General features: G+C 36.3%; 2 protein-coding genes and 1 long non-coding RNA gene across 3 annotated transcripts; 2 read left to right on the top strand and 1 right to left on the bottom strand.

The window, feature by feature from the left end:
• The first annotated feature begins 29,177 nt into the window (after positions 1 to 29,177).
• On the top strand, positions 29,178 to 29,758 carry LOC149939366 (uncharacterized). Its single transcript, XR_016481253.1, has 3 exons — positions 29,178 to 29,238; positions 29,646 to 29,666; positions 29,741 to 29,758. It is a non-coding gene; the product is annotated as an uncharacterized LOC149939366 (long non-coding RNA).
• Positions 29,759 to 44,310: 14,552 nt separating this feature from the next.
• LOC149939365 (uncharacterized) lies at positions 44,311 to 66,120 on the top strand. The gene is made up of 10 exons (XM_090179150.1): positions 44,311 to 44,362; positions 44,416 to 44,543; positions 45,472 to 45,565; positions 45,740 to 45,792; positions 62,926 to 63,462; positions 63,825 to 63,948; positions 64,378 to 64,532; positions 65,102 to 65,477; positions 65,524 to 65,579; positions 65,641 to 66,120. Exons 1-10 carry the CDS (start codon positions 44,311 to 44,313, stop codon positions 66,118 to 66,120), a joined length of 2,055 nt encoding a protein of 684 aa, XP_090035276.1.
• A 49-nt stretch (positions 66,121 to 66,169) lies between these two features.
• On the bottom strand, positions 66,170 to 67,828 carry LOC149939364 (uncharacterized). Its single transcript, XM_090179149.1, has 3 exons — positions 67,522 to 67,828; positions 66,961 to 67,452; positions 66,170 to 66,228 (listed from the first exon to the last, which is right to left on the bottom strand). Exons 1-3 carry the CDS (start codon positions 67,538 to 67,540, stop codon positions 66,170 to 66,172), a joined length of 570 nt encoding a protein of 189 aa, XP_090035275.1. The 5' UTR covers positions 67,541 to 67,828.
• Positions 67,829 to 72,089: the final 4,261 nt, after the last annotated feature.

The following is a 72,089-nucleotide window of genomic DNA, read 5'->3' as shown; positions in this document are numbered from 1 at the left end:
TAGCCTATTAATAGGCATCCATAATGCACCATTACGCACCACCTTACTTAGAATAGGCACCATACCACTTTCAAAGATACAAGGTTTTGAAAAATATCGGATTCAGCAAATGTATAAATATTATGTGGGCGGGCCAGGTTAACGATAGCCCGCTCATTTTGTAATTCCCAACAAATATGTAGCCTATTAATAGGCATCCATTATGCACGATTACGCACCACCTTCCCTAAAATATGCACCATACCGCTTTCAAAGATACAAGGGTTTGAAAACTATCGGATTCAGCAAATGTATAAATATTAGGTGGGCGGGCCAGGTTAACGATAGCCCGCCCATTTTGTGATTCCCATCAAATATGTAGCCTATTAATAGGCATCCATTATGCACGATTACGCACCACCTTCCCTAGAATATGCACCATACCGCTTTCAAAGATACAAGGGTTTGAAAACACTCGGATTCAGCAAATGTATAAATATTAGGTGGGCGGGCCAGGTTAACGATAGCCCATCCATTTTGTATTTCCCATCAAATATGTAGCCTATTAATAGGCATCCATTATGCACCATTACGCACCATCTTACCTAGAATAGGCACCATACCACTTTCAAAGATACAAGGGTTTGAAAACTATCGGATTCAGCAAATTTATAAATATTAAGTGGGCGGGCCAGGTTAACGATAGCCAGCCCATTTTGTAATTCCCAACAAATATGTAGCCTATTAATAGGCACCCATTATGCACCATTACGCACCACTTTACCTAGAATAGGCACCATACCACTTTCAAAGATACAAGGGTTTGAAAACTTTCGGATTCAGCAAATGTATAAATATTAGGTGGGCGGGCCAGGTTAACGATAGCCTGCCCATTTTGTTATTCCCATCAAATATATAGCCTATTAATAGGCATCCATTATGCACCATTACGCACGACCTTACCTAGAATAGGCACCATACCACTTTCAAAGATACAAGGGTTTGAAAACTTTGGCATTCAGCAAATGTATAAATATTAGGTGGGCGGGCCAGGTTAACGATAGCCCGCCCATTTTGTAATTCCCATCAAATATGTAGCCTATAAATAGGCATCCATTATGCACCATTACGCACCACCTTACCTAGAATAGGCACCATACCACTTTCAAAGATACAAGGGTTTGAAAACTATCGGATTCTGCAAATGTATAAATATTAGGTAGGCGGGCCAGGTTAACGATAGCCTGCCCATTTTGTAATTCCCATCAAATATGTAGCCTATTAATAGGCATCCATTATGCACCATTACGCACCACCTTACCTAGAACAGGCACCATACCACTTTCAAAGATACAAGGGTTTGAAAACTTTTGGATTCAGCAAATGTATAAATATTAGGTGGGCGGGCCAGGTTAACGATAGCCCGCTCATTTTGTAATTCCCATGAAATATGTAGCCTATTAATAGGCATCCATTATGCACCATTACGCACCACCTTACCTAGAATAGGCCCATACCACTTTCAAAGATACAAATGTATGAAAACTATCGGATTCAGCAAATGTATAAATATTAGGTGGGCGGGTCAGGTTAACGATAGCCCGCCCATTTTGTAATTCCCATCAAATATGTAGCCTATTAATAGGCATCCATAATGCACCATTACGCACCACCTTACTTAGAATAGGCACCATACCACTTTCAAAGATACAAGGTTTTGAAAAATATCGGATTCAGCAAATGTATAAATATTAGGTGGGCGGGCCAGGTTAACGATAGCCCGCTATTTTTGTAATTCCCAACAAATATGTAGCCTATTAATAGGCATCCATTATGCACGATTACGCACCACCTTCCCTAAAATATGCACCATACCGCTTTCAAAGATACAAGGGTTTGAAAACTATCGGATTCAGCAAATGTATAAATATTAGGTGGGCGGGCCAGGTTAACGATAGCCCGCCCATTTTGTGATTCCCATCAAATATGTAGCCTATTAATAGGCATCCATTATGCACGATTACGCACCACCTTCCCTAGAATATGCACCATACCGCTTTCAAAGATACAAGGGTTTGAAAACACTCGGATTCAGCAAATGTATAAATATTAGGTGGGCGGGCCAGGTTAACGATAGCCCATCCATTTTGTATTTCCCATCAAATATGTAGCCTATTAATAGGCATCCATTATGCACCATTACGCACCATCTTACCTAGAATAGGCACCATACCACTTTCAAAGATACAAGGGTTTGAAAACTATCGGATTCAGCAAATTTATAAATATTAAGTGGGCGGGCCAGGTTAACGATAGCCAGCCCATTTTGTAATTCCCAACAAATATGTAGCCTATTAATAGGCACCCATTATGCACCATTACGCACCACTTTACCTAGAATAGGCACCATACCACTTTCAAAGATACAAGGGTTTGAAAACTTTCGGATTCAGCAAATGTATAAATATTAGGTGGGCGGGCCAGGTTAACGATAGCCTGCCCATTTTGTTATTCCCATCAAATATATAGCCTATTAATAGGCATCCATTATGCACCATTACGCACGACCTTACCTAGAATAGGCACCATACCACTTTCAAAGATACAAGGGTTTGAAAACTTTGGCATTCAGCAAATGTATAAATATTAGGTGGGCGGGCCAGGTTAACGATAGCCCGCCCATTTTGTAATTCCCATCAAATATGTAGCCTATAAATAGGCATCCATTATGCACCATTACGCACCACCTTACCTAGAATAGGCACCATACCACTTTCAAAGATACAAGGGTTTGAAAACTATCGGATTCTGCAAATGTATAAATATTAAGTGGGCGGGCCAGGTTAACGATTGCCAGCCTATTTTGTTATTCCCAACAAATATGTAGCCTATAAATAGGCACCCATTATGCACCATTACGCACCACCTTACCTAGAATAGGCACCATACCACTTTCAAAGATTCAAGGGTTTGAAAACTTTCGGATTCAGCAAATGTATAAATATTAGGTGGGCGGGCCAGGTTAACGATAGCCCGCCCATTTTGTAATTCCCATCAAATATGTAGCCTATTAATAGGCATCCATTATGCACCATTACGCACCACCTTACCTAGAATAGGCTCCATACCACTTTCAAAGATACAAGGGTTTGAAAACTTTCGGATTCAGCAAATGTATAGATATTAAGTGGGCGGGCCAGGTTAACGGTAGCCCAATTTTAATTTCAAACAAAGATGCAGCCCATCAATAGGCACCATCTTTCCCTAGAAGATGCACCATAACGCTTTCAAAGATACAAGGGTTTGAAAGTAGGGCTGTGCGAGTCCTATTTTTTGGTTTCGAGTCGAGTTCCGAGTCTTGGAAAATTGGACTTGCGAGTCTTCGAGTCCTATTCGAGTCCCAAATTTTAAACTAACCATTTTTAAAGTGAGAAAAAAATATTCTTAACTGATTATTGTTTTATGTACATAAATTTACATGAGTAATTAATAATACTTTCTTTGTGCTCCAAAATTTTAAAACTGACATCAGACTCATTTGAATCTTTACAAGAAATTTGTGATTCATTGTCATCGTCTGGTGTTAAAATTTCCTCTTGAAATGGCTTTTCTTTTATTCGTTTACTCTTTTTTGGAAATAATATTTTACAAAATGATTGGTTAAACTAGTAAATAGTTAAAAAATTATCTTAAATTTAACAAGTTCGCCAAGATGGCGAGACAATGATTTCATTGGCCGTGTAGCATTTAAATGGTAATAAAATCATAAGCCTTAAACGATATTTCCCGTTCCAGAGCTACCCTTAAACAGAGATGGGCATTTCGTGAACTTTTCGTTCACTTTCATTCCTCATTTGAGCAAGAACCACTTTTTTATTTAATAAAGTTTATTGAACAGGAAAAGAAAGTTTACACTTATTGCGCCCTGCTTTAATATGAAATGGAGATAATATTAAATACCATAAAAGTTACACAAAAATAAGAATGAATTAACAGCAATGACATAGGAATGGCGATGGATATGGCATAAGGTACAGTTAGGAAAAGTAAGATATATTTTTTTTCGTTATATACAACTATATACATGAAAGATATTTACCAACCTTAAAACTTGTCGAGCCGACTCTTAAAGGCAGAACTAGAGGATTTAATCTTAATTAGGGAAGGGAGGGCATTCCATGAGTTTACTTCTCGCTGTGTGAAGAAAACACGCGAGGTACAAGCATTACGCTCCTTACATATCGTAGGAGCTTTCCTGCCTGCCCAGCGAATGGTAAGGAAGGCGGTGGCCGGGACATCATACAAACAAATCAGTTCGCAGACGCCTATTCGAAAGGGACAAAAGACCAAGGCGCTCAAGACGTTCAAGGTAAGACAGAGAACGAAGGCCAGAGACCATCTTGTCGTGGTCACTATTACCGAAAGGGGGAAAGTGAGTGAAATTACGGGGAATATCCCAATCAAACTTGAGAATTAAATCTAGGAGGGAGATGACATTATTACCACGGTGACGGGTAGGACTAGTAATATGTTGGCGCAATTTACAACTAGATAGTGTTGAGAAGAAGAGCCTCAATAGAACGCACACTTTTGGTAAGACTGAAAGAAGGCCAATCAATAGAACGCACACTTTTGGTAAGACTGAAAGAAGGCCAATCAATAGCCGGGGCATTAAAATCGCCTAACGCAAATAGGCGGTCCGCTAACTTGCTGGCCCTCTCCACCGTTCCCACTATAACAGAAGTAGTTCGTTTCGCGGCATAAGTGAAGTTATACCCCCGTGAGCAATTCCGTCCGTGATCAAGATTTGTTTGAGTTGAACAGTGTTTACATAAGAATTATCACCCCAATTTTGATATGTTCACGGAAAGAATCTTTCTTATGAAGATCTTAAAAAAATACATCTAAGAGTGAATCCTTATATCGTAATCCATTTCACTTCAAAATCGATAGCTTTTCAAGAAAAAACTAAAAATGTTTATTCACAAAGCTACTTTTTATTAGGGCAGACTTGCAGTTGAGTCGTATTTCGTTCATTATACTTATTTTTAAACGGACGGACTCTTGATGCGTCTCAGTTTTAGTCAATCTGACAAGTTGGCTAAACATGCAACACCTTTGTGTTAAGTTTTTTAATGTTAATATAAAAAAATAAAAATAAAAACCACTATTGTACAATAAAAAGTTTTAATTACAAAACGAAGCTACGGCCGTTTTGGCGCCAATACTAGCGCCGTCATCGGACTAATTTATAAGAATAACAAGATACGAGGGCTCATTAGAGGCAATTGACAGAGTAAATACAATTAGCATTGGTCGGAGTTTTAAGTTCCGGATAATTATCTGCCAAAGGTGGTGAACTGAAGTCATCAGCAAATAGTACCATAAGTAAATGAACCGAAGTTATCAGATAATCCATAAATTTCAAGAGGTATTTTGCCTAACGCCGTCGGAGAGGGGGTCAAGTTACCACGCTAATAAAGGGCATTAAAATAATAAATTTTAAGATATTAAAAGGGGTGGTTTTTAGTTAAATTGTATAAAACAGCTTCAGTCTAATATTACCTTGGAAAATAAATAATTTCTGTCTTGGATCAACCATGGCAGATATAATAAAGAACGGGTCGGAAAGATGACTACTAAATCTCGATTCCAGGTTCTCCAACAAATGTTTGCGAAGTTCTCCAAATGTGGTGGTGTTGTCGTAGATTGTCTCAAACGTGTAGAGTAATTTTATTACGACAAGTGAGTATTGTGGCCCATCGCCTAATTGTGAACAGTCTGTCAAGCATCTTAGAGGTGACAACAAACATTGAAGTTCTTTAAATTTGTTAAAGAAACCAGGCGATGGATCAGTTGTGACACCGCGCTCGGCTAACGAACTTTCTTTCGCGTGTATCCCTTCTATTGGGATTTTTGTAACGGCAGTTTTCACGCCAGGCTTTGTAACAAAATAGAAGAAATTAAACATTTACAGGACTATGTATTTGTAGGTAAAATCTTTTACAAAGCTATATTTCTTAGTGCTAACCTCTGAAGTCAAACGTTCAAACACATAAAGAGTTAGGACTTAAAGATTATATTCCCTATATCTGTGACATTTTTCTTTTTAATTTAATTTATCACAATTTCGAGGCGCCCTGCCCTCTGGAGTCGAGAAACCCGAAGTTTAAAGGGACTATACCTTTAGAGGCGATCCCTACATTTCCTTTCAAAACTTTCTTAGTTGGAGAACTTTAAGCGTCATATATCTAAAGCCGAAAGGCGGCAGCGGCAAAAAAGCCATCCTAAGGGGGCGAAAAGAATCTAGGGGTAGTATTCCTTTTAATAATTGTCAGTTAGCGTTTGAGTGACTATCGTCAATTCTTAAAATTTTAAATATTCCAACTTTGGCAGGTTTTGATAAAGAAATATGTCTCGACGTAAGTATTTTAAGGATTATTTCAGTAAACTCGAGTCCTTTACTTTGGTTTCATAATGTTATAAATACAATTAAGAAACGCTTTATGGCAACCTAATCCAACCCGCCCGTTAATGCGCGTCGTTTTTCGGTATATTTCGTGGACTGGCGAAAGAACAGAACTCCATTGACGTATTAACGAACTGTTTTTGACGATTGGTAATTGATAAGGCTGTATACACCTACTAACTTGAGCGTGTGGGTGACACAGCCTAGTCTCGTCCACTTGACATTTGAAATTGTGTTTTCGTTGATCGTTCCACGCTAAATAAATTATTATTTGAATTTAATATATCTTATTTGGTAATGGGCCTGGCGTTCACCAGAAGTAAATTAACTAACGTTATCAAACAGACCATAGAAGTATAACTGTTATGAGACAATTTTCCTGTCGCATTCGGGCTGGCGGGAGGGGAGGGGGGTGTGGTATATCGCGCTCTAGTGCCACCCGTTGTCAGGAGTGAGAGTCGCGTCGGCCGGGAAACGTTCTCGCGCATAGAAGAATTAAAAGTGAAGAGTGAAGATACTTGACCAAAGGCGGCCCGCGTAAACAAGTCACATGTTTCATAATTATGGGTACTAAGTTCCGATAACTTCGGTCATTTCATTATCTTCTGCTTTTACAGGGTTTAAATGTTTACGTGGAATTAAAAGTGTTACCGCGCTTCGATAACAGATTTCAGCAGCGGATTAAACATGTTCATGAAGACACTGCTATTTACCATCATTTAATTAATCGAACGAGTCAGACTTATCAGCGGGGCCCTCAATGTCCCAGGCTCAGAGTAGACTGCTTGAAGGTTAACGGCGTTTACCATATTACTTGCTTTATCGGCAGAGACTGTTACAATCTATAGGGGTATTAGGAATTTTACGTTTAAAAGATAAAATAATTTGATAATGAAGTACCTGGGTTGATTTCACACCTAGGTCACGAAGAATGTCTTCAACTTTTGCAATAATATTTTCACCAGTATGTGCAGCTTCGAAGTGCCTGAATGCGAGGGTGCGATTTTGGAGCTCGAAGCTATCGTTGATTTATTGTAGTTTAACGTCTAGGGCGGCTTCCCTCGTTCGTGCACTCCATATATAAAGCGTTTAGTTTGGTTGATCTTTCTTTTGAAACAGTCATTTACAAATCCCTCGTAACAGTCCGACGACATTAAAGGTTAAATTGAGGCAAAAATATGAAAGCTTTGAAAGCCTTTTCTTCGAGAAAGCTGAATGGAAGACCATCGATAGGGACTAGGTCAACCATGGACTGTTTGAAGCGCAGTTGCTGGGCACACCTAAACGGGACCTTCTCAACTTGCTTGTGTGGTAACTCATAACATTTTATTAGTTCACTGCGACTTTTCAAACTGTCACTATTTAACGAAAGTGCAACGTCCCAGTGTTTTTTCTACAATATTCAATGAAACATACATATGTTACAAGAATGGACATTATATATATGTTTATAAGAACCATCAGTCGTAGTAGGGTTACAATCGGTAACGGAGATGCTTACGGGGCCGTTTGGAGCGGAAATCCGCGAAAAAACGTCTGTGGTTGTGAGTCTCGACACTGATAGTTCTACTTATCGTGACTTCTTTTTGTTTGAAATTAAAAATGGGTTGGCTATCGTTAACCTGGCCTGCCTACTTAATATTTATACATTTGGTGAATCTGATAGTTTTCAAACTCTTGTATCTTTGAAAGCGGTATGGTGCATATTCTAGGGAAGGTGGTGCGTAATGGTGCATAATGGGTGCCAATTAATGGGCTGCATCTTTGTTTGGCCCGCCCATTTTCAAACTCTTATATCTCAGAATCCGGCGTGGTGCTCATTTTAAGAAAGGTGGTGCGTAACGGTGCGTAAGTTGGGCGGGCCAAGTTAATCTAGCTCATACTTAGCGCTCATGGGATAAATGACAATTTTAATAAATGTTGAAGAAATGGAAAATTATCGAAAAAAATTACAATTATACAATTACAACAAAAATAATAAAAATTAAAGGGATAAACATTTAGCTAGCTCAACTTGTCACTTTTTCAAGTCATTTTTTTAGGATCAATGATACTCTTATGTTTTCTATGATGCCCTACAAGTTTACCAATGACAAATTAATTGCAGCACCTAGCAGTAAAAAATTAAGTTTTGGAAAAACGTGAAAATATTTCCCGAAATCGATGAAATTTGGTTAGCGAGTGTCCCCCGGCATGTTTAACGTTCCATAAAAATTTCAACTTAGAAAACATAGTTAAAAAAACTTTTTCGAGCTAAATAAACACCCTGGATACACAGTTGACCGTCTGTGTATGTAATAATAAAAATAATCAGCTAGGCTAATACCGAAGGCAACACCTTAGGCCCAAGTCATCAAGAAATTTTAAATGCATCAATTTCATTTGTTAATGGCTATTTTGTAGTACCAATTGTTTCCCTTGCTAGCATAGATATCTTGAAAATTTCAGAAATGTAAATATAATAGTCTTTGGGGAAAATGTCTGTGCCGATCGCTCTGAGATACCTAAGCTTGTATATACCAAGATGAAAAATACATTCATTTTCTGGCACATTGGTAATACATGTATAAAGAAAGGTAATATTAGGGGCTTCCAAACTGAAAAACGTTTTTTTATCGATATCTCTGCTTTATTGTCGTAAAGATATATTTTGGTACTTGAAGAGGCCAGACTATTTGGTTGTTGCTGCAGATTCCGAAATGAATGTTATAAAATGATGAAACTCGTCAAGAGTATGAATGGAAATTTGAAATCATTCTTTATAATAATATATTATACACTTGCACGGTCGTCCAAGTGTATATATAGCTAACAAGGTTTTTAACATTAGATCGAGTCCTTCACGCTATGGGAGAAAATAAAAATTTTTGGGGCGCGATTTTGGAGAGTAAAGAGCTTTGTGACCTCACTTAAATTTTTAATCCAGGGCTAGAGAAAAAACGGTTGGTCCGTTAAGGTTAAAATTTTAAACCAACGTTCTTTATTAAATTGTCTAAGGATGTTTTTAATTTTATTATTTTTAAATGAATTTAAGATATTTTAAATTAATTTTAAAGAAAATTATTGTGTATTATTAGAACCCGATGGCGATTGCGCTACTATAGTAGAAGGAAAGTGAAGTCGACACATCGATCCCAGGTTCAGCTTCAGGTTCGGGATTGAGATCCGGGATTTAAGGGGTGAAATGGGGGTAAAATCATCGAAAAGTCAATGTATATATGATATTTCTCGTGACGATTTGTTTTTTCTCATATCAACATATTGTTTTCAGGGCCGGCTTGTTTCTTTATCTCCGCTTAAATCAAGTGACACTCGGTACTAGAACGTATAAATTTCTTATCGCGTTTTATCGTACGGAATAAGATGAAATGTTTTTAAAAGTGATAACCTGGGTGGGAGATCGCGCGGATTACCCAGGGGGGACGGTTAATTTGAATTTAAAACACGGATTTGATTGTTTTGACTTCATTGAATATTCGCTGTTAAAATGACATAGAATGGAAATATTTTTAAACTTCATTTTAATATCATTGTAGTACTTAAATACGCTTTGCACTTGAACCTACTATCTCACTTGTTTTCCTTAAAACGAATATCTCAAGTTTTAGTATGAAAAACGTATCGTTCTCAAATGATACTTGAACATGCTACAAAAGGGGTTGTATAGCGTTGTGGGAGGTCATTCCACGGTTAACTGCGGTAACTATATCCAAGATGCCTAAAGCTCAGTATACGTTTCCTACGTGCCTGAAAAGTTCCACTACCAAGTCCACCTTAAATCGGCATGTTAGAGAAGTACACGGTGATAGACGTAAGTTTAACTGTGAAGTATGTGGTAAGACTGTTGCTAGATTGGAAAATTTCAAGAGTCATCAACGAACTCATGACTTGAATGCACCTGGCCCTACCGAACCCATGGACCTGTCTCACACACCGTCACTAATGCAACGTTCGCCAGCATCTTTCCGTCCACCATCGCCATACCGTCCACCTTCACCTAGTCTGGACATGCATCCGATTTAAAGCCCGGTGTACCGGTAAGATTGAAACCACACCACCGGAGGTCCATCATCAAATGCCCTACGCCAGCGTTCACACGCCCGGACAGGTGAAAATACTGCATGGGTAGCAGAACCCTACTACTGATGGTCGCACCTTCGACGCAAGCCGCTCAACCCAGCAGAAGGTGCAGCAATGAGCCGACCAACTCGCCACTTCGCACACAGCAGTGGGAATAAGAGCGGATGCTCTGGAAACGCAGGCCGACACCCTACCTAAGTCATAACAACATCATAATGAAATGAAATATAATCAAAACAAATGAAATAAAATATAATGAAATGAAATCAAAACATATGAAATTAAATCAAAACAAATGAAATGAAATCCAACCAAATGAAATCAAAACAAATGAAATGAAAATAAAATATGATGAAATGAAATGAAAAAAAATATGATGAAATGAAATGAAAATAAAATATGATGAAATGAAATGAAATCAAAAAAATTAAATAAATGAAATCAAATCCAAAGCGATGAAATGAAATCGAACGAAATCGAATGAGATCAAATGAAACCCAATGAAATCCAATGAAAGTAATAGAAATCAAATCAAATGCAATAACTGAAATCGAGTCAAATCGAATCTGGACATCAAATTCCAACATTAAAAATTCAATTCAAATTCCAAAAAATTAAATATTTTAAGAGATAAAAAACTTGTTATATTACTGGTACCTTTACATTTTATATCCCTGCTTAAATCATTAAAATACCAATTGTTAGCTTAAACGTTTTATTTCGTCAAACAACTAATCAAACATGTTCTTCGTTATAAAAACTATATATTGAACTTTGTTATTTACTTCAGTAGCGCTGTTCATATCTGTTTCAATGTTCATACAAAAAAGGCGAAGGCTTTCCACGTGCATCATCCCTAAGGCAATTTCAGTTATTTGTCCGAATAAGAACAGATCTTCAGAATTTACATCTACAACGACGAATTGTACCGATGATTCGTAAAACGGAAATTTGCTTTATCATTTTCAAAATGAGAGGGAGATACGTATATTTTATAGCGTGTTTTTTAACAGTCGTGTTTTTTAAAAATGGAATTTCCCAAATGATACCTTGCGATGCTCAAATGCTGAAAATTCAATTCTGTGGACCAAATCTTGGTACGTAAATTCACTTATAATTTAAAAGCAACGGATTTTTTCATCAGTTTTATATATGATATATGAACGTACCTTTGCATACAAATGTCATACGGACTGTCTTGTGCATAAAATAACTAACTTCAAATAAAACTCCCCTATTGTACAATAAATTTCAATTTATTACTGAAACGCTACGGCCGTTTCGACGCTGTAACTGGTGTCGTCGTCAGACGAATACAAAATGAATAGTCAATGCAAAAAGGATGTAAATTGATTTCAACCAGAAGTAGCTCTCACTCCCACCCTAAGTGCATTAAGATGGGTTTCCCTATAGTTCTTAGGTTTCCCCTTTCCAAAATAACTTTTACAGGACAACGGTAATTGTGAGCGTAGGGAGCTGTTGGCTCGGGTGGAATGCAAGGATTTCCACCACCCTTCTCCGCAATTTAATCTGGCTATAAGGCATTAAAAGTCGCTAGATGACTTGGGCTTACACTGAGGGAAATGGTTTAAAGGATTGAAATGTTCGGTGCTTTTTCAGTTTATTCTTAAAAACAAGGTCGTTCTTACTATAATACAAAACAGGTCAGTAAAGATTTCCAATGAAACTGTTATTTTGACTGTTTTTGGTAAAAATTACAAAACTATTTCATTCATATCTAATAAACGGTTATCTGCAGTTAATGATCCAGAAAACCTTTACTGACGAAAAGTTTTTTAGACGCTAAATTTAACAAATCAACTTCTTAAATCTGTGATAGTTTTAATAATGTTACATATACACGGATTGTAACATAAGATATTCGTAGTATATTTAACATTATTACATTGTTTTACGTGCACGTCATAATAATTTAACGCGTGAAAATATTTTTCAACGTTGCTTGAAATATTTCTACCAATGAGATTATGTATTTATTAATTTATTTCACTTAGTTCATAATTGTTTGCGCGTGAAAAACACTCTGCAATTAGCGTGACGCACTAAAAAGTAATTTTGTAAATTAAAATTTTTTTGTCATTACAATAATTATAGATTTAGAAAAAATTTCATAACTATAAGGATAACCAATATATAACTATTTTGCCCTAAATTTGAAAGAGACATTGCAATAGATAGTGAAATTCTAATAAGAATAAAAAAGTTATAATAATAAAAATAATAAGCTTGGCTAATACCGACGGCACCACCTTATTGTACGGCATTTTTATGTTCATCGAACAATGTTTAGGCTCGGGCATCCATCGAAGTCGTTTAAATATACCAAATCATAATTTTAAGCCAGTGGTTCGAACAATAGATTGGTTTCAAGGTTTTTAGGGATAGTCAGTGCAGTGTAGAAACCATTGCTTTCCTCGAAAACTTACGGTTACAGTAAAACAATAATAAAATGTTGCCCTTTTAGGCTATTCATTGCAGAACTTGACTTAGGACATTTTGCACCCTTTCGCTCATCCCTTGTGGAATAAAAGCAGAAAGAGTAACTTTTCATTAATGCAATTTAGTTTCAGACTTAATCCACCTATCGAAAAAGACTTAAAATTTCCAATAGGCTGTAATGGCCAATAATAATAATAATAAAATTGAGTAACAGATATAAGTTCATTAAATGCCAAAACTGGAGCTGTCCTAGTAGACAAAGCTTTCAGACAACTATCACGTAAATCATGGGGGTGACCTCACCTAACATTTGATAAATAATTTGCAATTGGACCCCTATCAATTGCAGAATTATGCAGATTTCACCCCAAAAATAATATTTGAGACTTCTTAGGCCTTGGGCCTCATTCGCTTAAAATTAGAATTCTAACGTAATCGGTGGGAGAGTTATGGACAATGCATTAACGAGGGTGTGAAACAACAAAACATGATGCAAAAACTAATTTTAAATCGCTAATCGCAAAAATTGCTGAGAAGGATGCAAAAGGGTATCATTTATTCTTCTATCAGCAGTTTTCCAAAAAAATTAGAAAAAAACAAATATGGGCACTGCTAAAAGTCCGGCCCGCCGTCCCCTATGTCAATGGATCGTCTGCAATTCTTGAACCTATCATTGCCGTTTTAAACGTCATATCGTCACAAATATGGGCAATGCTAAAAATGTTGCCTGCAGTCCCCATAATGTTTCGTTGCTTCGATTAAAAATGTTTTTGTACCAAAATGGTTAACTTATCGTACATTGGCGTGTTATTCTCAAAAACAATTTATTTAACTAAGGTTTGTAAAACAATCAATTATCCTCATTATCTAAGTTGAAAATTGTTCGTGTGTGATCTACAACATTCTCATTAATTTTTTTCCGTAGGACCTATCAGTCAAAAAATTAATTAAAGAAAAGCAAAAACATATTTATGTTCCCTGAAATTTATTTTATCTTTTATACTAACAATTAAAAGTGCAATCTTCCTTAATCATTCTTCATCTATTTACTCCTTCAAACATACACTTCAACAAAATCTTCCATTTTGGAAAATGGCCGACCAATTACGCAAAATACCTTATAGTTCATGATGCCACCATCTAATTTTCACGTGTTATAGAGCAAATGGTTCATTTATTTATTACCAAAAAAATTTGATTTGTAGCTTCACTTTGTTTAATTATTAAAAGCAAACACAAAATCGATTTGAAAAACACATGAATAACAACTTTCCGTCGGGGATTGAAATTGGCTCCTCCTTTTTAATAAGAGTCTCTTCGATATTGCCTGTTTATTGAGGCTTATTTCGTTACGAAATTTACCAACAGTCATTTGAACAAGATTCCATTTAGGAGATATTTTTATGACTTACTTAAGTTTTTAGTTTTGTTAAAAATGAATTTTTAATGAAAAAACTAGCCAAACTTTCGAGTGTTTACTTACGAGTGTTAGTTGCGGCTTCTAGAAAATATTTCATAGCTTGAGATTTATAATGAATCCTAAATTTTGTCCATGTCTCAATCATTGACTAACAAAAGACTATCGTTTACCAAGTTTTTTTGTCCGACGTACCCAGACTAACGTACTATAAATAAAAACGAAATAACTTTTCTGTTAGACCAATACTAGAATAAACGAAAACTTTTTTTTAACAGAATCATTTAAAAAGCAAATAAAGCAGAAGACAGAAATATATCAAAAAGATGTTCCACACTGTTATGAAGTAAGGTTATTCAATTTTGAATTTAATGAAATGCAAGGGTTGTAGTTCATTTGACTGAACAGTCCTATACGAAAGAAACAGCATACTTGGTGGTTTTTCAATGAGTATTTTTATCGACAATTTATTAGGTTAATAGTTCAATACTCTACTGGTTGCTCAGTATTTTTGCATCTAAATATATATTATGGATTGGAACTATTTTTTGGGTAACAAGACCCTGTACCGCGTTATAGAAAATCATGGTGGGTCCTATCGCATCGTTACCTAGGTTTTAAACATAGTTAATCTATTTCCTAATTCAAGATTGCGTACACCCCTTCGGTGTTGGATATTATATTTAATTTTCAGTGTTTAAATTTTAATCCTAAATATAGATTTTGAAATTATTTAACTTGAAGTTCTTTAGGTAAGTTATTTAAAGTAAAAAATACCTAAGAAGTTAGGTCACGTAAAAACACGCACATTTCAGATAAACCACTTTTCGGTGCGAAATATTTATTTATTCTACTCTTGTTCATCTAATTTCCTTTGATAAATGTTGATTTGTTTATCAGATGAAGTTTACTTTAAAAACCATTGAGAAAAAGGCTATATTGCTAATCAGATAACAGTTACTACAATGCGCTTACAAAAGCAAATTCTTTAAGGCACGTTGTTGCTGGTTCCACTTCGTAGTAAACATTTTAAAGCAGGATTTAACCTGTCCGGTTTTAGTTTAAACCACGTTTAAAAATTCAGACAAAAATCCAGAATTTTGATTAAATCGGGAAACTAAAAATGACATTCACTCACCGAATTATGAGATTGGTAATTAAACGAACCCTAAAAAGAGCTATACGAATTTTGCTCAAGTACGGTTTTAAAGCCAAAAACCAGTGAAGTTGACTAAAAGGTTATGAAAACTGATAGACAAAACAATAGATTAAACACTTTGAAAATCTTTTAAAATAAGAATTTGAAACCAAATTCGAAACACTCATTTGAAAAGAATTAACAAAATACTTTATTCTTTTAAAAGTATTTAAAATCAAATATTAACTAAAAAAATTATTTAATATATTATTTAAAGAAAAATATTTTAATTTCTAAAATAAGAATTAGTTTTAGAACCGAAAAAGTCTTAAAGTCAGTTGTAATTTTAAAAGTAATTAATCAAAAGCCATTTTTTAATTATAATTTTAAAATTTTTTTATATGTATAAAACCTTATCAGATCCTTTTATTAAAAAATCTATAAAAAGATCAAAAACTTTAGAATAAACTAAATAAAGAAACACGTTAAAACATTTAGTTTAAAATGATTAAAAGTAAAAACCTTTTATCGGTGTATTAAACATATTTAAGACAATGGTTTTAAACATGCCAAACCTGGTCTGGCTAGAAACGTGTTTGGCTATTTTGATTTTATAGTTATTTGGTATAGTTAAGGATTCACTTTTATCTAGTTTTCTCGTTTCCCATATACCACCTAAAAATTATAAATTTTATTCATCGTTCGTCTAAATGATCAAGTCTTCATTGTTTCAACTAGTTCCTTTATACTTAGCAGCGGAAAGCGTTTTCTGAGAGTATGTTACACTTTGAATATTTAAAAACACTTATTTAAGTGGCTGATCCGATGGTTTCAGATACTGAATTCGGTCCGATTAGTGTTCGAACGGGGATCCCCAACCCCGACTGTCGCAAACTAATTCGGGGTTTTCCATTTTTCGGGGTTATGTTTTCGTAGTGTAATTTTAAATTTTCGCGCCGACGCACCCCGCTAAAATCCTAAAAATATAAAATAGATAGGTTCCTTCTCTCCCTTTTTTCGTGGGCGACAATTGAATGATCCGAATGACCTTCGGCTGATGCCGCTGACGTAGTTCTCGCTTGACGCCGACTTGAGTCGATTTTATAAGTTTTAGTTTCATAATTGCTGTTGTTTTGGGCTCTCTCAGTCGCAGCTAAGGAGTGTGGAGTTACAACATTTATAATAACTTGTTTATTTATGAAACAACTTACTTAAACAATTGCCTAAGCTATAGACCTCTATTTTTATATATACCTAGCTTATCTATTGTTACTTTTTCTAATAGTCTCTAGGCTCAATAAAATTGGGGCATTTTCATAATTTTTCTATTCATAATAAATACAAAGAATTTTCCATCCCCGACCCCGACCCCGACTTGTTTTTCGCGGGGGGACTTTGTTTTGGCCTTGCACTGATTTAGAGAAATTAAGAGTCATAACACAATAGCAGGCTTCGCACTCGATCGCTAACTCTTTATAGCGTTTCTGTTGTTTTAACAATTTAAGAAATGTTCTAGAAAGCTATGAATTTCGAATTGGTTAAAGGGGCACAATTTTCAACTAAAGTAGGGTAGATAATCTCTGGTTAGGCAGACGTTTTATCAGGTTAGTCTCTTTTAACCTCTTTTAAAGGAAAAGTAAAAAGTATAGACTAACAGCTTAGAGTAACTCTCTCCAGCAGAACAAGCGAATTGTTTAATTCAGCGTTAAAGATGTACAGCTCCTAGTTCAAAACCAACCCAAAGTATCCACTTATTATTGGTTTTCTTGCATGTGCTTAAAACATTAAATATGATTTTGAATAAGATCAGATTTAATTCTAGTTAATAAAAACCACCTTTGGACTATAATATAAAATCCAAAATAAAAAGGTGGGAAAAAGCTAAATCCTAAAAAAATTAAACTAATGATAAATCTTTCGAAAGGCTCGGACCAAAAGGCCTTCGATAATAAAATAAAACTTGAAACTGATGATTGATCTTCGGTTTAAAAAGGAATTAAAATTTCCCTGTTTGGAGCTCATCCGTATGGGCATGGAATCTCGCTTGCGACTAAACCGAAAACAGAAGTTAATTCATAAATTATTTTTAGGTTTAAGCTTTTGGTTCCTTTTCTAAAATGGACTTCTAATTCTTTTTGACGTAAATAATTTAATTTTGGCGAAGCATTTCGGAAAAAACTATTATTAAGATAATATTTATATAAAATATTCAATAATATTCTATTACCTTACCTATTAACAGGGTGGATTAAAAATGATTGAAATTTCGAAAACAGTTTCGATGAAAATATGTGTAAGTATTGTTCGGAAATTATAAAGAGAATGTCTACATAGTTTTATCACTCTTAGATTTGTTTTAATAAATTTCTTATTACATTTTTAATTCTATTTAAGCTTGTAAACATTTCGTAAGTCTTAGACGCCAGTTAAGTTGTGGTAAAAGCCAAAATAACGTAAAAGATAATAACCTTAAATTTTACTTACATATAATATACGGCTGGAAAATCTTGAAAGAAACGAAACTTTAGTCCTTCCTTTCTGGCAAATTGCTTTATTATTTTAGGTTATTTCTTTAACTTAATTTAATGTATTAATTTCACAAACAGACAAATATAATGCTAATCTACACAGAAAAAAAGAGTAAACAGTTACGCTTTTATTTGTTTAGAGTTGAAAACCAAATTACTTTTAATAACCGTAGATGAAAGAAAACGTTACACTCTCTTAATCAAAGTGTGGTTTTGATTTGGAAATGTGACGTTTTAGCGAAATTTGCGATTGTAAATAAATGTTCACGATTTAAATGTCGTTTCGTTTCGTTAGCTAATGGAATATTTTTTTCCTTTTCAGAATGAAACAGTTGAAATAAATGCAGTGAGTATTTTATTCAATCAGTCTTTACAGAAAAGTACATTTTTTGAAATACTTGTTTTTCGCGACAATAATTTTAGGTTTGCAAACTTATAAAATCCGTAAGTAAACTTTCCACTTTTAAATTGATTGATTTGCACTTTCAAATAGTCTGTATAAGCCTTTTTACAGGAATGGGAAGCATTGGTGGATCTAGTAAGTAAAACCCTATATATTGCGTAGTTTTATTTATTATTAAATTTGTTTAAATAAATTAATTCTACTCGGAGAGTGAACATCTAAAGAGAGAGGCAAATACTTTTAATATTTGTACTACCTAGTAGCCTTGTGTTTTGAAAATACATCAATATTAGCGCCAATTCGCAAATTTCAAGTTATGAACATATTGAATTTTGATTTACCGTTCTATTTTCAAAGATCTTGATTAGATCAAGTAGCAGTAGCGGCACCACGTGAATTATTTAATTTTTTATAAGCAAGTGGTGAATTTTTTGGGTAAAATGGATACGTGACGAAACAATTAGAATTAATTTGGAATTTAAACAGTGTGTGTTGATCCTTTTTTGTGTACCAATAACTTTTAACAAATGAGTGGTTATTTAGTTTTTTCTACGACGGAATTCCAGTCTATAAATTTACATTCATTCCTTCGGTACTTCGCATGTACACTCTGTTCAAAAAGTCTTTGCCCGTGGGAGATTTCAAACATTTTCGCCCGTCATTTCTTGTATAGTTGCATCAAGTCGAAGCAGACATCGGTAATAGATTATTAAAATGTTTAGCTACAAATTGGCCAAAATCATTTTCTGGATAGACTTATAATTTGGCCTATTTTGGCCTAAAAGAGGGTGTGTCAACTTGTTAATTTTTGATCTCAGGTCATTTTAAACCCGATTTTCGTGTTCTCCGGGGCTGATTTATATTTAGAAAGTGTTGGAATTATTCAAATCGACGCATTGGTTCAAAAGATATTCACCAAAGACGTTTTCACAGAAATTGAGAAATATCTAAACATCTCACCAAGCCATTTAAAATAATAAATGTTGACGGGTTTTGTCGCCATCTATAGCTCCTAGAAGTAATATTTTTTGTTTAATTCTAAATATGTAACAAATTGAAGGTTAACATAAATATATTCAGGCGTCACCCCTGTTCGTTTCTCAAATGAGCACATGAAAATATGTATTAAAATAAATGTACTGCCGTTGGATAAGCTGCCATAATACAGAGTTGTTCGTCGTGGTTTATTGAAATTTTCGTCCTTAACGTGTCAGACAAAAGTCAATAAGATTTGGAAAACTGTTCCGAATTTCTGATCTCAGAAACATTAGCTGATGTATACTGACCGTTACCAAAGCTTTTTCTATTCGTGTGTAGATTTGCAATCAACACGCGATGTGGATTACGCATTGCAAATAGGTTCTAGATAAAAGCTGCTTTTAAATAATTAGAGGCCAACGGGCAAGCTTATCTTGATTCGGTCTTCGGAAGGGCCGGTTTTCGAAGGCGATGGAGAGTGTCGACCTAAATTTGTTTTTTTTTTGGAATAAAGTCGTCGTTTTTCATTTGTTTTGAGATATCTTTTCATTCAATTATTTAGGAACTTAATTTTTTTCGTAAATGCGAAGAAGAGCTTGAAAAAATATGTTCCAGAAAAAACGTTGATGATGCGTGCAAAGACTTGACGAAGACCGAAGGTGAGTTGAGCCACAAAAATGTTGAAAATGTGTACTATCCCTGCTTATTTCGGATTTCATTTTTATTTTTATCTTTGCCACATAATTGTAATTTATATTTTGAATTGAGTTTATTTTTCGAATTACGCAAAGGGTTATAATTTAACTTTTTTCCCGTGTTCCAGAAGACATTCAGAAGTATAGGAAGCTAAGTATCCAAGAATACCCATGTGTTCAGGTATAACATTTCTATATAAGCTCAAACCAATAAAACAAAAGTTTTATCTGCGAAACTTTTTTCTGCTTTTTGACTCTTAATTTTTTTAAATTAAAAATGCAACTATTATTTGAAATATTGAGTTACATTTTTCTAAATAAAATCGTACATTTTATAAAATTTCACATGGTTTCGCCGGATGAGGGAAAACACTGTGATATTGCCTCGTGCTCAATGATGAAACCTCGTCAATTATTTTGTGTCATTAAAATAGCTTATCAGAACGTGCATAATTTATGTTTTATTGAAAATTTCAATATTTTAAGTTATATCAATAATTGATCTATTTATATATGTATATAAATAGATCAATTCTTGGTTGTATGTTGTGATAGCCTGGCTGATTATTAATAGTTTAGATACTTACCAATTTTTAGGTTTCCAGCAGATAGGAGATTGAATGGCATTTTGTCAAATCAAAGCGTTTGCTAGTAATATAGGTGGGATATATTAGATTTGCTTGACTATGTTATTTTTTTTTCATATGATCAGTTCACTCAGCAATCGTCATTAGGGAGTTTCAGAAAAACCAATTTCTAAGCGTTGACCCGAACGTCTACCAATCTACTGAACGTTGCAGACATTCGCGTAATATCCTAGAAAAAAAAGATTTCTGAAACTCTCTATTGTTAAATGACCCGGCATTCTGGTAAAAATATATTGTTCAAGTGCTTTTGTGAAGGCTATAATTGTCCAATTTTGGAGCTTAAAATATAACAACGCTTAAAATTAGTCCCGTTACATAATCTGATGGTCATTTTTATGGTGTGGAATTAGTGAATACCTAGATGCTACGGTGGCCATTTCCTTTCTGGTTTGATGTTGATTTTTCATGACTAGGATACTAAAGCTGCTATGTACTGTATTAAAAAAGTCTCAGTATTAAGGGGGATCAGAAATTATCGTCTTTGTTAATTTCTATATATTAAATCTGATTCCATTTTACCTGTTATAAGTAATTGACCCTTGAATTGGTTATGAAAGTTATCGCATTCTATCAATCGTAAACTATTCGTTACCTCGTCGTAGCTGCTGTAAAACATTCTTTGGTTCTTCCACTTCTTGTTGTTTTCTTTAATTTAGGCAGGTGTTTCAGGGGATTAATATGGACAGGTGTTTCTATGGGATTAAATTGAACAGATTTATCAAGGGAAATTATTTGGTCAGATGTTTGAAGGGAATTAATTCGGTCAGGTGTTTCAGGGGATTAAATTGAACAGATTTATCAAGGGAATTAATTTGGACAGATGTTTGAAGGGAATTAATTCGGGCAGGTGTTTCAGGTGATTAATATGGACAGGTGATTCTATGGGATTAAATTGAACAGATTTATCAAGGGAATTAAATTGGGCAGATGTTTGAAGGAAATTAATTCGGGCAGGTGTTTCAGGGGATTAAATTGAACAGCTTTATCAAGGGAATTAATTTGGTCAGGTGTTTCTATGGGATTAATTTGGGCAGATGCTTGAAGGGAATTAATTCGGTCAGGTGTTTCAGGGGATTAAATTGAACAGATTTATCAGGGGAATTAATTTGGGCAGTTGTTTCTAGTGGATTATTTTGTGCAGGTGTTTCAAGGGGATTAATTTGAAGAGGTGTATAAAGGAGATTTATTTTGGAAGGTTTATCTATGGGATTATTCTGGGCAGATGTTTATGAACAAGAAAGGAGATCGTGATTCCCCTGTAACGATTTTTGCGAGCAAACTGTCCAAAGACGCACCCAAAAACCGGAATTTGAAATCACTCCACTTTAACTATCTTTGGCCACCCAGGGCCGTAGCTAGGCAGGGACATTCTGGGTTGTGGCCAAGGGCGCTACTGGCATCTTATTATCTAGTGGATCAAAAATATATATTTTCTTTAAGCGATTTAACCTAATTGGTTTGCGCCAATTTCAACGTGGTCATGTCCGTAAGCAAATATGTCCTATATTAAAGGTGACTGACATCGAGTGTTAAGGAGTGAGGTAGTCCGCCATCTTGGATCTAAGATGGCGGCCAGTTTATGTTGGAAAATCCGGTTTTTATTTTTTTCTGGAAGTTCTATTAAAGTTATCGACAAACTGACAACGGAATTAATATTCGTAGGTATTTGGACATTTTCCTATTTTTTTTCGAATTCATCCGCGATCTTGAATGCAAGATGGCGGATTTTGAAATTAACCCCGCAACTAAAAATACGTATAAACACACAGTTTCATACTTCAAATAAGCCAGTTTGAAGTGCAAATGATATGTTTTTTAGCAAATTTCATATTTATAGGATTTTTTCAAATCACTGCCATTTTTAATCCAAGATGGCGACTTTTTTTGGTGTGAAATTAGGTTTTTATTTTTCCTGAACATCCTAGTTGAGCTAACGACAAAATGACAACGATAATAAGAATCGTAGGTGTTTGGATAAATACCCTATTTTTTTCGAATTTGAAAGCCATCTTGAGTCCAAGATGGCGGCCATTTTATGTGAAAAAATCTGGTTATCATTTTTTTCCTAACATTTTTATTTGAGTTATCGACGAATTGACAACAGAATTAGCATTATAAGTGTTTGGAAATTTTCCTTATTTTTTTTCGAACTCGTCGGCCATATTGGACCCAAGATGGCGGATTTCGAACTAAACCCCGCAACTGAAAATATGTATAAGCCCACAGTTTCTTACCAAAAAAATCTATACCCAATGTGAAAACTTGTCTTTTGCTTAATCCCTAATTGCCTTCCCTAATTGTTTTACTGGAATGCCGTAGATGGAATTGAAGATGGCGCGCATTATATTTATCCCCACAATTCAATGCAGATATTATTACAGGGGGAAATTTACACTCTACATTCGTAAAGTATGGTCTGGCGGTTATCTCAGTGAGATAGACGAGACGTTAGAGCATGAAATGTCTCAGATCTATACAGTAGATTGTGTAGTATATTGAAACTTCTGCCCTCTCTAGTCTAACGATCAACTATATCTTAACCAGTGGTGAATAAACTACCATTCGGTCCCCTAGGATTTACTTTATTTAGGGCCCCCTTGACCTTGGGAAACTTTAAAGGACCCTTCTATAAAAATCCTTCTGGGCCATTTATCCTCCAGCCCCGTAGGCTTAAGCTTTACGAATAATCCGCCACTGCTCTTAACAAGTCTGACTTGAAAATATAATATAATATATATAGTTAATCGTGTATACAAGACAATGCCATGTCATATTAAAGCTGTTAGTTATTATTAAATTATGCAGTTTATTACAATAAGCTAATTCAACCTAAATCAAAGAGTGGGCGGTTGCCAAAAATCTTCAGTGGAGATTTCCTGATATCATTGGCGAGGAAAAATTAGTGACTATAATGGGAGGAATGCACTTAGAGCTGTCCTTCTTGAAAGTTCTAGGAAATTTGCTAAACAATAGCGGTTGGATTGAAACCTTTGTAGCGGCACATGTCACCACCATAGGAAGAGCGCAATTGCTTATCTCAGTGTAAAATTTAACCAGAACAAGGTACGCACACCAAGTTACACTTTGCGCTTTACATTACTTGAAGAAAATGGCTTACGATAAGTACTGCAAAGAATGTGGACAAAATCCAGAATGCTATGAAAAATGGCAAGAAAGTATGAGCTCTAAAAGCGCGCAATTTAAATACTGGAATTTGGTTAAGAGTTTGAGAAAAATGGTACCATGGTATTTTACTTTTAATCATTCAAATTATTCAAGATGGCTTCCTATCCATATAAAAGATATGGAGAATTTAGAGACACAGCACCCAAGTATTTACGAGGAGTTTTCACAGGGAAAGTTTACTGCTAACATTACCGGAAGGAATTTTTCGGCGATTGCACTCGACCAAGCGCACGAACAACTAAATAAGATTGTTAAATTCGACGGCGGAGCTATCGGATTCACTGAAGATGCGGAGGCTCTTAGGAGATGGATGGTTGCCGGACCAGAAATATCCAAAATAATAAACGACTTCGAGCGGCTCTTGTTTGAAAGAAATCATTCAACATTAAGTTATCCCCATGAAAGTCAGCCAGCGTTTCAAAAAACTTTCTTTTTGAATACCAAGGCGTTGATCAAAGAAATTAACGAACTAGGAAATCCTTTTGAAGATCAAAGTGATTTAATGAACATTTTCACCAAAGTTATACCGGGATGTAACGCGTTGCTTGAGTTAGAACGTGCTGTGAAAAAAGGTATTGATCAATGCAACGGTTACATAAATGAACGTTTACGACTGGGAACCAAGTCGGTAAAAGCGCCTATTCCACGCAATAAAGTAAATCTTTTCTTAGAACCAGGAGCGTCAACCCAATCGGACAAGAAAGTTCTACATTTAAAACAAGTCAAAACCGACGCTAGTCTTTTCGCGAAACTTTATATTGGATGTCAACAAAGAGGTGGAAACTTAGACGATTTCTTTCAATACGAAAACCAACCCTTTCCTCCTTCGTTAGCGGACTGCGGTCAAAGCCGAAATATGAAGAAGTCTGAATTATTACAATGTTTTGAAAAAGAGGCTTCGCATTCTCTAAAAAAACCAGATATTTCTGCCGTAGTAATCGATGGACCAGCATTGGTACATATCATAGCTCCGAGAAATTTAAAAACGTTTGCGGATTACGCTCAAACATTCAAGGAATATATTTTAAAAGAGTGGTCGTCTGTGGGACGAATACACGTAATCTTCGATATATATCGCCCAGATAGCTTAAAATCTGAAGCCAGAAGCGAAAGAGGAACTGGAATAAGACTACGCGTTCAACCGTCGACTACCATACCAAAAAACTGGTAAACTTTTTATCAAACGACTCGAATAAAACGGAATTGTTCAACTTCTTATAACGCTATCGTTATCTAGTCAATCGAATATCGGAATAGAACTTGTATCTACCAAAGAAGACAAAGTGCATAGCAATTTCAATTCGTCGGAATATTTGAATTTACAGCCATGTGATCACGAAGAGGCTGACACGAGAATTATACTACACGCGAAAGATGTAAGTGATAAAGGCCATAAATCTATCCTAATAAGAACGGTAGACACCGACGTCGTAGTATTGGCTATTCACTTTTTCAAGGAATTAAACCTTCGGGAACTTTGGATTGCATTTGGATATGGTAAACATTTTCGTTTTATACCTGTACATTCAATCTATTACTCTCTTGGAGAACAAAAGGTTGCGGCACTTTTATTCTTTCACTCTCTCACTGGCTGCGATACAACGTCATCCTTTGCTGGTCACGGAAAGAAAACTGCGTGGGAAGTATTCAAATGCACCCATCAGTTATTAAAGCATTTACAGAATTATCTACACCAGCTGGTAAAATTACGGAACAAACAACACTCCAGCTTGAACGCTTTGTAGTGATTCTCTATGACAGAACTAGTTCAACATCGTCCGTTAACATTTGTCGAAAAGGACGCCCTATTGAAAAGATACCACCAACGAAAGAGGCGTTAGAACAACACGCTAAGCGATGCCTATTCCAAGCTGGTCAGTTATGGGGAAGGAGTTTGATTAAGGTGCAAAATTTACCATCTCCAGAAGAATATGGCTGGCGAAAAAACCCACTCGGAAAATGGGTTCCAGTTTGGTCGACTCTACCAGAAGCTTCAAAAATTTGTACGGAAATTTTACACTGTTCTTGTAAGCACTGTAGCACTAAGCGCTGCAAATGCAAACAAGCATCATTACGATGCACTCTTTTGTGTCGATGTGATAATTGCGAAAACACTGATAAATAAAGTGTAACTTTTGTTTATATTCAAATATTTTTCTATCTGCTTCGGTATTGTGGGGATAACTTTGACAACTAAAACAATTAGGGAAAGCGCACTTACATGATTTGACATTGGGTATAGATTTTTTTGGTAAGAAACTGTGGGCTTATACATATTTTCAGTTGCGGGGTTTAATTCGAAATCCGCCATCTTGGGTCCAATATGGCCGACGAGTTCGAAAAAAAATAAGGAAAATGTCCAAACACTTATAATGATAATTCTGTTGTCAATTCGTCGATAACTCGAATAAAAATGTTAGAAAAAAAATGAAAACCAGATTTTTTAACATAAAATAGTCGCCATCTTGGACCCAAGATGGCCGACAAATTCCAAAAATAGGGTCTATATCCAAACACCTACGATTGTTATTACCGTTGTCATTTTGTCGTTAGCTCAACTAGGATGTTCAGGAAAAAATAAAAACCTAATTTCACACCAAAAAAAGTCGCCATCTTGGATTCAAAATGGCAGTGATTTGAAAAAATTCTATAAATATGAAATTTGCTAAAAAAAATATCATTTGCACTTCAAACTGGCTTATTTGAAGTATGAAACTGTGTGTTTATACGTATTTTTAGTTGCGGGGTTAATTTCAAAATCCACCATCTTGGATTCAAGAGGGCGGATGAATTCGAAAAAAATTAGGAAAATGTCCAAATACCTACGAATATTAATTACGTTGTCAGTTTGTCGATAACTTTAATAGAACTTCCAGAAAAAAATAAAAACCGGATTTTCCAACATAAACTGGCCGCCATCTTGGATCCAAGATGGCGGACGGCTGGGAATACATTCTTAAAATGATCTCCTAAACCTATAGTACATATGTGGAAAGTTTCATGCTTTTATCAAAAATTAAGTGAAGTATTCTGGAGATATCCGCCGCTCTATTAGATATTTTCTTCGAAGACAGCAATAAAGCAATTTAATTCATAAGCGGACAAAATTTCCGATGAAGGTTTCATACTGCAAACACTGCATTTCCTTACTGCAATTCGAAACTTTAACGAGGGTGTTGTCTACTATCGTGCTTGGCGACATATCTTGAGTATCAGAGTGTAAAGAGTTCCTCTCATTAAAAATCCTTATTGTGATCATCTGTTGTAGATTTGTAGTAAAACAATGCGCTTGGAAAATTTTCGGAGCCTTACGCCCAAACCACGTTATTTTGAGAAGCTTCTCAGGCCAAATGGAGCCAAATTTGTAAACGCGTTTAAAGTATTCAATTAGATCCGTGCGTTGGCTCTGTGTTTGTTAATGGCAACTATGACAATTTACAGCGTTGTTCGTATGACAGTTTTAGAACCGCGGAAATCCTTTTATGTTTTAAATCCATATAGGGCGAGCGTATGCGAAAGCTCTTTTCTGGCACTGGAGAAAAACCCTTTAGAGGTTATAGATAATAGTGAGTGTAAGGCATGAAGGATTTACCACTTGAATTTAAGGCATTAAAAGTCGCAAGATGACTTGCGCCTAAGGTATTACGCTAGCTATGTTATATTTACATATATTTTTGAACATAATGAAATCATACCCAGTCACTGCGATTTTTATTCTTCTAAAAATACGTTATTTACAACCATTCATTTTCTTTCGCTTTACTGACATTTTCGGCCACCCGTATAACGATCGTCTCAAAGCATTCAGATCATTCGTAAATGAACCGCGATTATTAAAGCGTTGTTTTTTTTAAATTTAAAATAATCCAACTAGAGCGTATTTTTTGGTTTTCGCAATTGGCAACTAAAATAATGGTTATCCTTTTGTCTGATTTGACTCTTAAAAAATGTGGTATCCACAATCCTTTTCCTGGACAACATTTCAATCTAAGCCAGGATCGCTAAATGTTGAACTGTTCTCCTTTACGAAAACCGGTCACTCGTTGTTATCGCCGATTCCAAGAACTCTTCTACAATGATAGTAATCGCCACGTCAACGTCGGAACGTTCTCCATATATACTGGTATAGGTACGAGCTACATGTATATCAGAGCCCACTTCATTGGAGATCGTCAATGTAGATACAAAGGTCGATTAATTTATTTTTGTGGTAATAATCAGCTAAGCTAATACCCAAGGCACCACTAAATGCCTAAGTCAACTAGCGACTTAAAAAGCTTATTAGCAGTGGCAGGCTTAGTATGCGTAGGAGGCTGGTGGTTAGCCCTTCATGACAGCTCCCTACACTTACTATTACCGATAACCCAAGCAAGTTATTATGAAAAGAGGAAACGAAAAACGAATGAAAGGGATAATGTGGAAAAATGAAAAACATAATTATAAAAGCGATGGTCAGAAAAACTGATGGACAATAAATCAATACACGATAAAGGAATATTTTCGCTACTATTGACTCAAGGGAGATGTCGATTTATGTTTTCTCGTAGAATATAACGATTGTCTTCTAGTTATTGGTCCTGCTTCTTAATCACTGGCGTAAAGTGATGAGTTGTTAGTTTGTCGTTCCATCTTTAATATTCCTTTCCCCGCTGCCCTGCAATCGAGCAACGCTTGATTTTCGTATCATGGTACATGGTAAATGTTTAGTTAGAAAGCAATATTTAAGAACAATCGCCGCCGTGCCATCTATCGGCCTTAATTGTAAATAATTGAATGGTCACCATAACAAACGTTTAATTACCTCCGTATTGCTACGCTAAGAGTGTCAGGCAAAATTGGTTTTTAGTGCATCTGATTTTTTTGTTTGGAGACGAGTGTAGCCACAGAAATTATTTGATATCTCGTCTGTAAACAAATTATATTTTAAAGGTAGAATCGTTTTAAGTTACAAAAGAGTTCCAAGCTTAGTTGGCAATATTTTCCCTTTTTTGACATTAATAGCTAAATTTGAAGACGCAATTACATTTAAAACCATTTCAGGGAAAGAAAAATGCAATTTTAGAGCCTTGGTCGTATAATGCTACTTATGATGTTGCTTGTGTTTTATTTTGTAAAATAAATCTAGTTTTGCTCTTCTTCGTTGAAGTGTGTGTGTTTTTTTATAGGTTTAACGATTTTACGTTAATTATTGTGTGCTATTTTTTCAGAATTATATCAGTTGGGAATTAACTAGAAAGCGCTTGTGTGACCCATATGACGTAAGTCCAGCTGCCGATCAATTCAAAAAATTAATAAGTAATTCCAAAATAAATTTTATTGAATAATTATTTATTGTTTATCTACAAGTGGAAACGACCAACATAAAATAGTCAAACCTACGTCAAACTTGCGACACTTGTTATTCATTTCCTCTCAAAATGTTTCATTGTCCTTCATGAAAAATTTAATGATTAACCTTTTCGAACAGTAGGAAATAAAAATCACACATGAAAAAATATTTATTTTTAAGATATTCGCTGTACTATTTAATATTGACCTTTATTTATTAATGATAAAAATTAAGTTTTCATTTATCATAAACAATGACTTAAAAATATATAATGCGGTGATTTATTCTACAAAATAAATACTGATATTTTTATAATAGAGACTTTATTATTTTTAGGTTGACGATAATTTGAATAAGGTGATAACGTTTTTATCATTTTGATAAAAGTTATTTCATTTATTTTCATAATACATAATATCTCTACATTTCAGGCTTGCTCGAAGTGGAAACAAGTAACATTTTTTGTAACTTCTTAATTTTTGGCGTAGTATTTGTTTTGTAGAAAATTAGCTTACAAGAATGAGTCATACATGTAGTTCTTTACATAATTTTCATCATTTGTATGATTCAAGAAATTGCTGGTCCTATATGTGTCGTTTCATTTAGCTTTGGAAGTAAAGGGTCATTTCCTTAGATTTCAAACCGTGAAGACACCATGGGGAGGTGAAAACGAAAAAAGCTTTTTAAATTAAGCTCGCGAAAAAGAGGTTTTATTTGTCAATCTAAATTCAGCAAATTGGGCATTTTTAAATTATTCACAAAATGGGTTATATCTTTTATACAGGATTATTTTGCACATAACAATGTGATTTAAATAATATCAATTAAAAAATATAAGGAGACCTACATTAACCACGGCAAAGCACAAACACTAAAGTTTTTAGACGAAAGCGAAGCGTTAGTTCGGAAAATAGTATTTGGCCGATAGGTCTATCACATGGGAATATAAAACTTCAACTTTGATTTTCCTTAAAATAGTACGTTATTCGATTAGAAATAACTGGTTTTTTATATCCTGGAAAATTAATCAAAAATAGGCTATTTTGTGAATACAGAATTTTTTGAAAACTGTGAAAATTTGTATATTTTAAGAGTTGCCTTGAATGAATATGTTCTCAATTATAAACATTAAGATTAAATAACATAACTTAAAGGGAATATAACCTGCAAAACAATATTTACGTTAAACCCCTTCAATTTTTTAAATTACCATGTACAGTGGCGCCAATCATTTTTAAAGCCAAAGGCAAGAGCGGCCAGAGCTGCAAACGTTGGTGTTCCACACCAAATACCTGCGGTTATATTCCCTTTAAGAAGCGGTAAACGCGGATTTCAGTCATAAAATCGCTTAAAAAATAAATTAAAAAATAAAAATATTCAGCTAGGCTTATACCACTAGCACCACCCTAGGCGACTTTTAAAGCCATTTTAATTCAGGTGGCCGGGTTGCAATGCATAGGAGGGTGGTGGCAAGCCTTTCATGCCACGTGAGCCAACAGCTCCCTATATTTACTATTACCGTTAACCTCTAGAAGTGTTTATGGGGAGAGGAAACCGAAAAATTCGGTGGAAAACCTTTTAACGAGTAAGTAGATAATTTGCAAACTCAACGCCGAAGGAGTAGTTACTAGTTATCAGCGAGTGCTTAGAGACTAGACAGTTCCTTTCTGTTTAGGCAATTTCTCATTGTGTAAACTTTAAAATATTTTAATTTTCCTTAAGTACACTCTATCGTTTGATTTATGGAATAAATGTCTTTTCTCGTAAAAGGAAAAGGGTAAATCATTGAAAAATATGAGATCAGTTTAAAGAATTTATAAAGAGATATCTATCACTGTTATTGGTATTTAGTTATCTCAATCTGGGTATCCGGATATTTTGGTGTATTCATCTTGGTGGAAGGCCCTTTCGTTGCAAACACATTTCGGTGGGAGACAGTTCGGTGCAATCACAAAATGTTTTACTTTTAAAATAGTAAAAAGTACAAGAAATTAGAAAGCTACACTTCGTAAGTATTGTACAATCCTTGCAAACTGAGGTTCTCGGTGGATTCTTCCACGTTGGCGTCCAATATAATTGTCTTCAACGTAGTCCATTACATTTATCAGTGATTCGGGAAGATATTCTACAAGAACTTCAAAAGCACTAATCACGTGTTCCGATGTTATCATTGCGAGGTCATGAATCATTCGACACTGAAGAGCCATCGGAAAACGCTACGCAATGCCGATATTTCAGCTTTCTCAAAATCCATCATAATCCGTTTTGGGTTAGGGGTTTTCACATAATCTGTTTTGGGTTAGGGGTTTTCACATAATCCGTTTTGGGTTAGATTTTTTCACATAATCCGTTTTGGGTAAGATGTTTTCACATAATCCGTTTTGGGTTAGATGTTTCACATAATCCGTTTTGGGTTAGATGTTTCACATAATCCGTTTCAGGTTAGATGTTTCACATTATCCGTTTCAGGTTAGATGTTTCACATTATCCGTTTCAGGTTAGATGTTTCACATAATCCGTTTCAGGTTAGATGTTTCACATAATCCGTTTTGGGTTAGATGTTTTCACATAATCCGTTTTGGGTAAGATGTTTCACATAATCCGTTTTGGGTTAGATGTTTTCACATAATACGTTTTGGGTTAGATGTTTTCACATAATACGTTTTGGGTTAGATGTTTTCACATAATACGTTTTGGGTTAGATGTTTTCACATAATCCGTTTTGGGTTAGATGTTTTCACAATCTGTTTTGGGTTAGATGTTTTCACATAATCCGTTTTGGGTTAGATGTTTTCACAATCTGTTTTGGGTTAGATGTTTTCACATAATCCGTTTTTGGTAAGATGTTTCACATAATCCGTTTTGGGTTAGATGTTTTCACATAATACGTTTTGGGTTAGATGTTTCACATAATCCGCTTTGGGTTAGATGTTTTCACATAATTCGTTTTGGGTAAGATGTTTCACATAATACGTTTTGGGTTAGATGTTTTCACATAATCCGTTTTGGGTTAGATTTTTTCACATAATCCGTTTTGGGTAAGATGTTTTCACATAATCCGTTTTGGGTTAGATGTTTCACATAATCCGTTTTGGGTTAGATGTTTTCACATAATCCGTTTTGGGTTAGATGTTTCACATAATCCGTTTTCGGTTAGATGTTTCACATAATCCGCTTTGGGTTAGATGTTTTCACATAATCCGTTTTGGGTAAGATGTTTCACATAATCCGTTTTGGGTTAGATTTTTTTCACATAATCCGTTTTGGGTAAGATGTTTTCACATAATCCGATTTGGGTTAGATGTTTTCACATAATACGTTTTGGGTTAGATGTTTTCACATAATACGTTTTGGGTTCGATGTTTTCACATAATTCGTTTTGGGTAAGATGTTTCACATAATACGTTTTGGGTTAGATGTTTTCACATAATCCGTTTTGGGTTAGATTTTTTCACATAATCCGTTTTGGGTTAGATGTTTTCACATAATCCGTTTTGGGTTAGATGTTTCACATAATCTGTTTCAGGTTAGATGTTTCACATAATACGTTTTGGGTTAGATGTTTTCACATAATCCGTTTTGGGTAAGATGTTTTCACATAATCCGTTTTGGGTTAGATGTTTCACATAATCCGTTTTGGGTTAGATGTTTCACATAATCCGTTTCAGGTTAGATGTTTCACATAATCCGTTTTGGGTTAGATTTTTCACATAATCCGTTTTGGGTTAGATGTTTTCACATAATCCGTTTTGGGTTAGATGTTTCACATAATCCGCTTTGGGTTAGATGTTTTCACATAATCCATTTTGGGTAAGATGTTTCACATAATACGTTTTGGGTTAGATGTTTTCACATAATCCGTTTTGGGTTAGATGTTTCACATAATCCGCTTTGGGTTAGATGTTTTCACATAATCCATTTTGGGTAAGATGTTTCACATAATACGTTTTGGGTTAGATGTTTTCACATAATCCGTTTTGGGTTAGATGTTTCACATAATCTGCCTTGGGTTAGATGTTTTCACATAATCTGCCTTGGGTTAGATGTTTTCACATAATCCGTTTTGGGTTAGATGTTTCACATAATCCGCTTTGGGTTAGATGTTTTCACATAATACGTTTTGGGTTAGATGTTTTCACATAATCCGTTTTGGGTTAGACGTTTCACATAATCTGCCTTGGGTTAGATGTTTTCACATAATCCGTTTTGGGTTAGATGTTTTCACAAAATCCGTTTTGGGTTAGATGTTTCACATAATCCGTATTTGATTAGATGTTTCACATAATTATCTGACCTTGAGAAGTACTTGGTTGTACATTTCTCCCTTTTTATTAGTCACAAGAACAAAAACTACTGGTACTTTTTCCTTTGCATGTATAGTTAATAGCTGATAAAACAATTCAGGGACCGTTGCAATATGAGTATGGCTGTTGGCCCTCTTTACAATTTGATTAGCGATTGTGTGAATTTTAACTTTACATTTTGATTTTTCAATACATTGCCAATAAGTCTGAAATAAAAAATTAAATGAATTAAATTTATTTTCATTTATTTTATTGAGTATTAACCTTTTCTTTATAGATCCGTTCTTTGGCACTCGTAGTTATATTCGTCAAGAAGGAGTTCAATACCAATATTTATAGTTTATTTCCATTCTTAATTTATGTATTTTTATATTCTATAGTTAGTTTATCTACTGTGGTCCATTTAACCATTTTTTTATAACCCATATACATGTACAACAAATTGTCTCACACCGAAATGTCTATACACCAAAATGTCCTTCCACCAAGATGGCTACACCGAAGTGTCTTACACCAAATTCACCGAGATCCATCAATCTGCCAAATGACCATCTCGAAATGGACCCTTACCAAAAATTATTTATTTACATATTAACATAACCTGACAACATTTCCAGTTAGGACTTTTTAGGGATCAACACTGAATTTGGCTTTCAAAAAAGTGTAATTTGGTCTTAAGAACGTTTTTAAAAAGTTATAAAACGTGAAATCGAAGCAAAAATGAGTGGTGGTGAATAATTGGTGATTATTAAAATACCACTATGTTTTAAGTGAAAACTTTGATACCATAGTATTTGACGTAATTGCCTATTTATTAAATTTAAAAATAATCTGTTTACACATGATGCCATGTACGCTTAGACTTATAATAAATTAGACTCAAAAATGGCAAAAATGAAGTCAATGCTTTTAAGCTTTAAATTCGTTTAGTATTAAAGAGTAAATTTTGATGTCCTGCTGAACTTTCAACCAAAGAAAACGTACTTTCGGATAAAATTTAAATGACGAGGAGGATAAGGAATTTTTATTTATTTCTGGATACAACACTTGAAATCGGAGAACGGGCAAACCAATAACGTTTTAATCTACAAAGTTAAACGTTTTGCATAGGGTTTTTATGTGGAATAGGATTTCGATTGGCAGTATTTTTGGTTTTTGTGAGTAAAGCAGGTTGAAACAGGAGTCTACCGTCTGTTTCATTTCGAAAGTCAATTGAATGGATTGGTTTCTCGAGTTTTATAATCACCTAAACTCGAAGAGATCGTCGAAAAAAAAATGGGGACAAATTCAGAAAATTCCATAAAAAAACCATTAAGGTTTCTAGAAACGCGGGTTCTCGTAATATAATCTGAAATACAACGACAACGTGTTATCGTAACTGACGAAAAAGAAGCAATACCTCTGAAACGTTCAATTTCGAAATAAATTTATTGAAATTGCAATAAATGAAAGGAAATGTGGAAATAACACCGTATTTGAGTATCATAATAAATTTGCAATTCAACAAATGAAATACCCTTTTTTCAAACTCTTCATCCAAGACTCCATAAATACGGGATTTGTCGATGAGTTTCGGTAAAATGCCGTGGTTACACCTAGTCTTTCCTTTTTCAACCAATTATAAAGATCTCAGCCAAACATTCCGTCTTTGGATTCCGGCTAAATTTAAAATATGTATAACATTTCCCATTAAACCAATTATAGTCAACGACGAAAACCCCTTTGGAGCTTTTTTGCGTCTTAATTGTAAACATCCTTATGTCTTATCAGTAACCTTTTATAATCCCATTAATATCAATTTTCAAAGATTTTTATCAAAAATTAATTAATAATTTTTTTCAGTATTTAGAAATGAAAGGAATCAGACAAAATGTGAGTTTGAATTTTTTAAATTGTTCTTTTAGCTTTTTCACACATTTAAATGATGAACTCGGTTACAAAAGGAAATAAAACATGCTTTGAGAATTTAGGTGGTAAGCGCACAAACAAATAGTTATATTCACATGTTTAGATTAAATAATTTAGTTTAATTTAAAACGATAAGATTTCAGGGTTGATTAAAAAAATGTTGAGTATATATTTTTTAGGTAATTAAGATAAGCAAAGAGTGTTTTTCGTTATTTTACTTCTTACGTTTATAGTCGAACGTTAAGATTCGTAGAAAATTAATAATTGTGTCAAGAAACTCGGGTTTTAAGGTTCTTGTGTTAAATTTTTGAATAATAACGATATTGTGAATTTGACATACCCAGTAAGGCAAGCATTATTTAATGGACCAGAAGCGATTAGTCGATTGAAATATTTCCATGATTAACCAATAGTGACATGCCATTATAATGTGATTATATGGAAATAAATGTTACTCTCTATTAATGTTATCAACTTGGCTTATTTTATCAAATAATTACTGCAAATATGTTTTAATAATCTTATCTTATCTTACAATTAACGTCTTTGACAGGAATGGAAATGCTTCCAGACTCTCTTTAAAATGTACAAGGACTTTTGATCCAACACTGCTTTATTTAAAACCTCTTAAAAACATCGCTCGATTCTTCTATGGTGGATGTGCTTGAAAATACGTGTTTTAATAAAAAATGCGAATTTGAAAGCCAATTTCTCCAAGCAATGATTATAAAAATATCTATATTTAAAACGTTATTTTAATGAAGACAAGGATAATATTTAAAATTGCTTACTTTTTTCTTTTAATAATAATTATATTCCAAAACAAAATATTTGATATGTCTGTTTAAATATAATATGGCAGTAAATTATCATTTCATTACAAAGATTTAAAAATATTTCTAGGGGAGGATTAGCTAAAAGATGCATTAAATTAGCTTTCCTATCGGTTTATATCACAGGGGTCTATGAACCAGGTAACCGAAACCCTGGTGCCAGTTTCGGGTTTTAGATTGGTGGCAACTTAAGTACTTACTCCTTCATTTTTAGATAAAAATGTTACAATTGCTTAATGAAGGTAAGTTTTAGCTTAAGACGAAAATATAAATAATTTGTAAAATGTATATAGGTTTTGTTTCAAATTTATTTCAAAACCCTTATAAGTCGTCTACAAAATGTACCAATGTGAAAAAAAAAACACGACATATAAGATAATCAGCTAGGCTAATACCCAAGGCACCGCCTAAGTCATCAATCGACCTTTAAAGCCATTAATTCGTGTATGAGGGTGGTGGCCCGCCCTTCATTCCAAGCGAGCCAACAAATCCCTACACTAACTATTAACGTGAGCCTCAACAAGTTTTTATGGAAAGGGAAATCGAAGAACTCGAAGGAAAACCCTTTAACCCAGTGGGGAGAGAACCCGGCTCCTCTTGCTGCGAGGGGACATGCATCAGATTAAAGCCCGGGGTACCGGTAAGATTGAAACCACACCACCGGAGGTCTATCATCATTATGCCCTACGCCGGCGTCCACAAGTCCGGACAGGTGACAAATCCAGCATGTCGAGTAGCAGTACCCCACTACCGATGGTCGCACCCTCGACGCAAGCCACTCAACCCAGCAGAAGGTGCAGCAATGGGCCGACCAACTCGCCACTTCGCACACAGCAGTGGGAATAAGAGCGGATGCTCTGGCAACGCCAGCCGACACCCTACCTAGGAAGGTAGAGAGCCAAGCCCATGGGAAGGTATGTTCCCATTTAACCCAATTTTACCTTCTCCCAAAGTTATCAGTTCTCCCAAAAACATGGTGTCCCATTTGTCCCAATTCCATTTCTCCGAACCGGAGTTCATTTAACCCGAAAATATGTATTCCCATTTTTCCCAACGATCAAGTTTCCCAAAAAAACTGATTCCCATTTTTCCCAACGATCAAGTTTCCCAAAAAAACTGATTCCCATTTCTCCCAACGATCAATATTTCCAAAAAAATGGATTCCCCTTTCTCCCAATCATTATTTTCCAAATATATGGTAATTGCGCGGTTTTAGATCTCATCGGTACGAGTCGATATGTCGAAAAAAATACAGCGTAACATTTTGACGGCATTATATTTTTTGACGACATTGTCTAATAAAATAGGAAGGGGCCCATATGTGAATTGACTTGGCGTTAGGTTAGGTTAGGTTAGGTTAGGTTTGGTTTACCATATTCATATGGGCAAAATTTGATGTACTTGCATATTAAAATAAAACTTAAGCTGCGTTCAGACTATGTGAAAATATTACGTTAGCATCGGTTGTGTCGTTTCGGTTATGTTGGTCGCGTCGGTTCGTTCATTTCACTGTTCAGAAAGGAACCAACCTTGCACATAGATTAACATACAAAGTGATTGTTCATCCAATCAGAGCTCAGTAATAACGGCATAAAAATTGAAATAATGTTTTATCCACCTCTGATTGGTTATAGTATTTCGATGGTTCTAAAGGTCGCCACTACCTAGAGTCAGCGCTGATGAGGCATAAGGCTAATGGTCTGCTATGAACTTTTTGAGCGCAACGAAATGCAAAAATGTAAACGACACGCGCGAAAATTTAAAGTCTCTGTTGAGAAGTCTGAACGGTGTAAGAAATTGACGCAAACGTTATATTTTCACATAATCTGAACGCTGCTTTAGATTCATGTTTATACCAAGTGTAATTTTGGGACAAATGGGATTTGGGATAACTATTTTGGGACAAATTTGATTTGGGATAACTATTTTGGGACGAATAGGATTGGGGGAAATGGGATTGGGGGAAATGGGATTGGGGGAAATGGGATTGGGGGAAATGGGATTGGGGGAAATGGGATTGGGGGAAATGGGATTGGGGGAAATGGGATTGGGGGAAATGGAATTGGGGGAAATGGGATTGGGGGAAATGGGATTGGGGGAAATGGGATTGGGGGAAATGGGATTGGGGGAAATGGGATTGGGGGAAATGGGATTGGGGGAAATGGGAATTGGGAGAAATGGGATTGAGAGAAATGGGATTGAGAGAAATGGGATTGAGAGAAATGGGATTGAGAGAAATTGGAATGGGAGTAAACCCATGGGAAGGAGCGCCTAAAGGGGAACGGCGGGCACACAGCAGCCCGCATAACCCGGTACAGCTGGCACCGGATATCCTGATGGGTCCGCCGTGCCCTCATACGCAGGCCCGCAGCTCCACATTAGGCAACTCAATCCACCGAGACGGCCAGTTTGCCCGGCCCCTCTCCGTTAGCCTGAGCCGAAGCCCAGTTACTAGCCCACACCGGACCGAAGTCGGAGGTGGAAATAGGACCATTTGGACGGAGCTAACATCTCTCAGTGCGCTACCGCCCGTGCTGGGTTACAAGAGCCGGACCCGGACTCCCCGGTAAAGCCACCAGTAATTGCACACTCCAACCCCTCGTGGGCCTGCTGCGAGGGGAAAGCACTAATCACTCCGCCACCCCACCTATATCTAAACTCATTTGGCTCGAAGCAAGCCAAATGATTTGGCCATTCTTATAGCCGGCCAAACGGGGGTAATTTTAACTCACGTTTCTTTCATTTTGGTCGCCATTACTTCTCTATAGTAAACTTTGTAGATTGGGCTGCTATTTTGATATTTTTTGTGATATTTTATTACTTAGTTTTTTTATATTAAACTCTAAGCGTCATTGTTAGATGTAATGTTTGCCTAAAGCAACGCTTTCGTTGTTGGTTGAAGGCTAGATCTTTACCATTCCAAATTAACCACAGAAATTATCATGGAATGTTGCGTTTAGCACAACATTAGGATGCTAAATTTCTTTGGTGAAGATTTTTAAGGGAAGAAGAAGACGATGACATACTATTCGCCGCTGATGACCGCCCACATCTGCACATTCCACCACCACGTAATGGAAATTGGAATACCTTTGGACAAAGGTTGAGGGAAAGAGTGGTTCGTTGCTTTCGTTAAGCTGAGGGTAAGTAGAAAAACGGCCTTTTATAGGCATATTGATTTTTTAAAAATAGTACATATTGAATTTCTTTCTTATTTTTAAGGGAAGAAGAAGACGATGATGACCGCCCACATCCTTTTATAACACCACCACGTAATGGAAATTGGAATACCTCTGGTCAAAGGTTCAGGGATATAGTGGTTCGACGCTTTCAATGAACTGTGGTTAAAGGCCAACTACATAAATCTTCGGTTTACTCTGTCTTTCACTGGAAGTAGGCTGACTGCATGGCACACGTGTATTGCAGTAAGCCTACTTCCAGTGAAAGACAGAGTAAACCGAAGATTTATGTAGTCGGCCTTTAAGAAGAAAAGGCTCCTTTTAAACGTATTATATACTTGAGAAGGGGTCACGTACCCTAAGCTTACAGAATTTTAAAGTTTCTAACATTAAAGGGATGGTTCCACAAAAATAAGTTCACACTAAATCAAGGGTATTTTAACATAGATAAGAGTACCTAAAAACATATTTCTAGGTTTTTTTTATTAAAAAATGATAATAATTAGTTAAAAAATATCTTTTAATTAGACACCTTTGGGGAGGTAAAATTAGCGGACAACACTGTTGCTCTCAAGTCATGACGTCATCCCATGAAAATAAAACTAAAAACCCGAACACCCCACAGGGGCCATGACATTTTCACCAACTATATAAATAAATATAGAATTACCAATTATAAATAAGTTTATCAGAGTTGAATAATTACGTACTTCTCTAATAGTTTGAAACAAATAACATCTCTGAATTCTGAAAAATTCGAATCTACAGAAAAGTTGTACTTTCGCAAATTGAAACATCCTTAGCGATTGAGTTGGATTTTAACCAGAAAATAAGATAGATGCGGCTAAAATAATATTTCCCAAGGGCTTCTGTTCAATACTTGGTTGACTTTTCTAAACGTGACAATGACCCTTATCACAGAGTGCCTCTACTCTTAGCAATGTACCGGACGTACTAGTTGTAGTAGTGCATGGCAAAAGACATTGGAAGTAATAGCGAAATAGCTGCAATATCGCGCTTTCAAAGACGAAATACTTCTTTTCTTGTAAATAATTTTCAGGCTCTTCAGAAAATATTAATGTTCTGAAAGTGTGGAATCAATTATTGCACTTATAATGCCATAAATTTCGTAAATTTAAGTTACTTCTTAACGTCATCCTCGCTCAATTCTGAAGGAGTGTAGCTTACATCTAATGGGTTTAGTAATTCTCCCTCATCAGTTATTGTGCCCTGACTAGTAAACATTTGAGATGATACCGGTGACTGTGACTCAACATCTGTCTGACAAGATTTGTCAAATATGGCTGTTTTACAAAGCTGTGTGGATATGTCTACTTGACAAACTATTATTTAGAAATATTAAATTAGAGTAACAAGTAATGATAGTACAAAAAGTACTAACCTGCATTTTTCCGGATAGTCATAGTCTGTGATGCTCGATCTTTATAATAGCCTAGAAGCTTCGGATTAATTGTTTGGGTAGCAGTTGCTTTCCCTTCTTTAGTGGTACATTCCTATTTTTAAAAAGTAAACGTATAAAACAGTAATATGCATGTTGTTATATTTTATTATCTTACTTTAGTTTTCTTTTTTTTGGAAGGTGGTGTATGTAAATCAACGTTAAGTTCGCCTTGTGGTTGACATTGCATTATCTCAAATTCAGTAGGAATTGCACCTCGTTTCCATTTTTTTAAATATTTGGGTAAATTTGAAGCAGAGGCTTCCAAAAAGGCTACAACTTCGGGTTGATTTTCAAACGAGTCATTTTTAAAATGCACTGAGCAAATAGACATGGATGGTTTGCAAACCAAATTAGGGAGTCCGATATTTGTTAGCCACTGGTTTATTTAATAAACAAAACCCACGAAATGTTTAAAACACACCTTACGTAAGTTTGATAATTAAACTAAACCAATTAAACACTATTACGTGTCAATAAATATTTACACAATCACGAAAAGAAATTCCTACTATTTTCCTGATAATTTAAAATATGACAAACAGTAAGGCACGACAGTGATTAACTACAACTAAATTTAAAAAAGAACAAGTTTAATTGACATTACATACAATATAGATAATGGCAAAACTGAGCTACGCAGTATCGACCTGACACCGAAGACGCAACTGGAACTTAGAGAGAAGGGCGAGAGATTGCACAATACTGGGCAACATTCTAGAAAGAGTTCGGGCGACGCCGTCTGGGGTTAAAGTTCAGAAAACAGAAAAGGACATTAACCTGCGAGTAAATTAATAGAGGTATCAGATAACGCAGATAGTATAGTGGAAGGGACAGAGAATATGGGTACGTACGATATAATTCGGTTACAAGCATGTGATAATAAGATCCGTAAAACCGCCGAAACCAAGAACGCGAAAGCGGAAATTATTTCCAAAAAGTGGAGGAAACTACCAACGTAGTACTGAAACTACTATATGTTTTTTTTTAATTCTTTGACCTCGAAGCAGAACGCGCCAAATTTCAAACGAAACGCGTGGAATTTCAAGCGAAGTCAAAACTTCTTTAGACCTCCTGCAGAGGGCGCCTCAATTAAAATAATGATTTTATAACTTTATTTTCAACATGATGGTAATTTTAAATAAAGGATATCAATCTATTTTTGGAATCAGCATTTCACGTTCTTCTAGTGATTTTAATAATTTTCAAATAGCGTTTGCTGAAATTATGTGGAACCATCCCTTTAAAGTAATGTTTTTAAAACCATGAAGTATCCGTCGTGTTAGTTAAATATAAGTATTATTTAATCTTTCCCTCAGACTTTAATGTTGCAAAATAAATGAAATGCTTTCTGATCAGCTACCTTAACAAAGAGTTGCTAGTCGTGTTTTATTAAAATATACGTCCTGAAAGTCAGTACGAGACAAAAGATTTTATGATTTGTGAAACTATTCCGTATTTTATATTTAAGAAACATTAGCTGATGTATCTTGACCGTCACCAATGCTTTTCATTTTCATGTATATAGTTTCACTCAACACGCGAGATGGATTTGTTTTTTTAAGCACTATATTTGGATAAAAGCCCAATAAAAAAGTATACTAAATATTTATTTTTATTGCACCATTTTTATGAGAAAACTTATTAATGGAAAAATTTGCTTACAAAAGGAGTGTTTTTCTACTGTAGAGGGGATTCGAGAAAAAATTATGACAAACTCTAGGCTATGCCCTAGGAAGGTATCAGCCAACCGGTTTCTTTGAACCAGAACTGGTCAATATTGTCAAAAATGATCTGTTTGCGATAGGAGTGTTTGTAAAGGATAAGAATAGACAGCTTGCGATGGGAGTGCTCAAAATATAGAAAATTTATCAATACATAACATTCAGTTTTAAATATTCACGTTTTTCAAATACGAGTTTCCCATACTTCTACTGTTTAAAACATCTGTTATCGATGCGATACATGGGCTGAGCGGTATATTTAAAACATGAAAATTGAAATCATAATTCAAAATAAATAGTTGTTGTGGCTTTGGTTGGAATATAATTTAGCTAACTTCCCAAAAAAAGTTTGATCTCGAGCTAAATAAAATAGTAAATGACAAACTGCATGTATTTACAATCCCTTTGCAAACTGACCTTTTTGGACCATATTGAAGACTTCCGGTTCAAACTGGCCGGTTTGCCCATTGTGGACGCTCCTATCGCCAACTGACCTTTTTTGACCATATTGACCAGTTCCGGTTCAAACTGTCGAGTTGTGTCCATTTTGAAAAACCACTTTTTCCCATGTTTGACTAAACTCCCCATTTTATTACCCATTAAATACACAAATAAAATTGCATAAGGAAGTTCAGGTTCAGCTAAGTCAAAATATCAAAAAATCAAAAGACTTGACCTTTTTTCTATGCCCGAGAAATCGGCCGGCTGATTCCTTCTTCGGGCGTGGTCTTGAGGTTTGCCATTTTGTTTTCTCGGATCCCTGACTTACATTCGAAAACCTTCCCTCGTTAGAATAGATTGAAAATTTCTGCTGACACAGAGTCATTACGTAGCAAACAATTTGACGCAAAAGTAATCAGTGTAAATACTTTTATTTAAAAAAGTTAAAATCGCAATTTGTATACAATTCTAAAGTTTTAACTGTTTCAACCTGTGCAGTATATAAAATAAAAATCTGTAACTGTGAGCTTTAATGAACAGTGAAAGAAACATCTGAAAAAACAACTACTCATGTATATTGAGGGTAGTTGCCAAAAAAATCCCAATAAAAATAAATCTCTGGAAATAAAAGTCAAATAGAAAAGTCCATTTCAATAAACGCGAGAGGTAAAAAAATCCACGGAAACCAAACAAACATATTATAACGAAAAACCACGGGGATAAAAAACTTTAGTCACTACTTGAGAACCAGAAAATAAAAGATTACTATTAAGTGCAAAAGAGCGAATTATTATAATTTTGACGGATGAAAGGTTTACGAGTAGTTCATGGATGGAATTTTTTCCTTATAGCACCGAAACATTTTTTTCAACTCCACGTAATTTGAGTTCAGGGAAAAAACATTTTTACTACCGCAGTTTACTGTTTTCTTGAACCTTAATCGGAAAACACTTAAGCTAACCAAAGATATGTTTGAAACCATACTTGACGCGTGTGTCGCTAAAGAAACATAGGCTACCATAATCCAACTTCTATTACCGTCGCCTTTGAAAAAGCTATAATTCAAGCAGCAAAAGACGTTTTTGGAAAAGATATCAAGGCTCGTGGATGTTTTTATCACATAACTTAAAGTACTCATTGGAAGATTCAAAACATGGGATTAGAAACGACGTATCGATGTGACGAACAATTCCGTCCCTTTGTTGGTACGATTGACGAACTCGCTTTTTGCCTCTATTGGATGTTTCCAATGGAATAGATTACCTTCAATCAATGGTACCCGAAAAAGCGGTTGATGTTCTTTCATATTTATATTCTGTTTGCGTTACTGGGACATTTAGACGAATAGGTTCAAAGACTTCAAGGGTCGCTTTAATACTTAGTAAGGTAAAACCATTATTTCACGTAAGCCTTTGGAACGTGCACGTGACAACTCTAAATAACGCTTATTAACGCTGAAATTAAGTTTGTCACAAACATTCTGTTCTTTGGACTCTAATTGAAAAGATTGGACTTGAAGTGGCAGTGGACGAAATCAAGTTGGCTCAACAAGTGATGGGAAATTTACCACCAAAGGAACGACGAAAATTTTACTCAGAATTACAAGAGACTAAAATTATTTTGCGGAAAATTCGCCGATAAAACAAGGGATAAACCTACTTTTTTGAGAGCAATATCACTTAATATTAGATTTAGATAATGTTAATACTCTTTTTTTAATGGTATAGAAAATATTAACAAACTATGTGGAATTTTCTTTTCGTTTGGAATTTTTCTTAGACTTTTTCTGTAGGTTTTTTATGTCGGGATTTTTGTAATGGCATTAATTGCGAGAGCGTTCACAGTCTATTTCCTTGGGCTTTTACAATATGCAAATCGAAAGTGATTCTGCGAATCGCTCGTATGTAAAAAAGGGCAATGTAAGTGGCGTTACGCATTGAAAATATATTTTAGATAAAAGCTGCATCTGCGCATTCGCCCCTACCCGTTTCATTCGCACCCAAATTCAAATCTAGGCACTCACGCTGTCAGTTTCTCCTCACATGCGGAGATACATTTTTTATCTCGAAGATACGATTCATTTTACATCCTAACTCGCGTTGCTTTAAAATAGTTAAAGGTTAACGGGCAAGCTCATCTTGATTCGGTCTTCGGAAGGGCCAGTTTTCGAAGGCGATGGTAAGCGTCGACAACAATTAACGTTTGTTAGAACTAAAATATCGCCAATTTGTTTTATGTCTAACCGAGAGTTTGTACGTAAACTGAAGTCGTCATTTTTCATTCGTTTTGATATCTTTTCATTCAATTATTTTAGGAAATAATGTTAACTAAATGCGAAAAAGAGCTTAAAGAATTATGCACCAGAGAAAGTGTTGATACGGCGTGCCACGCCATGACGAAGACCATAGGTGAGTCAGACGACAACACTGTCGAAAATGTCTGCACGTGTTCTTTCCTTCCTTATTTCGGAATAAATTGGTATATTTTCATCGTAACTACATAAAAGTAATTTATACTTTGAAGTGTGTGTATTTTTTGAACGACGCAAAGGGTAATAATTTAACTTTTTTACCATTTTCCAGAAGACATTCAGAAGTACAAGAAGCTAAGTATTCAAGAATACCCATGTGTTGAGGTATAACTTTTCTATATAACGTGCGAAGGTTTCAATTTCTTGTTCAAGAAATCTTAAGCTCAAACTGATATAACAAAATATTTCCTTTTGAATATTTTATTTGATTTTCGATTTTGCAATTTACTCTAATTTTTTTAAATTAAAGCTGCAACTATTATTCCAAATATTGAAATCCATTTTCCAGTATCAAATCGTTTATTTGAAAAAAACTCGATTGGTTTCACCGCTAGAGGGAAAACACTGCGATCTTGCCTCGTGCTCGATGATGAAACCACGTCAACTTATCGGGTGACATTTAGATAGCTTATAACAGTATGGATAATTTATATTTTTAATTAAAAATATAAATATTTCGATTTTTTTGTAGTGATAGACTAGCTGATAATTATTAGTTTTGTTACTTTAGTCCGTGAGTCAGAAAAACATTTGGTATTAATTCTAGGGACCAAAATTATTTGAGATGTCTAGTTAGAAGGTCACGTGGGCATGCCGAAAATGCATGATAGACATCTCGATCGCCCAGTATCCAATATGGTGGGCAATCCAAGATGGTGGCGCGCACCTTTCCTTTAACGGTCATAACTTATGTTCTACTCATCCGATTTGATCAATCTTGTTTAATAGATAATTGTACTCGTAATATTTTACGTCATGTGCGTTATTTGTACACCTAAAAATTGAAAAAAAGACCCTTGAAGTAAATAAACTTATCGCAGTTTATGCAATGTCATTACTTAAAAATTAATGTTAAATTTTTTTGGTGTCAATTTCATGCTAGACTAGTTTCCTAGCTTTAATATGATGTAGATTTAGGTATACTTACCGACTAATGCTCCATAATAAGATAGGGGGAGATTTTCTTACTAAATAAAAATGTTTTTCTAACTTGTAAGACTACAAATGATCTAATATATTTCGGTGGTGTAGCAAGAGTGGCACCTCCAACGAACACTTATGGTTATATGCACATTTTTTAAAATTATTTAATTAAATTGTGTGCTCTTACGACACTGATATATTTGGTAAAAATTAAAACTCAATTGAAGTAAGTGTCTAAAAAAATCGGAAGTTTTAATTGCTGTCGCTTTCATTAGAATCTTCATATGGAATGTAAATGTTTTCTTCTATATCAATATTTGTATATTCTTGAAGTTTGCACGCAGCTGTGCATTTCATTTTATTTAAAAGAAATCGTGCAGTTTAATGAACGACAAACTCGGGTGCAGCTGCAAGCATTTAGGCTAAGTACTACTTCAGGGGTAGGAAGTCCGATCATCCAAAGGATATCGAGTGGTTCGCAGTGGGATCTGGTATATCTGGAGACCTAATCAAACTACTCTTATAAATAGCAGTTTGATAATTAGCGCGTCAGGTATGCTGTCTAACGGTGTCTTTACAAGGCGGTTACTGTCCCGACTCAATGTTGCCTTTCTTGGCGCGGAACATTTGATAGCGCAAAGCGTTTACATCAACGAATTTTGTTTTGTTGCAATAATTCTAGAACGTTAACGCTTGAATTAACGCAAATTTTTTCCTGAGAGTTGCCATTGCGAACCGAGGTTCGAGACGGCTTCCCGGATCCTAGCATCTGGCGAAATGCACTTAAACGCTTTGAGCTTACTTTGCCCGCGAGGGCACTAAGTGTCGCAGCCTGTCCAATTACGAAGTCCAATAAGCGCATTGGATATATCTGACCCCCCCCGGCTACGTCAACGATTTTTACTTCATCTTTTGTGCCTCGTCTTACGAAAATGTTACTTGAAATTTTAGAACTGAAAACTGTCCACAAAATAAGGAAGTCAGTGTCGTCCGCGGCCACTATTATGGTCGGGTATTCTTTTTCCGCGTGTTTTGCGTGCAAAATCAACCGTTTATCGGCCTCTTCTTGGTTTGACTCTTGTTATTGAAGTTCGGCCCTCAAGGGGTCGGAGTGTGCAATAACTGGTGGCTTTACCGGGGAGTCGGGGTCCGGCTTTTGTAACCCGTAAGGGTGGTGGCGCACTGGGAGATGTTAGCTCCGTCCAAAGGGTCCTATCTCCAACCTCCGACTTCGGTTAGGTGTGGGCTGGTTACTGGGCTTCGGCCAAGGCTAATGGAGAGGGGCCGGGCAAACTGGCTGCCTCGGCGGATTGAGTAGCCTGCTGTGGGGCTGCGGGCCTCCGTATGAAGGCACGGCGGACCCATCTCCCAGCCTTTTGGGCTCCACCGGGATCTCCGGTGCCAGCTGTGCCGGTTTATGCGGGCTGCTGTGTTCCCGCCGTTCCCCTTTAGGAGCTCTTTCCAATGGGCTTGGCTCCCTGCCTTTCTAGGTGGGGTATCGGCCGGAGTTGCTTGAGCATCCGTTCTCTATCCCACTGCTGTGTGCGAAGTGGCGGGCTGGTCGTCCCAATGTTGCACCTTCTGCTGGGTTGAGCGGCTTGCGTCGAGGGTGCGACCATCAGTAGTGGGGTTCTGCTACCCGTGCTGGTTTTGTCACCTGTCCGGGCTTGTGGACGCTGGCGTAGGGCATTCTGATGATAGGCCTCCGGTGGTGTGGTTCTTTTCTTACCGGTACACCGGGCTTTAAATTCTGACAACATGTTCCTCGCAGCTTTCTTTCTTCAGTTTCGTACATTTACCGTTTCATGACACGATCATAGTCTTCGTTAACAGTTTATCTCTCATTTCTTGAGTTTTCCAATTTTTTCCCAGGAAGCTTATAAGATTGAATTGGCTTTTGCGTGTGTTAAGAGTTGTCTCCAATTTTTAATTCTGTGGCCTGATCTTTTATTTTGAAAAACAACCCCGTCGTTAGAGCCTCGATTTACCCGCTCGGCATATTTTATTGAAACATTTTTGTAAACATCAAACACTACATCAATTCGATCGCTGTCTCTACCAACATTAAGCATTTGCTGAAGTATTTGAATCAAAAGTTCCTCAAAAGTATGAATTTATCCGTGTAGTCTCCGAAGTATTGCCATTGCGTCAATTAGGGTAGCTCTGGGTCCGCTAATAATTTCCATGGGAGCCACTTTATTTTCCAGAAACTTCGCGAAAGACGCTTTGTTAGTTTAATTTTGCGATCCATCGGCGTTCGCGAGCGTTCAAGGTATAGGACCAAGTGGGCGACAAAAAACCTCTAACTTGCGGTTTTCTGAGCACTACTAAAACCATATTGGCAACGAGCCTTTGATCCGCTTTTAAAATAATTTTATGGTTTTTTATTTTCATTGATTGAGACTTCGTAGCTTGAAAATGTTTTAAGATTAAGTTTTTTTATGGGTTCATGGAAACCCTTGCCATGATGCATTCGATTCACTTGAAAGCTTTTATAAGCAGCTTTTCCCATAAGCATTCAAGAGATCTTGGCTGCCTGCGGGGGTTGCGAAGGCTCCAGTTGATATACTACGATATCGGACGGGTCTAGGCCAAATGGATTAGTCCAATTACTATCTAATAGCTCGTACATCAAACGATCTTTAAATCAATTCCTTTTAATTCTAGAGTTTTGCAAATCGTGATGAGAAAAATTAACTCTTTGATTAGAAGTTTGTTCTCTTAGTTGTCGTAAGGGTCATGCTCTATGTTCGTATGTTAGGTAAAATTTCGAAACCATGCGTGGTTTAAGCATGAAACCTCGTGTTCCACCCGCCGTCTGGGTATCTTTGTTGACTGTTTCCTCAGTCGTTCGGTCAACTGCAGTTCTACCGAAGGGGTTCTCGTCTCGAAGTTGTATGGAGAAACCGCCATAGAGAAAATGTTCGTTTAAATCTAGTGCTGTACTTTCGAGTTGGGTCATTTGAACGTAGTAGATCGGTAGTTCATTTGTCCAGAGCAAAAGCCCAAGGAATAATATCGCGAATAGCTGCTAAATGGAGGTACCAATTGCCTTCTCTGCCGGCTAGAATCAGTCAAAGCAACGTATCGACCATGCCAATGTACGTCATCCAATATTGTGAGAGAGGACCACGCTCTTGGCGCAACAAATTCATATATTCCTCGAGTTTGTTCAATATAAGCACGCCAGATTCGTTTTCAAGAGCTGAAGCGTATGTAGCCCTGTTTGTGTTCTCACAAATATATGAAATTGCAGTTTCAGCATCTGTATGAACATTTTGGTCGTGTTCCGATTCGACCCAAGTTTCGAAGCCTTTCCAAACTAAGGGAATCAGTGCTTCGTTAGTCAAGTTGTGTAAACGGACGGTCCTGTTATAATGTTTACCATCCAAAACTTTGTTAACAGATCCTTCAGCGATCACTCCAGACTCCACTGCTAAGTCACGTAGACCCGAGTCCCCAAAACATTTTACCATTATTAGACCGAAAATTACAGATTATATGGAAATTTCCCATCATTATCACCACATTTTAAAAATATTCGTGGTTACTCCATACAATTTCCACGGCCTTAGCGTAGAGAGCTTGGTCAAAAACCACTGCAATATTTTCAAGACCCAAGGAGTCCTTAATTTTTAAACACTGCTTTACAATTTCTAGTACTGTGGACATTTCAGTCGCTGGCGCGTTAATAGTTGGTAAATATCCTACTGTGTTTGCAGTAGGCCTTGTTCCGTTCATTTTTGTCAGAATGTTGAATCTTGTCCAAGAGCATACTGGTTGCTTTTCAGAATAGGTAAATCCTCGATTCGCGAATTTTGAACCGATGTTATTGTGTACTCGGAAATGTTCTTTGGTACAATCGCTGGTGGACTTCGCTTTTTACCGATTACGTAGACATCGAGAGATTTTTCCGTAGCTCCTATTGTTCTTCTTTTTTCTTTCTTACTGATTACTGAAGACGTTCTTGGAGGTAAACACGAATAGGACGTATTCTTACTGAACAATTATTCCGTTAACTCTATGTGATGTTCCAGCACGACTTAGAACTTCCTCTTTGTGGTCAATGTTATCGAAGGCCAGCGCAGTGGGGACATAAGGGTGGACGTTGTAGGGTAGTGGAACACAAATGGTAGCGACGCTCTCTAACTTCTCGATACATAGAGCAGTTTCAATTTCCTCAAGCTTCGAATAGGATACATTCATAATTTTTATTAGCCCTACATTTCCGGTAAGGGTTTTGATGGCCCAGGGAAGTAAAATATTCTTAGGAGTTATGACCTTGCTATATGACGTCCTGGGATAGCGACCAAATGGCCCAAGATAATTTCGAAGAAAGGAATTGGTTTCCTCCCTCCCAAAAATTCTTAGAAACTGGCTAAGACATTCTGGTATCACGAGATAATTTGAATCCAATTCTCGTAGGTCGGGTGGCCAATTTTGCTGCAAAACTTATTTTACAACGTCTTGCCGCAAAGAGGTCTCCGCTTGACGAAAAAACAATTACGCATTTTGTGTTTCGTTTAGGTGATCGAATTTGCATTTAAATCAAATGTGATCCTCAAGTAGTGTATCAAACGACATATCTAACCTGCCATAGGATTTGTTATCCACGGTGAAAAAAAATTGCCTCGCCGAACTCTGTTTAGTTGAGATCAGTATTTGGTTTCCAGGTACACCTTCGTTTTTAATTAGATTAACTAACATCGAAAGTTCACTGTGAGATCAATCACTGAAGTAAATGATTATTTCGAAATTAATTTATCTCTCAAATATTGAAAAAGGTGGGCTAAAGCAGGTATTTCTGCCAGTTTCTACGGTTCTATAGTAGAGTTCTTCCCTTTCTGACTCGCGAGTGTAATCCTAGTAATAAGATTTATGGTAATGAGCTTCCGCCGCGATTAGATCTCTTGATATAATAGCAATTTCGCGTAACTTTTTATCCGATCTCATTTCGACCGATTTCAATAGTGGTTCACGGGTATTGGGTCAAGATTTATATTGATCACGTTCACAGAATATACAGATTTTTTCATACACTCTTGATTCGGACGGGATATTTAGCGTGGACCGGCGAGGATGAAGATTTACAGAATCACTTTGCTCATCCCTGTGCGTTCCGATTGCTACTTTTCTAATTCCTCGAGAGTTTTTAAAGTGTAAAAGTTGACCTGCAGCTTTTATGGTAGAAAATATCTGGAACGCTCGATGTCGCTTCATTAAGTACGTGTATGTTCAAAATTGGTTTGAATTTTCTTATATCGGCAGCTTTATACAATGAAATCCAAGACCATACATCTTTTGGTTTTGTAAGATCATTCGAGGAACACTTTTTATCACATAAAACCCAAAATCTTACCTCTTTTCTGGATTCTGTTTTTACTTAAAAAATCTAACTAAACTTTTTCGACCATCTCGGTAAATTATTTTAAAAATATCACTTTTTTAACAAAAGTAGAAATACTCCAGCTCAGGCCCAAACGGACTACATAATAATTATACACGTGATAATTGAAACAAAAAAAAAGAAATCCCGTCCGGGGTTGAGTGCAAAAAGCATGCCTGTATATCGAATATAAACGCTTTCTACCAAAAACCAATGATTCAGGTACGAAAGCTCTACTCTCGTTGAATCTTATATAAATAACAATAAAACGAAAATCGCCCCTATCTTGATATTGAGCACAAATCGGTAAGTATACTTAGGAGGCGATCACGAAAGCTGGGAAACAAGTCTAACATGTATTTGACACCAAAAAATAAACATTAATTTTGAAGTAATGACATTGCATAAACTGCGATAAGTTTATTTACTTAAAGGTTTTTTTTTAATTTTTAGGTGAACCGTTAGTTTTATGAAAATAACTCACAGACGTAGTATATTACGAATACAATTATCTATTAAATAAGATTACGTTCGAGTAGAACAGAAGTTATGACCATAAAAGAAAAGGCGCGCGCCGCCATATTGGGTAGCTGGGCGATCGAGATGTCTTTCATGCATATTCCGCATGCTCATTATAAATCATAAACAATTTTGGTCTCTCGAGTTGGTACCAAAAAGGTCATTTTCGGCGTCTGGCTCATGTACTACTTTAGGTTTTCAGCATATAGTGTGACTTGTGTATCGATTAGAATGAAATTAAGTCTAATCAAAGCGTTTGCTAGAAATAAATGTTAGCTTAAAAATGCACAAGGCTTAAAATAAGTCCTGTTGTATAATTTGATGGGCATTCCTATTTTATTATGGAACTAGTGAATATCTAGATGCTGCGGTGGACATTTCCTTACTGGTTTGATATCGATTTTTCATAACTAGGATATTAAAGCTACTATGCACTGTCTCAGCATTAAGTAGAATCAGAAATTATCGTCTTTGTTAATTTCATCAATATTAAAAGCCTTTACGGTGTATATCATAATAATGACTCCTTTTTCCGTGTAATAAATTTAATAATTGACCCTTGAATTGGTTATGAAAGTTATCGCATTCTATCAATCGTAAACTATTCGTTACTGCGTCGTAGCTGCAGTAAAACATTCTTTGGCTCTTCCCGCTTCTTGTTGTTTTCTTTAATTTAAGCAGGTGTTTCAGGAGATTAATTTGGGTAGGTGTATAAAGGGGTTTAATTCGGGCAGATTTATTAAAGGGATTAATTTGGGCAGGTGTATCAAGGGGATCAATTAGTGAGGGTGTTTCTAGATCATTAATTTGGTGGTGTGTGTATCACGGAGATTTATTTGGGCAGTTTTTCTAGTTGATAAATTTGCGCAGGTGTATCAAGGATAATATTTGCGGCCGGTTTTTTAAGGGGATTTGTTTGGACAGGACGGTGTATCAAGGGGTTTAATTTGGGCCAGTTCATCAAGGCAATTTATTTGGGTAGGCGTATCAAGGGGATTATTTTAGGCAGGCGTATCAAGGGGATTATTTTAGGCAGGTGTATGAAGGGAATTTATTTGGGTAGGACTATCAAGGGGATTATTTTAGGAAGGTGTATGAAGGGAATGTGTTTGGGTAGGCGTATCAAGGGGATTATTTTAGGGAGATTTATGAAGGGAATTTATTTGGGTAGGCGTATCAAGGGGATTATTTTAGGCAGGTGTATGAAGGGAATTTATTTGCGTAGGCGTATAAATGGAATTTGTTTGGGTAGGCGTATCAAGTGGATTATTTTAGGCAGATGTATGAAGGGAATTGGTTTGGGTAGGCGTATCAAGGGAATTATTTAAGGCAGGTGTATAAAGGGAATTTGTTTGGATAGGCGATCAAGGGAATTATTTAAGCCAGGTGTATAAAGGGAATTTGTTTGGGTAGGCGTATCAAGGGGATTATTTTAGGCAGGTGTATGAAGGGAATTTGTTTGGGTAGACGTATCAAGGGAATTATTTTAGGCAGGTGTATAAAGGGAATTGGTTTGGGTAGGCGTATCAAGGGGAATATTTTAGGCAGGTGTATGAAGATAATTTGTTTGAGTAGGCGTATCAAGGGAATTATTTTAGGCAGGTCGATAAAGGGAATTTGTTTCCGTAGGCGTATCAAGGGAATTATTTTACGCATGTGTATGAAGGGAATTTATTTGTGTAGGCGTATCAAGGGGATTATTTTAGGCAGGTGTATGAAGGGAAATTATTTGGGCAGGTGTATCAAGGGGATTATTTTAGGCAGGTGTATGAATGGAATTAGTTTGGGTAGACGTATCGATGGAATTATTTCAGGCAGGTGTATAAAGGGAATTTGTTTGGGTAGGCGTATCAAGGGGATTATTTTAGGCAGGTCGATAAAGGGAATTTGTTTGGGTAGGCGTATCAAGGGAATTATTTTAGGCATGTGTATGAAGGGAATTTGTATGGGTAGGCGTATCAAGGGGATTATTTTAGGCAGGTGCATGAAGGGAATTTGTTTGGGTAGGCGTATCAAGGGGATTTTTAGGCAGGTGTATGAAGGGAATTTGTTTGGGTAGGCGTATAAAGGGGATTTTTAGGCAGGTGTATGAAGGGATGGATGTTTGTGAACGAGAAAGAGATTTTTCTTCCAATTTTATGATTTATCTGAACAAGCCGTCCAAATACGCACCGAAAAACCTCAATACCAAATCATTCCAATTTATCTAGTTAATGCTACGTATTCTTAATTATTTTAATTGTATTTTTTACATTTCTATACTTGATATAAAATATTTTACCGTTTCTGGTGGCAAATTGAGGTATTAAATTTGCATTTATAAATATATATAAATATATATAAAAATATATTAATATATATTATATATAAAATATATTAATATATATAATTATATATAAATATATATTAAAATATATTAATATATATAATTATATATAAATATATATTAAAATATATTAATATATATAATTATATATAAATATATATAAATATATATAAATGTATATAAATGTATATAAATGTATATAAATATAAATATTAATTTATATTTATATTTAAATATATATTTAAATAAATATACATATCTGGTTAAGAATGAAGCAACGCTTGGTTTACGTACCGTGGTAAAAATTTATTTGCCAAGCACTTGTAGTAAACAATAATTGCAGGCGTGCCAGCTAAGGCTTTAATTGTTAATACACAAATAAGAAACGTTATAAGGAGTTGCTATTTCTACGCGTTAGGTGTTAGGTAAAATAATTTTAGTTCAAGTGTTTTTATTATTTGATATCTGGTCTGTAAAAAATTTAATTTAATAGGCTTTCTTTCATGTGTTTACGAGCTCGTTGAACGCGATCTTTGGACTTAGGAACGATGATCGGAGTAACTGCTGGAATGGCCTCAGGTATAAGAGAAGGCTCTGAATCAGGAACGGTAATTTGGCTACACGATTGATTGTATTGCACAGATGAGTGGTCCAGACGGATATAAACACGATTCCGAATGAAGACAGCTCCTCAGTCCGACCGTATTCCAAAAGCCTGTCTATTAGGCCTAATTTTTACGATTTATCCTTAATTCCCATTCTCCGAATCAAGACGTCTCCGAAACCAGATTCTGTCACCTCCTTAAACTCTCGAAGTGCCTTCGTTCCTACGTGTCCATTAATTTTATGAAAACGCTGACAATTCTTCATTTGTCTGGTCGCCTCCGTTATAACATAACCTAAGTCGTCTCCCCATTGCAGCCCAATAGAAGTATTCTCGTGCCATGATTGTTCCAGCTACAATTCCTCTGTGTGCCGAATGAATTATTCTCCAGCGCTTTGCTCAACTTGTTATTGTTGGACCTGTAACTTCTTCGTCCTACGGCATGAACTTCATTCCTCAAGTCGTTCATGGCATTTGCTTGAGCTCTAGACAACTTCGCTGCTCTGCAATCGCTTATCAGTTTGTCCAGCGTCTTCGTTTTCCTTCCGGCCTCTCTTAAAAGTCGTTTCTCCGAGGCTTTTTTCTTGCAGACTATGCACAAGCTTATATCGCAGCATTCGTTTCATGGCAGTTCCATAATTAAATTCTTCGATCGCTAGTCTCAATCAGGAATAAATTTCCTGAAACGGTTCCCCTTGCTTTATCACCAAAGCAAAAAAGGACTCCAATATCTCGTTCTTATACGCTTTAAAATGTTAATCGAATTCACCTAGGATCTGGCCCAATGAGACAACTTAAGCATGCTTTGCCGAATCAACGCCGTTTTTGTGGTTTCTTTTTCGTCATCTTACTGTAAAGGTTGGAGATAATCTTTGAAATCTACCTGCCAAAATTTTAACGCTTCAGCTGGATTATGTTGGAATAATGCTCGCCATAGTCGAATAAAACTAATTCCTATCTTTTACTTAAACACTTACCTGAATATTAGCTACAAAGGTTTTATATTATGTAGTAAGTTATTTTGGTTTTTTTACTACCCCGAAAATTAAACAAAATAGGGCATTTTAGATCTCACGTAGAAAAATTTTGTCTGACGCCTATCAGTAAAAAAAGTATTTTTTGAAAAATGAGAAAATTTTTACAATTTTTCTGAAAATAACAAACATGAGAATTGCTCTGAATTTTATATTGAATTGTTTTTCAAAAATATTACCTGGTTGAGCAATTTTAGACACCCTGTATAGAGTTATTAATTTTGCTCGAAAATTTTCTAAATCATAAACATTAATATTAAGTAACAAACTTTAGAAGTAGTAGTGTAGTGGTAAACGCTGATTTCAGTCATAAACTTGCTTAGGCTATGGCAGCCGGTCTTTCTTCGTTTCACATTTAGTAATAACTAAAACCTAATCATTTTCCGTAAGAACACTCTGATTAAAAAAATTCAACCATTAGATTTTAAAGAACTTTCAAAGATGTTTCTAGCGCTGTTTAAGTATATAGTAATCCTAATCTCACTAATGACCGTTTAGTCTCTCGAAATGGACCCTTAACAAAAATTAAATATTTACATTTCGACATAACCTGGCAACATTTACAGTTAGGAGTTTTAAGCAATCAACTCTGAATTTGACTTGGCCAGTGTGTAAATTGGTTTTAATCACGTATTTCAAAAATATTTAAATCGTTAGGTAATTAATATTGAAGCAAAAAGAGTAGTGGTAATAAAGCTGTGATTATTTCAATACCATTTTGCAGTGAAAACATAGAAACCATAGTATTTCCTGCGTAATTCGCCTTTTGTAAAATTTTAAAATAATATGTTGACACATGCCATCATTGAGGTCTAGCCTTTAGTGCGCGGTACAATCACGGATTACTGCATTAATGAAAGTTTAATACTTATCGGCGAGGAGCCTTTTTGGAACGAGTCCACAGTTTTATTTACAACGACGGTCATCATAGGGAGTCGATTCCACCAGGAGACTAGTGAGGCAGTTTCGGGCGTCGGGAACACTTATCGTGACGCTTCTTTTCGCGAACACACACCTTACACATTAGACGTAGTCACTTTGTTTTAAAACTTGCCGAGAAACATTTTAGTTTAGCCTTTGCGGGTATATCTGAGTTTCGAGTTCAGGCACCGTTCCGAGTGTTGTATCGCTCGCGGCTACCAGATGAGAATTGCCTTCCTTCCCCAATCTCAAGTGCATTCGTCAACCCCGTTCTAGATTACGTGACCACGTGACCACCGGGGATTTTCCATGATTGGAAATTTAGGTAGTACACCACTTTCACACATACCAGGCATAGTCACCTAAATACGTGTTTACAATACAATAGAAATCTTCGCATTCGTTTACAACGGATTAGAAATCCTCTTCTCTAGCTTTGAACACAGGGGGTCAGCTGGCGACGTTAAGACGCTCGAGGACTACCCATTTGGCCTACCTACGGTCCTTGTAATTCCTTTTTCCGTTTCTCTCTAAATAGGCTTATATTTACGGTTTGATTTTTATTTACACTAAATTATAAAGAACGCCATAAAAGGTCGTTACAAACACTCCCAAAAAGCCGACCTCCTCCACCAGCCTTTATGTTGTAACCGAAAGGCACCCACAATTGCCACTTCCTCCACATAAAGATACACTTGGGGCGATTCTCATAAATCCTGTCATGCTGACACAGGCCAGCCTTTGCACACTGCGTAATTCAGCCTGAACTGGCTTAAGCACTAGCCTCGGCCACCCAACCATTGCTGCGTACGTCAGCATGGGCCATCCCTGTTTAGTCTCACCTAGAGTTCGTCCACAACCAGGCACCACAGCAGGCGTGAAAGAACACCCCCCTTACGGCCGCCCCGGCTGGTGGTGACCCCAAGTAATTCACCAAGCACTGAGGCCGTTGCGACCCGATCAAACAACATTGAATCGATCCATAGACACAACATCTAATTTTTGCCGAAACGCTTAGCCGCCTTAAGAATGACAGCCTTAGCGACTTTATCAAAAGCACCCTCGATAAACCGAACAACAGCTAATGCTATTTCTTTGAACTTAATTGCATGTTCAAGGCAATTAGTTATGCCATGAAGGGTAGTCTCAGAAGATTTGCCGTTTTGATACGCAAACTGAGCATCAAAGAGGGGTGTAACATTAAGATTTTTTTTCTAATATGTCTATCAACTAATTTCTCCAGAATTTGAAGTATAAATAAAGAACTGATTGGTCTAAATGCCTTAGCCTCGAGATAATTAGTTTTTCCGGGCTTATGAATAAAGATTACTTTGGAAACATTACAAGAGCCCGGTATATGCCCAAGAGCAATACAAGGCCTGTAGATTCTACACAACACTGGACAGATTTTATAAATTATCTCCTGCAGTAGTATGGGTAAAATTCAATCCAGCTCAGAAACCTTATAGGGTTCTAATGATTTTATAGCCCACATAAGCTAAGAATGAGTAACCACTTGTTTCTCCACATCCCAATCTACCTTTTAAATTCTTTTGAACCGTAGAGGAAGATCATAAAAGTCGTCTCTATCAGTGATTTTAGATAGTCAAGAAAGTGATCCTACCACCAATTTCATGATCATGTCATTATCACCGACGAAAAAGATATATCTACCAAAATAAAACACTTTTGACAGCTTTCTGTTGTGTATTATTTAGGTAAGCATACTCATTTCTAATCATTAACCTTTTTTAATCCCGTTAACATCAAATTTCGAAGATTTTTGAAAAAATGTATTGTTTTCTATTTTTCTTTAGTATTTGGTAATGAAAAAAATAGAGAAAATGTGAGTTTAAATCTTTTTAAATTGTTGCTAATCCCCAACCAAAGTCAGACGACTTTCAGCTTTTTCACACTTTTAAATGATGAACTCGGTTTACAAAAGAAAATATAATACACGCTTTAGGAATTTTGAATAAAGTTTTAATATTTAAATTTGGGTCTTTTTGAATAATACCTTAATTGTGAATTTGGCATACCCTGTTAGGCAAACAAAATTTAATGGAACATAAGATATTTTATTAGCTGGAAATAGTTCCATGATAAACCAATAGTGACATAACATGAAAGTCTGATTATATGGACATATATGGTATTCTCTATAAATGTTATAAAATATTTATTGCAAATATTATAATAATCTTATCTTACAATTAACGTCTTTGACAGGAATTGAAATGCTTTAAGAAACTCTTTCGAATGTACAGGCAGATGTAATACAACAGCGAAATGATAACCCCATTTAATTTAAAGTTCTTAAATTCTACACTTTATTCATTTATTGTGGATGTGCCTTTAAAAATCTTTAATATTGTACTGACTCTTTCTTATCGTGGAAAACAGTTAAAATTAAATTAAAACGTGTTTACATTATCGTGGCGTGTTTTTTTTCGCATTAATGCTTTGACAAAAAATGGAAGTGCTATGTTGGAAGAAAATTATCTCAAACATTTTATTTAGTGTATTCTAATTATAAAATCCTACTAATGAAAAGTTTACAGATTTAATTTAAATAAAACCTTTTGGCCCAAGGTCTGCTGAAAATTGTATTTCAATTTGTAGAGGAACGTTTAACGAACGCCATATTTATTGCCGTTCTTTGTTCGAAATTCCAATAAACAACCTTTGAGCTTACATTCAATCGGTTCGTAATCCTGAATTTCTACCGAGTAAAAAGCTTTGGTGGTTCAATAGTTGATCAGGCGCCTCCCTGAGTAAGTACTCGAGCCATCTGTGATCCAAACCATTTAAACCTTGGTTCCATAAACTGTGTTGCCAGTCCAATCTAAGTGACTTGGAAAGTTATCACTAAACAGCTTTTCAAAGAGTAACTTTGCAGCCATGTTGTCAGAACCCATCAATAAGAATATTGGCGACATAATTTGGTGTGGCAACACTCCCAAATAGCCGACCTCCTCCACCAGCCATTATGTTGTAACCGAAAGGCACCCTAAATTGCAACTTCCTTTACATAAAGATACACTTGTCAAGTCACGTTACAGGTTACCCAATCACGGCCCGATAACACTTGGGTTGAAAATTGTTAACCTGAATCTGACCTGGTGGCCATTTTTCAGGATGGCCGTCACAGCTATTATTATATGTTATACCCATGGGTTGTTTTGGGTATTACCCACTTAAAAAACCCACTTAAAACCCCATTCAAAGTTTTGGATTTTAAAAAACGCGAGTGGAAAATTTTTTTTTTAGAAATTTAAAAATATTCTTACAACTTGTAAAGAACTTAAAAAGACTAACTTACTAAGAGTAAGATTATTATTACTTTTATTATCTAAACAACCTTATATCTAAATCTTTATAGAGTAATGGCACTCTGACGTCCTAGTACGTCACCCATGCTCTTTCCTATAGATGAAAAATTTGCGACCAAAATGGCGGCCATGGCCAAAGCTACAGAGTGCTACTACTCTATTAGACTACTAGCCTATTACTAGTGTTTTGGTTAAGCGTGGAAATTGCTATAGACTTTCACAAGTTTAATTGCCTTTTCACATGTAAAATTGTATAATTAAATTGTTATTATATTTAATAAACATAACATATTTAATAAACATAATATATGTAATATTTTTAAAATAAAAAACCCAATAAAACCCATAAATACCCGAAAACACCCGAAAAAACCCTAAAAACCCACTGGGCTGGGTATTTTTTTAAAAAACTGGTTTTTTTATTGCCTGGTTATACCTAGAAGAAATGACTCTTAAATGAAATTAACCGCTTGAAATATGTTTTTATCTCATTCCTTTCCGATGAGATAAATCTATAGAAGAAGATAAAGGTTGGCTTCCATTTTAGAAAATGGTGGCCCAAGATAACAGTTAATTTTTATCTGACATCAGACCATATCCGTTGAATTGAAATTTCTATCAGTTTCGGTTGTCGATAATAATTAAAAAAAAAGTACTCAAAATGGCGACGACGCAAGTGTCTGAGGGGTGGGGACTTTAAGTATATTTTTGTTACACCAAAAGCTACCTTTCTGCCAATTTTAAGCTATTTCTTCAAATTGTTGGATTAAAAGTCTAATTTCCACAGGCTAATAGGGAAATGACTGTTATAAATAATATTTGTTAGGAAGATATTTATTTACACTTTGAAATAATGAATAAATTGAGATGATTTCTAGAATTATCATAAGACCACCTCACAGTCTTACAGTATAATCCTTCCTTCAAGTGCCCCGAGATTAAATTTGAATATCGCGACTGCGGATCGTCGTTATTCTTCCTAAGCATAAATAAATACGGTCCGGTGAGGGCAGCCATGGAAGGCAGAGAGGGAGAGCGGACGAGAAGGCGTGAGCAAAGGTGAACACTTTTTGCTCACTCACGTGGAAAAACCAGTATCTGAACAGGGAATATCAATAAACGAGGGTTCATATTTTTTTGTTCTTCCGAAACCGCGATCCATACTGTATCGAATTAACGTTATTTTTAGAGAAAAAAACGTTTAGAGGTTGTTAGTCAAAAATTGAGATAAGAATGAATGTTAAATGATTTTTTAAACGTAAATTGAGAAAGAGCAAATTGTCGACGATCAGGTTTAAAATTTACAACTGCGATAAAATATTACGGCAACTAGTGAAGGTCATTCACGGCGTCAACATGTCAAATACATTTTTAGCCTATTAATAACATTGATATCCGAAAACCTAATATTTTAGCTCGTACATATTTGGTTGATAATATATATAGGTTATTTTTTAATTAAATAATTCATAAATCTAATCACAACTTACGTTTTGATTTTGAGAGCGAATATTGGACCAGTTTTTTTAACGACTTGTTAGATATTTTTCACTTCTAACTGCATTTGTTATCGTCTTCTAAAAATATTATAGACACGTCACGGCTGCAAGATTTAAAATATCATTTGAGTGTGGGATACATTTTAGTACCGCATTAGGCAGTGATACGCGTGAGAAATGAATAACGTAATCGCTAGCGCGTCGGGTTTGCAATCGAAAACGGAAAATTTGATTATTTGTCCAAACTTTCTTTCCAAATTTACCGCCGGGAAATTTGGTAAAAACAACATTAATAAATATTTCGATTATAATGGATCAGTCTCTCAAGTTGGCTCTAACATAGCGGGTCCAAATAAGGTAATGACCTGTAAAATTTGTCACGAAACGAAAAAAGGTGAAGGAGCAGCAAATTTTGAACGTCACTTACAGGTGTGTTGACTAAAGACCCGTCCCAGAAACGCTTCGAGTCTTGCAGAACGTAGTAGAACTATGGCATTCCGACCACCTTGTTTGCTTTTTGCCAGCGTTACTTATATATTGCGCGCGCCATATCACAACGCGAATTGCCATAGTTATAGAACTTTCTGCTCGACTGGGAACGTTTCTGGAACGGACCTTTTACTATTTACGCTATAGTATTACCACAATTGTCGAACCTCGATCTGCTCGCCATTGATATATTTATAATTACAGAGAAAACACAAAGACGTCGCAGTCGCTGAAAATACCGCCCTATCGGAAAATAACTTAGCCGTTTTGCAGTCGCACGCTTTACCCCTGAAAAGTGCTGTGGTTAAGACTCCACTGACATCCCAGCAGCAATTATGCTTTAAGCAATGCTTGATTGACTTGGTGGCGGTTGACGGACTCCCACTAAGCTTCGATGAAGGGAAGGCCTTCAAAGCGTTCATAAACATATTTTTACCCCAAATTAACCTGCAAAGTCGTCGGACGCTCAGGAGAAATTTAAGAACAGTAATATCCGAAGAGATTACACCAAAGCTAATGGAGTCGCTGAGTGGAGTTTCTTTCTTACATCTTATGCTGGACATCTGGTCTTCAAGCTCGAGGGAAGGAGTCTTGGGGGTCATTGGGCAGTACATCAATGAAACATTCCAACTGGAACATCGCACTTTGGCTTTTACGCATTTCGATTCAAAACACACTGGCGAAAACATACTTGCCAAACTGGAACAAATTCTTAGTAATCTTGGCGTCACGTCAACGCAGGTAATTAAGTCTTACTGAGGTTTGGATTAAGGCTTGCTTAGACCAAAAGATTTGAGAATTATTTGAGGCACCGCAGATTAAGAATCGGGCAAGATGAGGCCCCATTTTATAATCGACGGGCCATGAGGCCCCATGACAGCTTATTTCACTAGCCCCAGTGAATGTTCACGGTACGCGCTGTGGTCAGTTCTGAGTTCAAATAAGCAACGTCGGTTGTAGGGCTAAAAAGAAGCGCTGTCCGAAAGTGGTGGTAAATTTTGTTGGTGTGCCCTTTAACAATCTTTCCTAATTAGGCCCTAAATCCAAACTTGAATCCGTCTTATTGGCTGTGGAAAGACCTTTAATTGTCCCTCAAAAAATAGGTTGTTACAGTTTGCGCCGACAACGCCAGTAACATGATTAAAGCTTTTAATCTACAAGAAATGTATGCGGAACCCTTTGATGTTGACGATTCCGATGATGACAACGCTGATGAGTTAGACGATGGTAATATCATAAGTAACATAACACTCATAAGTATGCCACTGGGTACAATCGTGTAATGAAGGTCTGTTTTAAAAAGATTGCGTATTTATGACGTCATCAGGAAACGGAAATCCCTGTCGCTAGCCTATGAGGCGCGTCAAAAATGGATCACTAGAACTAATAATGCAGCGGAAAAGGTTTACAGTCCGCGTTTTAACAAGTCCCAGGTGAAACAGACCTTCATTTAAGAATTTTGTATGGAGCAAAGGGAGAGTGGCATAGTTACGAGTATTATGTTACCTATGGTAATATAAGTAATAAGAGTGGTTCCAAGTCGAAAACTAGAGGAAATTGACCGTAGTTCTTTTCAATGACCTTTTCGCGCAATGACCATTGTGAAATTTTAAAGGTAGTCCAATTTCATTTTTAACTAATTAAATGTGTTTTTAGCCTGGAGCGATACTAGTTGGATTCTGGTCGAAAACACTATTCAAAAAGCCAAATGGACTCGATTAGGCTGTATTGCACATACCTTACAACTCGTTGTGGTCCATAATCTTCAAGGTGACACCACGTCAAAGCCGGTGTGCGATTATGTCAACGGGGTGATTATGTTTTTTCGGCGATCAACGCAATGGACTGAGAAACTAAAAGTCAACACAAACGGGCTTGACTTAGTTTGCTCAGCCAAAACGCGATGGAGTTACTTATGCCTTTCAATAGAGCGATTGTTAATGGTAGATTTGTTTTAACTTTTGTGAAGTACAAGAACGTTTGATCTATATGGTTTACCACTAACCAGAAATAAACAAACCTTACTTATCACCTGTAATGTAATTGGCGTTATTATCTGCGCGTCCTCCCTAAAGTTCAACTCCAACGGTTGCTCACCCGTTCAACTGCTAAGACCCAGGGGCGGGGTGTTAGAGAGCTTCCCGTTTTAAATTAAAATATTGTCATATACTTGATAGGTTGGTTTTGTTTTTTAATTTGAACATACAGTTTAATGTCGTGCGCCTTCGTGACGTGTCTGGTCAAATAAGTAACTCGCCCTGGTACCGTTCTCCCCTATCAGCTGTATTAGTGAAACCATACTAAAACACCAAGGGCCAAACGTTTTTTTTACTTATATTTCGAGTGTATATTTTATATATTGGGTTTCTTTATCTCTAAGCCTGTAATGCGGACTGCAGTGACGAGAATTGTCATGCAAGCATTAAATGATAAAGTACCTTCTTTGACGACTCATGGAATAACCGAAGCACCTTCTCCTAGCAAGTTTACCAAAATAAAAGATTTATATACTTTGCTACTACCACTGAAAGACGCCACAGACTGTCTTCAAAGAGATGGCCCGCAGATCGCAGTCGTGGTGATGAAGTTATTGGTTGCTTTCGACGCAATATATAACAACAGCACTACGAAATTTCCAGCGCTTCGAAACAACATCCTTAAAGATATGGAATCTCGTTTTAGTGGTCACCTCTCTGATCCATTTTACATACTACCAGCCATGGTCGACCCAAGGCAAAAATTATTTATTTTTAAAGGTAATTATCGTCGAAGTACACTTTACAGTTCTTTCAATTCTTGAAGGCAAGGTTGTAAAACCGCCAGTAGCACAGGCCTTACGGGTCAACGTCGCCCCAACGGTTGGCAAACTTGCATCAAATGTCCGAACCACCATGGGCGCAAATGTATCCGCAATTCAAGACTCCATCGGAAAACGACGCCATAGAAATGCTTACGAACTACGCCTCAGAGTTTTTCGTGCCAGCTGTCCCTAGTAGCCATGAAACGGCTGGCAACAATAAACCAACCTCAAGTCATTTCGCGTTAATGCACAAAAAGCGGCAAAGGTTGGAGCCAGGCTCCCTTAAAGACATGATTCATTCCTACTTAAATGATACACCAGCAAGTCCCGATTTCTCATGTCCATCAATGTATTGGCGAGAGAACCAACATAAATACCCAGCTATCGCTGCACTCGCGAAAAGACATTTGTCCGCCCCCGCAACGTCGGCTGCTTGCGAAAGAATGTTTTCTGTAGGAGGATCGCTTAAACGACCAAGACGCGCTAGGCTTTCTATTGAGATCGTAGAAGATTGTTTGATATATCAGGAATATCGAAAACCACATTTGGAAAAATTCTTAGCGCAAACGAAAGACAACCAAACCGAAAATGAGGCATAAAAATTATTTATTGTTATTAATAGATGTAATACAATAATTGTAATATTGCTCACAAAAATAAAGTTACAACTGGAAATTGTTTGGTAGGAAATGGGTCGTCTTGCAAACCTAAATTTTGAACATTTTTACTCTGAATTTAGTCGCAATATATTAGAGAGGGGGGTGGCCCGCTGGTGATTGAGAATTTCATTCTCAATCACCAGAAGGACACAAAGCTGTAGCTTGGCTCCCGCCGTTCCCTCCGTTCACCCGCGCCTCTCCCCCATCTCAATCACCAGAATTTCTAATCACCAGATTCTCGTTCACCCGCGCCTCTCCCCCTTAATCACCAGAATTTCTAATCACCAGATTCTCGTTCACCCGCTCTCCCGTTCCTCCCTTAATCACCAGAATTTCTAATCACCAGATTCTCGTTCACCAGCTGCTTTCCCGTTCCTCCCTTAATCACCAGAATTTGTTTTCCTCGCGCAGATTTCTGAAGGATGGAATTTACCCCTCTCTACTCTTAACCCCACACCTCGTTAACCATAATTTCCCCTATCGCTTCCGAACCCCTTAATTTCTAGGATATAAGCAATACTAATAACAAGTTATTTACATTATTTTTTTTATTTTAGAACTTTGTTTACATGTTAGTAGGTACTATCAGATATTCCATTAGATGGTTATCTTGTGCATTACACAATGAAAACAAATTAAAGTAGCTAAGTTTACAGGTTAATTGATTATCTACGAGTAAATTAGTAAAATCTTGTAGTACTTCCGAGGGTGATTTAAAACAGCCAAAATAAGATTTTACTTGATGGTACGAATTAAATTGATCTGGGTACAAAAATAAACCCTCGAAAGGTTTTCCATATAATAATTCGTGAATTTTTTTAAGGTTTTTAACAATAGCTAAGTACATACATTCGATAACATTTTTATGTTCGTTTAAAAGATTTATTTGAAACCGAATAAAATCAATTTTTTTTTGGAACTCACCGATTTCGCGAGCTCCCAGATCCAGAACATGACCGTAGGCAGAGTTCAATTTGATGTTGTTGGTCGTGGCGACGACGGATACGTTGTTGTCGTGATAGTCGATGATGTTGTGGGTTAGAGACGATGCTCCGGTTTGCGTAGCGGCGAAAAGCTCTCCCCAAAGAGAGAGTAGATTGGTGAAAGCTTCGGAGGTCAGGAACAGAATATTTTCGTTCGATTTTTTGAAGAAGAGAACTTGTAATTTTGATCCGTCGAAACCAAAAGAAATGTAGACTGATCCTCCTAACGTGATTTTTATGTTGATACGTCTTTCTTTGCCCCTGCGTTTGGATACGGTATGCGTCTCGGCTATAGAAAATGAAAATGTTAAGCCTTTGTCTATTGAAATAGTAATAGTATTAATAAAATAATGCTTACCAATAGATCGTTTTTCCATGTTTACGGTAGATGACGAGAGCAAAGCGGATGCACTTCTTTTCAGTTCAGCCTCTCAGAGAGAAATGACGCATGGGAGATTAATCAGTTCCTATCTTGTTGAGATTAATTCATCACGTGATCTAAACTTCAAATAACCCTCAAATTCTATCAGCTGTCTCTCTCTGAGATAACAGTTCTAGACACTCGAAATTAAACCGTCCCGTGCTCGAAACTGCCTCTAATTATTCCCATTGACGTCACATATTAATCCACTTGGAAGAAGAAAAAAAACCCATTGTAGTTTCCTCTCGAGAGCTTGTGATGCAATCATATCCTAGAAAACAATACAATTAATAGAAATTAACATAAAATTAGTATACTTTTAATACCATTTTGTGAACTACAGTGAAAAAAGTTACAATTTTACGGTAGAAACGTTTTCAAAATACCACAAAATGAACTAAAATAAGAAAATTGTAATTAAAATAATCACTACGGCTATAATTTTAGAAGGTTGTTTCAGGACGGTGATTATGGCTGATGTTTGTACTTCAGTGTCCATATCGGAAATGAAGTTAAATGGAATATTTTGCGTAAATAAGTATAAATTTTAGCATAACCCTAATATATTCTCGAGAACTGAACAAGTTCTTTGGGAATAAGAGATAAACTTACTATCTTCCCCTAGGCCCTATATAAGGGGGTGCCTGAACCGGGGGAACGTCACTCTATTGTTGTTCTTTGTGCGTCTAGTACCAGGATTTTTTTGAAGCGCGCCCTCTCTCTCTCTACGTAAGTTTATTTTGATTTTTTTATCGTAATTTTTTTGAATAAGGTTTAAGTAAATTGGCATAAAAATGAAAGGTGTACAATACCCAGAAATTAATTTAGTTGATACCCCGGAAATGATTATAATCGACTCCCCAGAATTGATTGATATAACTGATAACGAGCTCCCGGAAGTACCCATAGTAACTTTACCCGATTCTCCAGAAATGGAAATAATAGATTTAACTGATACCCAAGATCCTACCCTTTCCTTAACTACAGTAACTGATTCGCAATTGGAACGTTTAAAAGAAATGACAATGGTACGAGATTATCTTAGAGAATATCAACTAACCCATCAAATTTGTTCGCCCCCTATCGTTAATTTACCTTCACCCCTTTTAAGACCTAGTTCTATCCCACCTGACGAAGTACGTTATTCGCCCTCGTATACGCCTATGGATGCTCCCTCACCCTTTCTAGAATCAGATGACACGTGCCACTCTTTATCTTTGGAAGATAATTTTATCACGTCGTCCCCCAGTACGGACAGCATTCAGCGTTTAGCTGAGAACGTACAAGTTGCCCGACGGGACGCGGAGGAACTTGCAGCCGCAGCCGCAAGAGCAGCCGAAATGTTCAAGGAAGCTAAAGCGTTGTTAGCTGCTCGTACGGCTAGTAGTAGCAGGCCACATCATAATATTTCCCCTCGGCGTAATAATGACCCTATAGCGGTCGCTGGCCCCTCACGAGCTCCGCAGTATTCACCTCCACCGTCTCAGACTGCTGAGAAAAACGCGAACTCCGAGAACGCAAATTTGGCTGCCCCCACTTCGTCTCCCCCCCAAGTTGGAGGTGGGTTGGTTGACGTTCCAATAACGCCTCCGTCCTTTCCTAATTTACCAGGTTCTATTAAAATATTAAATAATAATATCCAAAATTTCCCAAATTTCAGACTAATGGGACGAACTTTAAATGTCAGACTAGAAAATAATATAGAAAACGGTATTTTTATATTGATGGAAACCCTATTGGAGGACTGTTTGCCTTCAGATATGGTTTCGGTTTCATTCGTGAACGTCACTAACCCCGGTTTTCAATTTAACGTCAGTTTCCGGCGTCGGGACCAATTAGACTTGCAATGGTTGATGACGTATATCGATGAAAAAAGCTATAGATCCGAGAACGATGGTAGTTTTTTTGAAGGAATAGTTACGGTTACGTTTAACCGAGTCAGATTACCGCAAGGAGGAACTAGACCAGTTGGGTTAGGGATTTTCCTCGAAAAAGAGTTTTCTTTTTATAAAAAATGCACCATAACGATAAATAACCCTGATAAAATTTGTTTAGCACGAGCTCTTGTAGTAGCCATAGCTCATAGAGAATACATGGATAATAAAAATGATGTAGAACTTAAAAGAAAATATACTACTATAAGACAGAGTAGAGGAAAAAATATTGAAACGCTATTACAGACCCGCGAAGCTACGACCCTTTTGGTATATTCTGCATTAACAGACGAAGAATGCGCGGGTCCGGACGCTTTAACTCGGTTCCAAGAAATCTTGCCCGAATACAGTATTATCGTTTTTCGATTACGCGATCCCGTACCCTTAGTTATTTTCGGCGACATCGAAGAAGAGAGGGAACTAGAAGGGCCTCTCCGCAAACGTCTTTATCTTCTAAATATTGACAGACATTTCAACGTAATTACTAACCCTAAACCCCTTTTCGCGTTTAATTACTTTTGCGAAAAATGTTTAGTAGGTTTTAATCATCTCGCTGACCATAAATGCCTTCTTTTCTGTCACGCTTGTTGTAGAAAACAAGATTGCAGGAAGGACGTAGATAAAATAACTTGCCAAACATGTTTAAGAGTTTTCCCTAATCAAAATTGTTACGATTACCATTTATCAGGAACCGAGCCCTTATGTAATAAAATTTACGTTTGTAATCTTTGCGGAAAATTTATCAGTATGTTTAAGCGTAAGGCAGTACACGTTTGTGGAGAGACCTATTGTCTTTCGTGTAGTGAGTTTAACCCCGCAGGTCATCTATGTTACATGCAACCTTTAAAGACCGTCCGTAAAGATTCTGCCGATAAAACTACTCGTTCTCGAATAAATAGCAATAATAAACGGGTCCACGACTCCGACAATGAACAATCACCACTGACCAAGAGAAGTACTCCAAAAACGGAAGTCTTTGTTTTTTATGACTTGGAATGTAAACAAACAAATCGTACTGACGCCAATGCTTTGATTCACGAACCAATTTTATGCGTTTCGCAAAAAGCGTGTAAATTCTGTTTCGAAGAAAAAGATAGTCAGTACGCAAGCGCTAAATGCGGTAGTGGTCCTCGGGAGAAAATATTTCTCTCAAAAGACCCCGTCGGCGACTTTCTAGAGTATCTTCGTACGCTTAACAGAGTAGCTGATAAGATAATATGTATTGCCCATAACGCTAAAGGTTACGACGCGCAATTTATAGTACGTAAAATGATCGATTTAAAGTGGACCCCTAAAGTCTTGACAGACGGGACCAAATTCATGTATGTACAGTATAAAAAATTAAAATTCTTAGATTCCTTAAATTTTATGCCCTTTGCCCTTTCTCAATTCGTTTCCACATTTGGTTTAGATAATAATTTAAATAAGGGACATTTCCCGCATTTACTGTTTAATACCGTAGACCATGAATTTGATCCAGCCCGTTCGAACGAAACCAATTACGTACTACATAATGACATGCCTCCGATGGACGCGTACGACCCTAATCGTTTAAGCGGTAAGGCCTACGATGAATTTATCCAGTGGTATAACGATTCCCGGTCCGAAGCTTGCAGTTATTCGGACCCCAACTTTAATTATTTTGATTATAAAAGAGATTTAATCCGGTACTGTCGCCAGGACGTAAACATTCTTTTGCAAGGCTGTTTATCATATCGTTCTATTTTCATGGATAAATTCGAAATAGACCCGTTCTTAACTGCGATAACGATTGCGGGAGTATGCAGTTTTATCTTTAGGAAAAACTTTTTACAGCCCGATACGATTGGTGTAGTACCCCCTTTCGGCTATCGTATGAACTGCAACCAGAGTTTTGGAGCGATCGAATGGCTTGAATGGATGTCTCACTTACGAGGGAAGGAAATTCAGTCTGCTTTTAATGGATTTGAACCTAGAATTCTTAACATTAACGTGGACGGACTTCTCGATAACGAAGTCTTTTAATATCACGGTTGTTATTATCACGGGTGTAAAACGTGTTTTCCTATCAATAGAAACTTAGCGTTATACGGCGACCACACTCAGACCCATAATTCGCGATACGCGTCAACCATTGCTACCACTAACCGCTTGAAACAATTGGGATACACGGTCCATGAAAAATGGGAATGCACCTTCAAAGCTGAGAGGAGTACTAACTCCGTCATCGACGCATATCTTTCTACCGAAAATTTAAAATTTAAAATTAAAGAACCAATCCGCCCCCGCGAAGCCTTTTTCGGAGGACGTACGTCAGCCTTGAAATTACATCACACGTGTAAAGAGGGGGAGGAAATTAAATACATTGATATTTGTTCACTCTATCCGTGGTGTAACAAGTATTGCAAGTTACCAGTGGGACACCCTAAAATACATGTAAAAGCTCCTTTCCCGGACATTTCTACCGTAAACGGTTTAATAAAAGCCACAATGTTATCGCCTCAATCTCTCTACCATCCCGTTTTACCCCAAAGAATAGGATCGAAACTAGTGTTTGCCAACTGCCAAAAATGTAGTGAGTCTCGAAACCAG

This window comes from Leiobunum rupestre, chromosome 6, assembly GCF_980474605.1.
Source record: "Leiobunum rupestre chromosome 6, qqLeiRupe1.1.hap1, whole genome shotgun sequence".
NCBI lineage: Eukaryota > Metazoa > Arthropoda > Arachnida > Opiliones > Sclerosomatidae > Leiobunum > Leiobunum rupestre.
Note: the sequence above shows the minus strand (reverse complement) of the source record. Positions and strands in the feature narration are given on the sequence as shown.

Excerpts from the sequence above, each read along its gene's own strand:
- LOC149939365 (XM_090179150.1), top strand. The coding sequence starts at position 44,311 with ATGGGATTAGAAACGACGTATCGATGTGACGAACAATTCCGTCCCTTT. Across the intron at positions 45,793-62,925 it reads AAGAATACCCATGTGTTGAG|AGAAAACACAAAGACGTCGC; the intron begins GTATAACTTTTC and ends TTATAATTACAG. Across the intron at positions 63,463-63,824 it reads TTGGCGTCACGTCAACGCAG|GTTGTTACAGTTTGCGCCGA; the intron begins GTAATTAAGTCT and ends CTCAAAAAATAG.
- LOC149939364 (XM_090179149.1), bottom strand. Across the intron at positions 66,229-66,960 it reads ATATGGAAAACCTTTCGAGG|GTTTGCAAGACGACCCATTT; the intron begins GTTTATTTTTGT and ends TTCAAAATTTAG.